The sequence below is a fragment of the Crocuta crocuta genome, unplaced genomic scaffold (assembly GCF_008692635.1).
Source record: "Crocuta crocuta isolate KB4526 unplaced genomic scaffold, BGI_CrCroc_1.0 scaffold164, whole genome shotgun sequence".
Classification (NCBI taxonomy): domain Eukaryota; kingdom Metazoa; phylum Chordata; class Mammalia; order Carnivora; family Hyaenidae; genus Crocuta; species Crocuta crocuta.
The window spans coordinates 2953178-3025266 of NW_027530016.1; the positions used below are offsets into that span (position 1 = coordinate 2953178).

At 40.2% G+C, this 72089-nt stretch overlaps 1 protein-coding gene and 1 long non-coding RNA gene across 2 annotated transcripts; one reads left to right on the plus strand and one right to left on the minus strand.

Annotated features, from left to right (window-relative positions):
• Window positions 1-7276: 7276 nt before the first annotated feature.
• ATL2 (atlastin GTPase 2) lies at window positions 7277-39676 on the plus strand. Its single transcript, XM_077764258.1, has 12 exons — window positions 7277-7519; window positions 23236-23370; window positions 24793-24897; window positions 28252-28302; window positions 28599-28655; window positions 30141-30233; window positions 32728-32866; window positions 33636-33763; window positions 34865-34921; window positions 35986-36057; window positions 36920-37351; window positions 39456-39676. Exons 1-12 carry the CDS (start codon window positions 7319-7321, stop codon window positions 39573-39575), a joined length of 1590 nt encoding a protein of 529 aa, XP_077620384.1. The 5' UTR covers window positions 7277-7318; the 3' UTR covers window positions 39576-39676.
• Window positions 39677-41367: 1691 nt separating this feature from the next.
• Window positions 41368-45300, minus strand: LOC144231709 (uncharacterized). The gene is made up of 5 exons (XR_013335154.1): window positions 45145-45300; window positions 44114-44180; window positions 43069-43151; window positions 42568-42643; window positions 41368-41495 (listed from the first exon to the last, which is right to left on the minus strand). It is a non-coding gene; the product is annotated as an uncharacterized LOC144231709 (long non-coding RNA).
• Between the last annotated feature and the right edge of the window lie 26789 nt (window positions 45301-72089).

The window sequence follows — 72089 nt, forward strand, 5'->3', positions numbered from 1 at the left end:
TCTTAGGGTTTTTGCTCTCACATTTTAGGAAGCAAGGGTTGATGTGTATTTACAACTGTTTTTATGGGGAAGTGGGTTGAGGAGAATGGTGGGGTAGGCACAGAACTTTACAGTTGCTTAACCTTGTATATTTTGAAAACGTTTTTTCTTTTGTCCTTCAATCTGTCTCCCAGTCACGAAAATGCTGTGGAAGTAGAAAAAAGGTTGAGAAAGCTGTGTTATAGAATATTTGAGACTTTTCTCTCACTTCTTGATGTTTATTTTTATCTTGAGAGAGAGAGAGTGTGTGTGCGCGCACGCATGCACCTGCCCTGGGGAGGAGCAGAGAGAGGAGACCGAGGGAGTCCCAAGCAGTCTCTACACTGTCAGTGCAGAGCCCAACTCAGGGCTCGATGTCACAAATTGTGAGATCATAACCTGAGCTGAAATCAAGAATCAGATGCTTAACTGACTGAGCCACCCAGGCGCCCCAACTTTTCTCTAACTTCGAATAGTGCTGACTTGTATCTTGTTTGTACTTGGATCTGCTTCATCTCTTAATAAAGCCTTCACTGCTTTTTAAAAGAAACTTTCTATTATGGAAATTTCAAGTATGTTCTGAAGTGAAGAGAACAATATAACGAACCTGTGTATATACATCTCCCTGTGTATATACACTCTCTCTCAAGATAAAAATAAACATCAAGAAGTGAGAGAAAAGTCTCAAATATTCTATAACACAGCTTTCTCAACCTTTTTTCTACTTCCACAGCATTTTCGTGACTGGGAGACAGATTGAAGGACAAAAGAAAAAACGTTTTCAAAATATACAAGGTTAAGCAACTGTAAAGTTCTGTGCCTACCCCACCATTCTCCTCAACCCACTTCCCCATAAAAACAGTTGTAAATACACATCAATTCTTGCTTCCTAAAATGTGAGAGCAAAAACCCTAAGAAATCATTATCAGTCAGCTAACTAAAAGTAGGTACTCTTCACTAGGGAAAGCTGAAAAGAAAAAGAGATTTAAAATCAAATCTCCCAGATTGAATGATTATCAATGCAACGGCCACTTTGTTTTATCTATTCTTCCACAGCCAGCCTCCCCATCAGATTATGATGCGTTTCTGGTGCCTTAGCTCGGTGCTTGAGATGTTCATAAGATCTTTCCATCACAGCTGGGCCAGAATGCCAAAGTATCCCAGTACTGATTTCATTTCTGGTGTCTGTGTTCCTCTTTCAACACTGTAGTAGCAGCTTTCTGGTAAGCTTTGCATAGTGTTGTGTTCCTCTGCACCTGTGAAGCTCGTTGCCCTTGGCCAAGGACTTCTAGGCTCCACCCCTGCACAGCTCCTTTTTCTCTTTGTCCTGTGTAACAGATTCCAACTGCTTTAGCATTCCTGAACTCAGATCTTTGCTTGTGCTTCGGTTCCCCTTACTGTGTTTAGGAAATTGTTTCTCCGCAGAGAGTGAAGGCTGATGATCACGGGGCTCACCTTGTGAGTTTCCTTCTATTGAGGATTACTCTCTTCTGATTATTATCCATCCTTGAGAAAAGATGCATCATGTATTTTGTCTAGTTTTATAGTTTGTGGCAGGAGGGCCAGTCTGGTACCAGTTACTCTAATGACTAGAAGAGGAAGTCCCAAGTATTATTTTTGTTTTTGTTTTTGCTTTTCCCTGTAAGCGTACATGTGTTTTTAAAAACAAAGCAAAACAAAATTGGGGATAAGCTGTACTAATTTGTGATCTGCCTTTTCCCTATTTATTTATACTGATGTTTTCAATAACTTAATTTCTTAAATGTGCAGATGTGTGTTTTTAAGCTACACAATAGTCCACATGTGATTAAAAGAACCGTTGGACCTATTTCCAGTGGAGTCCCACACTCAGCAGTAAACTTGCACATCTTGGTTAGCGTCTTCATTTGTTTTTAATGTTTATATGTTTATTTTGAGAGAGAGAGAGGGAGAGAGAGAACACGCATGCATGCAAGTAGGGGAGGGGCAGAGAGAGAGGGAGACACCGAATGGGAAGGAGGCTCCAGGCTCTGAGCTGTCAGCACAAAGCCTGATGTGGGGCTTGATCCCACAAACCGTGAGATCATGACCTGAGCCTAAATCAAAGTTAAATGCTTAACTGCACCACTCAGATGCCCCTAGCATCTTTATTTTCTTATAACAAATTCCTACAAATAGGTTTGCCATGGTATGACCTCTTTAAGGCTTTAAAAAATACGTGCTAGAATAGACTTCTGAATACTTAGATACTGTTTTCATTTGGTTATAGAGTATAAATGTTGAAGGCCAAGTACCAGACCCCAAAACATTGCTTTTGTCGAACTGCTAATTTGAATCCAGGCTACTTTCCATAAAAATTTGTTTCAAGTTTTTAGTTGGAATGTGAATAATAACTTAAAATATACTTTCATTGCTTTTGAAAAGTGAATTACTCCTTACTTGGTTTTCTTTCTACAAGTTTAATTTGGGGTTGAAATGATCTAACGTTAGTAACATTTTATTGTAATGCAGATTTGTAGCATCTTTATATTGCCTTAGCGTATAATTATGCCTGAAGTTTGCAGACGGATCTAGGTCAGTTCTGAAGTGTAAATTTTGCTGTTGGAATATTTACTGAATGTATGAATTTGGCAGATTTAAGATAAGTATGTTTAAAGAGCAATCAAAAAGACAAATGTCTTTTTTTATAGACTTTTTTTTAGAGCACTTCATTGCAAAATTGAGTGGAAAATACAGAGTACACATGCATCCCCTGTCCCCCACACACCAACAGCTGCCCTGCTCCACACCAGAGCGGTACATTTGTTACAGCTGACGAATCTTCACTGACATACCATTATTACTGAAAGTCCACAGTTTACATTAGGCTTCACTTAAAGGGTTGTATATTCTGTGGGTTTTGACAAATGGATGATGCCATGTGTCTGTCTTTGTAGCATCAGGGAGAACAGTTTAACTGCCCTGAAAATCCTTATGCTCCACCTGGTCATGTCTCCTCCTCCCCAACCCCTAGCAACCACTGATCTTTTTTAACTAAGACAAGTGTCTTTTTTTGTAGGCCTTGTGGCAAATAGATCAAGTATACTTGGTGTTAAAGTATGGGGAAATATCTGAGGAACAATTGATCTTCTGTAGGTATCTTTCAGCTTTGACCTTGAAAGATCCATTAAGAGGTAGAGTGGGGGAGAACGGACTCAGAACAGTGAATCAGGAAAATTCATTGGAGGGTTGAAGTCTGCTTCAGTCATTTTTTGGCATTGAAAAATGGAAATACAATCACTATTCTCTGCCTGGTATTTAACTCCAATTTAGAGTTATGTTTTTAAATTTAGAGCAATGCTAAATTTAAAAAGATATCCAGTTGTAGGTAATCACTGAATGTTAATGTTTACAGGTAGTCTAATGAAATGTATAATTCTTATATTCAATTGCTTATATCAGTGTTTGATGAATGAAGTACTTTGTTGTTAGTACAAATTTGGTAGAGAAGTCATGGTGGGGGAGTAAACTTAGTGAACCGTGCCATTGTGCTCCATTATACTTTGGAAACATGTCTACTGCACTTCAGTTTAGAAGTCTGTGGACTAGAAATGGGGACAAATACAGACACCTGCTGCCTGTATATCTGAGGTACCTATCTTTATCCATGCTAATAAAAGTGGCTGCATGGTAACTGTAGTCAAGCAATCTAGGTGAAATATCAAGTTAATAACTTGTAAGTGCCAAGTGGTTTGTTTTTCATTATTTAATTTTATTTACTTAATTTTATTTAATTTTGGTTTTTTTGATAAATTAAAAAATTTAATGTTTATATTTGAGAGAGACAGTGCACAAGTGGGGGAGGGGCAAAGAGAGAGGGAGACACAGAATCCAAAGCAGGCTCCAGGCTCTGAGCTGTTGGCACAGAGCCAGGTGCAGGGCTCAAACTCAATAGCCATGATAATCATGACCTGAACTGAAATTGGATGCTTAACTGACTGAGCCACCCAGGTGCCCCTGATTTTATTTTTTTAATGTTTATTTATTTTGACAGAGAACACAATGAGGGGGGAGGGCCCGAGAGAGAGAATCTCCCATCCAAGTACTAACCAGGCCCGACCCTGCTTAGCTTCCGAGATCAGACGAGATCGGGCGCGTTCAGGGTGGTATGGCCGTAGACCCGAGAGAGAGAATCTCAAGCAGGCTCCGTGGTGTCAGCACAGGGCCCAATCTCATGAATCATGAGATCATGACCTGAGCTGAAATCAGGAGTTGGATGCTTAGCCAACTGAGCCACCCAAGAGCCCCTGTTTGTTTTATTTTTAAGAAACTAATGCTTTCTTTACAGTAACAACAAGACTATTTGTTGGTTTTAACAAAATCAGCAATCTCCAAATTTGGTCATTGTGATATTTTAGCATTTACTGATTTTGAGCTCTTTTGAATTAATGTATTACTTGGTAGAACTTCATACTTCTAATTGTAATTTTGTGATAAATATACTACTTGAGTTGCTGGAAGTATTTTCCCGAACTAGTTGTGTGACTGTCAGATTTGCTTGTAAAGTACGTAGGGGCAGGTAGGTGTAAAACCCCTAAGTAAAATGTGTAAATTTCTTTCATTCAAGAAATATTTATTAAGCAGCTGCTAGGTGCCAAACACTGTTTTGGGTGCTGGGAGATAGAGTGGTCAGTAAAATGACTGAGATTCTTACTTTTGTCATGTATACTTTCTATGGAGGGAGAGAGATAAGGTACAAATGTAAACAAGTGAAAAAGGGTTATTTTAGACATTGAAAAGGACTATGGGGGAAAAAAACCTGTTTTGTTAAAGTGATGTGGAGGGGTCTGTAATTTAGACTTACTGGTCAAGGAAGAAACCTAGATGATGGAAAATAAAGCCACATGAGTTTGTAGGGGCAGAGCATTCCAGGCAGGGGAGAACACAGGACAAAGAATCTAAGGTGGGAAACAGGTTTGACCTGTTCAAGGAACAGAAAGAGGTCCAGATTGCAGGGGCCAGATCACACAGGACCGTGGAGGTCATGGTTAGGAACTTCAGAGTTGTGTTTTTTTCTGTATATTTTCTGGTTACAGTGGGAAGCTCGTTGAGGGTTTTAAACAGAGGATTGGCAGTTTAAAGGGGGAGACCTATAATAAAAAGCATTTACATATATATTCAAATGATAGGTGGATTCAGATTGGAGAAGTATAAGAGAACTAAACTTGATTAGGAAACTCAGAAAAGATGTTCCTGAGGAAATAATATTTAGGAAATGACGTTTAAACTGAGACTTAAGGAATCAGCATGAATTGATTAGGGCAACAACATGGAAGAGAATATTCCAGACAAAGGAATATCCTGAGTGAAATTATGAGTCCAGAAAGGGCTTTAATAAAGCACAAGAATCTGAAAAAAGGCTAACTTCTCTCTTTTGTAGTTTACAGAGGTGAGTAGCACCAAATGAGGCAGGAGAGATTTGGCAGTGAGTACAGGATTTTATAAGGCATGTGTGGGATTTTAGTTGTTAATGCTCTGTAACAGTGATTTAAAGGAGAGTAATTTAGTAACAGTCACATTTTATCTATGTTATTTTGTTGCTACCCTGTGGAATTTAGATTGGACTAAAGGAGGGGTGAAAGAGGGAGATCAGGAAGGTGCCACTCTGTATTTGTGTACCATTGAAACTGGAAGTGATAATATCCTCTTTAATTAAATATTGATTGCTTTTACTTCCAACGATTCTCCTTTGAAATGGCTTGCTCTTTATATTGTCACTGTCTGTAGCACATTTTGAAATAGTGTTGCTGCTTTTGCTGTGTACAGTTAAAGGTGCCTTGTGATGGTAGAAAAGGCTCTCATAGTTTTTGCAAATCAGACAAGCTAGATACTTCTTTCTAGGAGGGAAAAAAGCCATTAGTGTAGATAGGTAATCTTTAAGAATCGTGGTTAGTTGGATAAGGTAGTCTTGCCGTGTTGGCTAATAATGTGCTACTCCTCAGTGTACTGGCTGTCTCCTGGGAGAGAAGGGACTGTCATTGCACTGAACACAGTAGATATTGTATGTCTCCTTAGATTGGAAAGGACCATTCAGTAGACAGACTCAAGGGGAGAGTCTCTTAAAAAATGTTGATGTGAGAAAGGATAAGGTCCCTGGGAGTGACTTGGCTACATGAGAGCAAGCAATTGATAGAGAAGAAAGCCTGACAAGGGATATAAGTCTCTGAAATTAGCTATTAGGTGTTTGTGTGTGCTTGTTTTGTTTTATTAAAAGGACAGAAACCTAAACTTTAGGAACTTGCCTCTGCTGTTACATATATTTTTATAAGTATTTATGTTGAGAGAGAGCAAGCGAGCGCTCTTGTGTGTGCTCGGGAGAGGGAGAGGGGCAGGGAGAGAGGGAGAGAGAATCCCACGCAGGCTCTGCGCTGTCAGTGTGACACAGGCATCCCACGCTGTTGCATGTTTTATGGTTATTTCTTTATTACTATTCAGTAAGGTTCTGCAAAGGTTACCTTGTTTTGGTATGCTGGGTGAACAAAGGAATAGTTTATATACCTGTTCTGGGGAGTTATATAATTTGAAGTGGTGGTTGTGGTCTTTGGTGGAAAAGATCTCAGAGGCAGATGAAACTATAGTATATAACTCTGTACCTCACTCACTGTTCTTGTGTTTTCCAACAGAACATTAATCCTGGGCTTTGCTTTAATAAAGGAAGCTGTACTGTTAGGTTAGTCTTACTAAATTAGGGACTCATTAGCTTTACCATAAGTGTCAGTTTTAGAAACTTCTTAGGACCTTAGCTTAACCGTTTAAGTTTCATAGTGAAAAATGTTTACAACTCATATGTTTTAATCTTTGTAACTTGGAGTAATATCCAGGAAATGCCTACCAGGAGAATTGGAATTTGAATTATTAAGTAAAATTGGCCCCCTCCCCCCTCCCCTCACATAGATCCTGTTTCTGTGTGTGTACAGTAGCAGAGATTGTATATAGAAGAATGCAGTGCTCAGGAAACAGCTACTGTTCACATGTAGCTGTTTAGACTTAATAGTAGAGGCTATACTTAGTGTTGTGCTTATCTGTATGTATAGTGGGAAATCTTAGCAATATTCTTGGTCCTATGATAGAGGGAGTGAAAAATCCAGTATGTACTTGAACATCACTTTTTGTAACTATTTTCAGGTGATAGGTAATAAAGGGGAAGTGACTTGAAATTTTGCCTTAGTTGTGATCCTTCAGGAGAAGTTTGTGATGCAGGAATTCAAGCTAACCTTTTTCTCTTTTTTTAATTCTAGGTGAGAATTATGAAGATGATGACCTAGTAAACTCTGATGAGGTTATGAAGAAACCATGTCCAGTACAGATTGTTCTTGCTCATGAAGATGACCATAACTTTGAGCTCGATGAAGAAGCTTTGGAGCAGATATTGCTACAGGAACACATACGAGATCTTAACATAGTAGTGGTATCCGTGGCAGGAGCTTTTCGTAAAGGGAAATCATTTCTACTGGACTTCATGCTTAGATATATGTATAACAAGGTGAATAGTGTCTTTTAAATTGAACCCAGTTAAAAACAAAAAACAGCCAACCAACCCCATTTAAAAATAATAGACAACAAACAGTAAGAGCTGTGTCTTTAGTTTTACAAAAATCCAGTTCTTGCTAAGACTTCTCAGTTAGGACAGTAATCTAAGTTTGTTTGAGTCCTTGACTCTTCTTCATCTCCATAATTCCTTTTTGCATACACTCCATATTGATGCATATGACTGAGCATCTAGGTTACAGGCATTGTAGCTCTAACCCAAGGTATCTGAGTGTACTCGAAAGCCTCTGATAGATACACTGCTCTCCTGTTTTTGTTATTTCTTCACACCTCTCCTTTCTTGATCACCTTTACAATAATGGGTGAAGTAGGCTGATAGAGACTTTTGTAAAAAGTACACCAGTGCCCTTCATATAAGTCAGCTTCAGTGACTATTACATTTTGAGATAAAGTCCAGTTCCTCAGTGTGGCTTCCCTGGTCTTCGATAATCTTTGAAAAAGTTTTGTATCTTGCTTCTCTGTGTCAGGTATACTATAGTGTTTGCAGTTCCTCAAGTGTGTCATGTTATTTCTCAAATGTTGCTCTGTCCTTGGCTAATCTTTGCATAGGAGGACTTCCCTGATTTTTTTTTTTTTTTTTTAAGTAGGGCCATGCAGCTTGGGGCTTGAACTCATGACCCTAAGATCAAGAGTTGCACGCTCTACGACTGAGTCAGCCAGGCGCCCCTAGGCTTGTTCTGATTTATAAGACTATAATATGTCCTTCTCCCAACTCTCATGGCACTAGTCAATAGTTTCATTGATGACTGCTTTAGTTACTTATTTTTCCTGGCTAGTTTAACCTCTGTCAGGAATGGGTCTTCTCCTTACCATGTCTCCCTCACCTAATATTAACTGCCCTGTCGTCAACACTTATTTTCTCTTTCAACCATTGAGTCTCCGTCTGTCCACAAATTTTTACTTTTTGATGGTACCAGGCGGTTGTTATTTCCCTCCCCTTCCCTGGCTTTGGAATTTTTCCCCTGAAAAAAAAAAAACAAAAAATAGTTTTACTTGAATCAATGTTTTTCTAACAGTTGAAAGTCGGGCTGAGGGAATGGGACTTTGATAGGGACGAAGAAAAAGGAATTAGAAAATTGGAGTGGAGCACTTAGGAAGAAGGGCTTTCTTTACATGGTGTTTGACATTCAGAAGCCACATGAAGATGCTAGAAATAACACTTTGACAGAGTTATGTAATTGTCTAAGCTCTTGTCAGGGCGCTCACCTTCACGAGGTCTATATTAATCTGAAACTGGGTGTGTATGCATCTGCCTTAAGGTAAGTAACAGTTGATTTTCCAGGAAGCTTTTCGGTAAATTCCTTTCATAGGATCTCTAGGCAGGATCAGGAATGCCTGGGTATCGGGAATGTAGTTCATATTAAACAACACTATTTTACATGTTTAGCAAATTGAGAAAGATACAGTGTTTTATCCACTTAGACTCTGTTATTTCCTACAATTTTACATCAGAAATAGAAAAATGAATAGTGGCATATTAAAAAAAACAAGACTGTGCATTTAAAGATGATAATTGAGGTTCTGACTCCTTAAGTAAGCATGTGTCTGTCGTATTTACGTGTGTCTGAGCTGTTCCTGCAAATGTCGTTGATTCCAAGTAGGTCACAGACAGAATGTTCAAAGGGGAAAAACGCTTAGATCATTTGCCTAGCAGTGACAGATAAGTTTCACTTCAAGTCCCATTTCTGAAGCCATCTCTGATCAGTTAGTAGTGGTTGTTCAGAGGAGAGTAGCAGCCTATACATGTGTCATGTGTTTGCACTCTCTGAAGTCCCTTTTCCTGGGAGACACACTGAAGCCCCAGGAAGGTTATGAGGGCCTGAGGGAGCTTACACACCTGGTTAATGGCTTCTAGGCTGAAGTATCCTTATTGGTTTTCATTGATATGCCTTCCATATAGAATTTATGATATAAATAATCTTATTCTGTTAATCGAAATGGCATCAAACATTGTTGAGTTTTGGGCTAACAGGCCTCTCCTTATACTGATTTAATGGTGGGTCATGCTTTTCCTAAAAGAATTAAATTAAAGGAGAAGTCACAGTGGGATAGTTTTGAATTTATTTCATTAACCTATCTGCCTGCAAAGGTGGGATGCTAACTGAAGAAGGTAGAAGATGAACGTGGCTTATACTGACTTTTTATGTCCTTTTTATTGACCTGGGTAAGGGTACAGTTCACTAAAGGAGCTAAATATAAATATTTTACATATGATTTAGAAATAGATGACTGTTTCATTTTGAGTGGTTAGTAATTATAATACAAGGCTGAACATGAGCTCTTTTCTGTTGGATACAAACAAGAAGTGTGGTAGTTCTGTAAAACTAAGAATATTCTAAGATTCTTACCAAACAGTTTTTAAAAATTATTTTGAGAGAGAGCATGAGCGAGAGAGGGGCAGAGAGAGAGGGAGAGAGAATCCGAAGCAGGTTCCAAGCTGCTAACGTGGAGTGCAAAGTGGGGTTCTAACCCATGAACTGTGAGATCATGACCTGAGCCAAAATCAAGAGTCAGATGCTTACTCGACTGAGCCACAAAACATTTACCAAACATTTCTGAATTATAGGGGAAATTCTGATTATTAGGTCTTATTTTCTTTTGAAGTAAGCAGCTTCTTACACAGTTTTCTTTTTTTGAACTACTTACATTTTGAAAATAGGCTGTTTTTAAAGTATAGGAGGAAAGAAATTAGTCTTTTGTAAACTTAAGAGGTGAACTAAACATTTTTCTAGAATAAAATTCATGTATGTTGGAATTAATCAGTTACTATAGTTAGACTTTAACCATGAAATATAACAGAGGGTGACTAAAATTGCTGATTTACTGAATTGATAATGTAGAAGACATTTTGAACTTCCAAGAATATAAACTTAGGACATTTACTATAAATGCTGTATGTGAGAAATACCACAAAAATTCAAGTTGTTAGTGAACCTAAAAATTTTAAGTAGAATATTTATTACTTGTAAAAGTCATTTTCATACATGAAAATAATTGTACGTGAAATACATGTACATGTATTTGAAATGTACATGAAATAGTAAAAATTTATGTGCAGGAGCACCTGGGTGGCCCAGTCTGTTGTGTCTAACTTGGGCTCAGGTCATGATCTCATGGTTCATGAGTTCAGGCCTTGTGTGTCTGGCTCTGTGCTGACAGCTCATAACCTGGAGCCCGCTTTGGATTCTGTGTCTCCCAGGGCTCTTTGCTGCTTCTCTCTCTCTCAAAAATATTAAAAAATTTTTAAAAATTTATGTGCAACCTATTAGGTCTTTTATGTCAGTATTTTAAAAAATCCCATGTAAAAGTAGGGAGTTCTACATGAGCTGAAAATCTGTGATGAGAGACAGAATAAGTGGTGGGGTGGGGGAGGGAGGGTGACCTTTCCCTGTGAGATAAATGTATAGACTCTCAAGTGTTCTGGGTCTTTCCCTTCCTAATGCTGATTTGTTGTTGGGGATGTAGTTTAGGTAAATGTATTTGTTTCTTTTTTTGAATGTCTCTGCAACCCCCCCCCTCCCCAAAGTATAATTTATAAGTAGGAAAGTGCCCAAATCTTAAGTGTATAGCTTGCTGGAATTTTACCTATGTATGTACCCATATCACCAGTACCCAGATGAAGATCTAGAACCACCCACCCACCTTATTATGTTCCTCCCATTAATATCTAATATTTTTTGCATATAGTGATCATTCATTGTTTTTGTTACTTTGGTACCCACTGTGTGATTATACCACATTTTATTTATTCAGTTAACTGTCAGTGGATATTTGCTTTCATCTCAGAAGTTTTAGTGAGGTGATTTTGATTTTTGTGAATCCCAAGCTTCCAAAGTAGGTAATAGGAATTATTAGAAAAATGCTGATCAAATTATCATGTAAAAGTAATTTCAATTTTAGGAGTTGGTTTAGGAAGGTCAAAACTTAACTTCGTAGAATTAAATTATGTATATAAACTGAAATACATGGGATATATTGCACTCTAAGCATTGGTGAGAGCTGACTCTAGTGTCTTTTTAAAAAAAAGTTTTCATGTTTATTTTTGAGAGAGAGAGAGACAGAGAGAGAGACAGTGTGAGCAGGGGAGGGGCAGAGAGAGAGGGAGACACAGAATCTGAGTTGTCATCACAGAGCTGGATGCAGGGTTCAAACTCATGAATGGTGGGATCATGACCTGAGCCCAAGTCAGACACTTAACCGACTGAGCCACCCAGGTGCCCTGAAGAGTCTTGATGTGTACAGAGTTGCTTGAACTTTTATATCATTCTCTATTTTTTAAATAACTTTACCATGAAGAATTTTTAACACGTGTAAAAGTAGATAATAATATAATGAATAATCATGTATTTATCAGCTTTCAATCTCATTTCGTCTGTATGCCAATTCATTCTGTACCTTGTATATTGTTGTGAAGTATGTCCAGATGTATCATCTCATTTGTAAATATTTCACTATGTGTCTCTTTAAAGATAATGAGTGTTTTGGACCTTACAGTAATATCATACATAAAAATAAATAATTTCTTTAGGTAGGTATATATATAAGGTTAATATAAGGAATCAGTTTTTCAGTTGACTCAGATGTTTTAATTTTTTCATTTTTAACAGTTTGCGTAAAGTCAAGATCTAACCAAATGAGGTCCACATTGTGACTGGTTGTCTTTAAAGTGTCTTTTTGTTTGTTTGTTTTGTTTTTATGCTTCCCTCCATCTCTTTTTCTTAGCAGTTTATTTGTTGAAGAAACTGACTGTTAGTCTTAAAAGAGTTTCCCAGTCTGGATTTGCTGATTTTATACCATTGGTGTAGTTTTACATTCTTTGTCCTTTGAATGTTGTAAATTGTTATTTAAATCTAAGGACTAGATTAGACTCAAGTTGACTTTTTGGCAAGAGCACTCCCAAGGTAATGTATTGTTTGGTGAGGAAGTGCAGATTTTTTTTTTTAATACTTGATAAAGTGGGGGAGGGGCAGAGATAGATGGAGAGAGAGAATCCCAGTCTCTGTGCAGCTAGTGCAGAGCCTGATGTGGAGCTTGATCTCACAAATTTTGAGATCATGACCTGAGTTGAAATCAAGAATCAGATGCTCAGAGTAAGCCACCCAGGTGTCCCTAGATTATCTTTTAAGATAACAGTTTTCGAATCTTTACTGAAATCTAGGTATTCTGATTATTGAACATTTAATAGGTATTATTTCACTCCGTAGTCACATTAACCCTGTGTAATAAATTAGTATTTCAGCTCGATAGTTGAAGAAATGAGGTTCGGAGGTGGTGAGGCTGAGATACAAACCAGGCAATTTGATTCCAAAGCGTTTATTCTTTTTTTTTTAAATTTTTTAAAAAAATGTTTTATTTATTTCTAGGAGAGAGAGAGAGAGACAGCGTGAGCAGGGGAGGGTCAGAGAGAGAGGGAGTCACAGACTCCAAAACAGGCTCCAGGCTCTGAGCTGGCAGTCAGCACAGAGCCCGACGCGGGGCTCGAACCCACGAACCGCGAGATCATGACCTAAGCGAAAGTTGGGCGCTTAACCGACTAAGCCACCCAGGCGCCCCCAAAAGCGTTTATTCTTAAAACTACTATGTAAAATGATGTTTGGTTCTTTTCTGTACCTACACTAAACTGTTCTTTTGTAAATGTTTACTTTTCACTACCTCAGAAGATGTGATAGACTGGGAGGAATGCATGCTTGGTAACTTTTTTGCTGCCCACTGGTATCTATGCTTAATGAATAGAGTTTTGACTCTCATTGCTAAAGACATTTTAAGGGAAATTGTAGATGGCTTTTATTTATATATTTATTTTTACTATTTAAAGAGTTGCTCCCAGAACTGCTTCCAGAGACCAGGAGAAAGAATGGTTGTTAAGGATCACATGTGCTGCTACATATAATTTGCCAAAAGCACAGATATCTCCAAATTGGCCATATGGGATGTTGAACTTGATTTCACCTTTTTTTTCCCCTAAGGCTAACAATGTCTGAGATGTGAGACTTGTGAGAAATGTGTGAATGTATGAAGAAAAACGTGGTTTGTATCATGTTCCTTTTCTAAGAGAAAAACATATTTAGAGGAAGAAGAGTATTTTAAAAAATTTCTGCCTAGGGCCATTTTATTATTTTTGTGTGTGTGTGTGTGGTATAATTTGCATATAATAAAGCGCATAAACCGTAGGATAGCCAATAAATTTTTACATGTCTATACTTTTTGTAACCACTGCCACTCAGATCAAGAAAGAGAACACTACCAGCACTCTAGAAGGCTCTCTCATTTCCCCTGCCGAGTATTACTCTCTCCAGTACTCAAGAGTCCCCCCACCATCCTGATCTGCGTCACTGTAGATTAATTTGGTGTACTCTTGAGCTTTACGTAACTGTAATCATAAAGTACGTGCTCCTGTGTGTGGTTTCATTCACTCAACAGTGAATCTAAGAGATCATGTTATTACATGGTCCAGTAATTGCTGTTAGTGCTGAGTGGTAGGTCCTTGGGTGAAGATCCCGATTATTTATTCCTTCTTTCAATAGACATGTGGGTTGTTCGTAATTTTTGTCTATTATGAATAAACCTACTATGAACATTTCTGTGCAAGTCTTGGGGGCATAACCACTTATTTCTTTTGGGTATATAAAGAGGAGTAGAAATACCAGGTCCAAAAAGCCCATTTAACTAGAGTAGTGGCTGCCACAGTTTTTTTCCAAAGCGGTTTTGCCAATTTGCACTTCCATGAGCAATGTAAGAGACTTAAATTTGTTATACATCTTATGAACAGTATTGTCAGTCTTTTTAACTTGAGCCATTCTAGTAGGTATGCATTGTGTTAATTTTAGGTCATCATTGTACTCTGTACAGGATCATGCTTTTATAAAACTGTTGTCACATTTACTGTAGAAATTTAGCTTATTCATTTAATTATTACTTTAACTGAATTAGCATTTGTGAGTTTCCCTTATAAGTGAAACACGGTTTGTAACTTATGTAACAAGCTGTGGAAATTTTAAGTTTCATGTTCTTACTATTTTTGCTTATGCAAGAAGCCAGCAAAATTTGATCAGAATTTTAAGTCGGTAAGGAAAATAAAAAATTGGTGGGCTTACTTTTGTCCCTGAATGTAAGCTAAGGAGTTGGGCACAGAAATTATCTGGACTGTGGACTACCTTTTTTCCATTGGCTCACTGGCTTTCTTTTCTTCCTAGATTTTGATTTCTGGGTTGAAACTAATCTTCTGTTCTTTCATGTGCAGGTTTAAAATGAGTGTAATTTCAGCTAGAAAAACTTCACCCAGTGTTGCCAAACTGGAGGAATCAGAAATAGATGACATGGAGGAGTCTCTACAGTATATTGTTCAAAGTCCTTATAGCACTGTTTTAGGAGAGACTTTCTCGGTTGCATTCCTGAATCTCTTCCCTGAAAATGTTCTGTCATTTTTAGCCTTTCAAATAACTCTCCAGCATTAAACCCCAAATGTATGTACTGCCTGTTTTGTATTTTTATCAAAAATATGATACTGTGTCATCACATATTTGGACTTGAGGGAACATAAATTATTCTGACAGATCTCTTTCCATTCGGAAGTCTTTGTTCCTTTTAAGTTAAAATTTCCTATTTCTAACTACTTGATTCTGTTTGGGTCATTTATTGAAAGATATCATAAGTAATAGATGGTTAACATAAACACTGATTACTCAGACGCAGCTTTAAGACATTTAGGGAGTGAAACAGTCTTGTATAATTTAAGTTCCTTTTATATTAACTGTCTCTAGTGAAGAAATATGTTACTGTTGTTACAATATTATTATTATTTTTCTTTTTTTGAGAGAGAGCATGTGCAAGCGAGGGAGGAGCAGGGGCCGAAAGAGAGAGAGTCCCAAACAGGCTCTAATGCCCATCGTAGAGCCTGACATGGGACTCAGTCTCACAACCAGGAGACCATGACCTGAGCCAAAATCCAAGAGTCAGTCGCTTAACTGACTAAGCCACCCAGTGCTTCAAAGAATAACTTTTTAAAGTCATTAACTCCTTGCCTCCCTCCCTCATTTTCCCAGACAATTTTACTACTTGTCTCATGAGTTTTAGTTCAGGAATCTTTTGTTCTCACTATTTGAAACATCTTTTTTTTCCTTACACATTTTTAAAAAAAGAACTAATAGGATGCATTTTCTGTAGATACTTTGGATCATGTTCACCATAATCTTTCATCAAGAAGCAAGTGTAGGGGCGCCTGGGTGGCTCAGTCAGTTGAGCGTCTGACTTTGGCTCAGGTCATAATCTCCTGTTTCGTGAGTTCCAGCTCCGCCCCAGGCTCTCCACTGACAGTGCAGAGCCTGCTTGGGATTCTCTCTACCTGCCCTCTCTGCCCCACTCATGCTTTTCCCCCCCCTCTCAAATAAATAAACTTAAAAAAAAAATCAGGCAAGTTTAGGGGTGCCTGGCTGGCTCAGTCAGCAGAGCATGCTACTCTTGATCTTGGGATTGTAAATTCGAGTCATGTGTTGGGTGTAGAGATTGCTTAAAAAATAAAAAAATCTTAAAAAATAAAAAGCATATTTAAGCTGTAGGGTTTATGACATATTACACTAGTAGATGGATATGTAACAGAACCTCCAGTGGACCTTCCTTTGCCTCCTAGACTTTGTAGTAGTTGTGGGTGGATTTTGTATGGCTGGGAGTCTTTGGAAAGCTTGTACACTCAATATATTTGATTTTTTGTTTTTCTTTTAACAGCTTTATTGAGGTATAAGTCACATATCATATAATCTGTCCACTTAAACCACACAGTTTTATTATTTTTAGTATAGTCCCAAAGTTGTGCAGCCATCAGCACAATCAATTTTAGAACACCTTTATCACCTCAAAATGACAAAATGAAATGCTGTACCCTTTAGCTATCACTTCCCCTATCCCCAAAACCTCTGGTCTTAAGGAACCACCAATCTGTTTGTTTGTTTTTATAGCTTTGCCTATTTGAAATATAATATGTGGTCTTTTGGTGATTGGCTTCTTTCACTTAGCAGTGTTTTAAAGTTTCGTTGTGTTGTAGCGTNTCTGTTGTATAGGTATACCACATTTTATCAGTTAATGGACATTTGGGGTGTTTTCCACCATTTGGCTTATCAATAATGCTATAATTATATGAATATATATTAATATATAATATTTCACTAATTAGAATACAGTAATATATAATGAGTGTTAATGGAATGAGGTAAGGGTCTAGCTTCAGTTCTTTTGTATGTGCTTATCCAGTTGCGCTGGCATTTGTTGGAAAGATTACTCTTTCTTCATTTAATGATTTTGGCACTTTTGTCGAAAATTAGTTGATCAAAGATATAGTAATTTGTTTCTGGACTCTTGGTTTTATTTCATTTGTCTATATGTCTCTTCTTATGCCAGTAACCAGACTGTCTTGATTACTGTTGCTCTGTAGTTAAGTTTTCAAATCAAGAAGTGAGAGTCTTCTTTGTTCTTGTTTAAGATTGTCTATTCTAGGGGTGCCTGGGTGGCTTAGTCGGTTAAGTGTCCGACTTTCGCTTAGGTCATGATCTCACGGTTTGTGGGTTCGAGCCCCGCGTCGGGCTCTGTGCTGGCTGCCAGCTCAGAGCCTGGAGCCTGTTTCAGTCTGTGACACCCTCTCTCTCTGACCCTCCCCTGCTCACGCTGTCTCTCTCTCTCCTAGAAATAAATAAAACATTTAAAAAAAATTAAAAAAAAAAAGATTGTCTATTCTAAAAAAGAAAAAAAAATGATAGTCTATTCTGGGTCCCTTGCAATTCCATATAAATTTTAGATTTAGCCTGTCATTTTCTATGGAAGGTTAGCTGGGATTCTGTTGGTGATTGGGTTGAACATGAAAGATCATCTTGAGGAGTATTGCCATCTTAATATAAAGTGTTCCAATTCATGAACTTGGGATGTTTCTCCACTTATTTAGATCTTTAATTTCTTTCACAGTGCTTTATAGTTTGCAGAATATGTGTTCCTTTTGTTAAATTTATTCCTTTTTTTAAATTTTTTAAAATTTTTTATTCCTTTTTTGATGCTATTACATATGGAATTGTTTTCTTAATTTCATTTTCAGATCATTCATTGCAAGCTTATAGAAATATAGTTCATTTTTTAAATGTTGATCTTGTATCCTGTAACTTTGCTCAATTCCTTCATTAGTTCTGATAGTTTTTTAGTGTATTCTTTAGAGTTTTCTGTATACTAGATCATGTCATTACTAGATCTGTAAATACAGTTTTATTTCTTCCTTTACAATCTAAGTACCTCTACTTTCTCTTTAAAGTACCTCTGGCTAACTGTCCTGGCTAGAACCTCCAGTACAATTTTGAGTACTAAGTGGTAAGAGTGGACATCCTTACTCTTTTCTTAATCTTTAGGGAGGAAGAACTGAGGTTCTCACCATTATGTCTGACTTCAGCTGTAGGATTTTTTGAAGTTCCTCTTTATTCCTAGTCTGTTGAGAGGTTGTTAGTTTTTTGTTTGTTCGTTTTCTTTTTTTTTTTTTTAATCATGAATGGATATTGGGCTTTGTCAAATCCTTCTGTATCTGTTGATGATCATGTGATTTTTCTTAGCTTATTGATATGATTGTGTTGTTAATTTTTTAAATATTGAGTTCAGCTGCATCCTGTGGAATAAATCCCAGTTAGCTGTGGCATAATCATTTTTTAAATATATGTTGTTAGATTTAACTTGCTGATATTTTGTTGAATATTTTTACATCTGTGTTCATGAGGTATATGGATCTGTAGTTTTCCTTTCTTTTAATGTTCCAGAACTTTTTCACCTTCCCAAAATGAAACTCCCATTTTCCCCCTCCCCCTCAGCTCCTGTGGACCCTTCCATGGACCATTTTCTTCTGTTTCCATGAGTTTAACTATTCTAGGTACTTCACGTGAGTAGAATCATAAGGCATTTGTTATTTTGTGGCTAGCTTATTTCACTTAGCATAATGTCTTCAAAGTCAAGGACATCTTTTATCTGAGTTTTTAAAATTCATTAGTGTGTACCTAAGTTGATGGAGTTGTACTTTGTCTGAGCTGTGTCTTGGGTCAGTCATAATGTTATCTGTTTATGTAGGCCTAAAGGGAGGAATTGGACATGGGGGTAGGTAAGATGTGAGATAATTTTAAACTGTTTTAAGACTCTAATATTTCTTAATTTGTTTTAGAACTTACAGAGTATTCTTACATATTTAAGCAAAAACACTAAATGATGCTTGGTGGTCAGAATGTATATATTATTCCATCCACTCATTTGGGTGTTATTAATAACCTGCCTCTGAAATGAGGTAGATTTATAAGATTAAGATTTTCTTTCTTTTTTTTTTTCAGTTTAAATCCAAGTTAGTTAACATGTAGTGTAGTAATGGTTTCTGGAGTAGAATTTAGTGATTCATCACTTACCTATAACACTCAATGCTTATCGCAACAAGTGCTCTCCTTAATGCCCATCCCCCCATTTAGCCCATCCCCCCACCCAACACCCCTCCAGCAATCCTAGTTTTTTCCCTATATTTAAAATCTCATGTGGTTTGCCTCCCTCTCTCTTTTTAACTTATTTTTATTTCCCTTCCCCTATATTCATGTTTTGTTTCTTAAATTCCACATATGAGTGAAATCATGTATCTGTCTTTCTCTGACTATTTTATTAGCCTAATACACTCTAGTTCCATCCATGGCCAGATTTCATTCTTTTTGACTGCCAAGTAATATTTGCCATTGAATATTATACCACATCTTCTTTATCCATTCATCAGTTGACGGACTTATGGGGCTCTTTCCATAATTTAGCTATTGTCCATAGCACTGCTGTAAAGGGGGTGCACATGCCCCTTCAATCAGCTTTTTTTTTTTTTATCCTTTGGATAAATACCAAGTAGTGCAGTTGCTGGGTTGTATGGTAGTTCTATTTTTAATTTTTTGAGGAACCTCCATATTGTTTTTCAGAGTGGCTGCACCAGTTTCCATTCCCACCAACATTGCAAAAATGTTTCCCCTTTCTTTGCGTCCTTGCCAACATCTTTTGTTTCCCGACCTGTTCATTTTAGCCGTTCTGCCAGGTGTGAGGTGATAGCTCATTGTGGTTTTGATTTGTATTTCTCTGATGATAAGTGATTTGAGCATGTAAGATTAAGATTTTCATCTGTGGTGCTTTTATGGGGAATTTCAACCAGGAAGAATTTTTTCTTTGATAATAGTGTTACTTGGATCCTTAATTTCATCCCTTTGGTCTCTTTTCCGCCCAGCTGTGATAAGTTATCATGGCCTTTATTCTTCTAGCCTGCCCACTATAGGAGTGTGTAGGCCTGCAGACCGGAAACTGTATTCTGACACATGCAGTCCTGGCTGCATCACCAACTCTGTGTTTTAAAGTTTACCTAGCTGTTGTTTCACTTTGTTACTAAGGAATGTTATCTTTCCTGTGGTGAAGTAGGAATTTGTTTCTTATTATTTAGAGTAGGGGTTCTTATTGTTGGTAATTATATTACATTGGTAAGTCTTTCTGGCTAGGGCTTATGTTTATTCATGATATTTAAAGTTCGGGTGGTTTCAGATTACCTTTTACCATTAAAGTTTATTCTAAAAGATCTTTCCTTCTAATTTTACTGGAGAACTGATTATTTTTGGAATTTCAAGTTTTAAGGCTTTTTTTTTTTTTTTTTTGGTCTCCACAGTAAGTAAGTAAATAGTACCAGATTACTGTTTTTCAGCTTCTTAGATTTGTTTTTAGTAACTTTTGACAAATAGTATAAGTGAGGCTGCTTCTAGAGTTAATTAGAATGCTCCTAGAGAGGGGGAATGTTTGTTGTGCACTGCTGTATCCCTAGAGCCTAGAACAGTAGGTGGCACATGGTAGGGGTTCAGTGAATACTTGTTGAATGAATGTATGAACGCATTTTATGGAAGGTATCAGTATTCAGTTGATACAGAGGTAGCAGACTTCTTCAGATTTTAAAATAGCAAAACTTATTAGTTGGGATTAGCTAGGTACTCTGATTTACCTATTCTTTCATCTTTTTATTGATTGATCAGTATAGTGACAGGGCAAACTAAGAAAAGATGATAGTCAATATATTAAAAAAATTGTTTTAAATAATACTTATTTATCTTCAAGAGATAGACAGAGTGTGTGTTGGGGAGGAAGCAGAGACAGAGGGAGATGCAGAATCTGAAGCAGGCCCCAGGCTCCAAGCTGTCAGCCCAGAGCCCGACGCAGGGCTCGAACTCACGGACTGTGAGATCATGACTTGAGCTGAAGTTAGCACCTTAACTAATTGAGCCACCCAGGTGCCCCAATAGATTTTTTTTTTTATGAGACACTAAATTTTTTTTGAGACACCAGTTCTTTTTTGTTTGTTTGTTTTAAGTTTATTTTTGAGAGAGAGAGCAAGCACACATAAGTAGTAAGGGGCAGAGAGAGAAAGAGAGAGAGAAGAATTCCAAGCAGGCTCTGTGCTGACAGCTAGCTCAGAGCCTGGAGCCTGTTTCGGATTCTGTGTCTCTCTCTCTCTGACCCTCCCCTGCTCATGCATGCGCTCTCTGTCTCTCTGTCTCTCTCTCTCTCAGAAATAATTTAAAAAAAATTTTTTTTTAAAGAAAAGATAGAGCTATACTAAACAACTTAAGTATTTGGGAATAGTGACCTTTTTGATATGGTAGCAACAACAATTGTGTGCATGTGTGTTAGGGGAGTATCAGGGATATTAGGAGCAGAGATAGGAAAAGTAAAGGTGGGTTATATTCAGCAGATCTCCAGATGGTTCTGTAGGTAAGTGGGGAACTGCAGATCACTTTTTAGGACAGTAGTGTGATTCCATTTCTGGTTGGGAAAATTAAATGACTGTGGGAGGGTGGGTTGGAGAGTACAGCATGGAGGTGTCAGAAAACCCATTTGGAGCATCCAAAATGTAGTTAGTCCAGGGACAAGGCCTCCCCTGGGCTTCTTTATGGGGTACCATTAATCTTCTAATCCCTGTGAAGGGTCCCTCCTGAAGCACAGGTCCTTAGTATATAGTGTGCATGGAGTTGTGCTCTGATGCAGCCTTGTCACCAATAGAGAGATGCGGGCTTCAAACTGAAGATACTGAAAGGTGAAGAAGAGTCCAAGAGAATTTTTAATTGATAAGATTGGTGACTTAGTGGGGATGGGAGTTTTGTGGAATAATTATAGGTGGTTTGAAGGTTAAGGCTGATCTTCACATTAGGTTATGGCCTGGACAATGCTTTTTTTTTTTTCTCAACCGTATCTGTTTTTCATAAATTGCTTCATCCCTCGTTGAGCATACCTTAAACATCTTTGCTCCTAATTTGAGTTGTTTTGTTATTTGTTTTGGACTATGTATCCAAGCTTATCAGAAGTATTTCTGAAACAAAGGAATTTTTGCTATGGTGTACTTTGAGCAGAGGTCGTGTGGGCTTTAAGTATGCTAAAGGATAGGGGTCTTGACATCTGTCAAAGTTGCTCATATATCATGTCCAGATTTACTTTTCCAGATAGGTTATCTTATGAGTATTTTAATTTTTATATTTTTTCAGAATTTTTAATTGTAACTGTTTAGCCCTGTGATTTTATTCAATTTAGTTTAATTTATGTTATTTTATTTTCAATGTTTATTTTGAGAAAGAGCAAGTGTGAGCGGGTGGGGTGCGGTGGGGAGAGAGAGAGAATCCCAGGCAAACTTGGACCCACAAACTGTGAGGTCATGCATGACCTGAGCCAAAATCAAGAGCTGACGCTTCACCAGCTGAGCCACCCAGGTACCCCTCACCCTGTGATTTTAGTTAGAACATTTTATTACGGGAAATTTTTAAACATATTCAAAGATAGAATAGTATGATGAATTCCACTGATATGTCAATGTTTTGCTGGTCCTGTTTGATCTGTATTCCTCTCTGCGCTTTTAGTTTTTTGCTGAAATATTTTAAAGCAAATACGAGGCATATTTTTTCATCATAAATCCTTGAGTTTTTAGAAGAGAAGAACTACATTATTGTTAGTATGACCCACAATACTATTATCACACCAAACAATCATTTTTACTCTGATTTAGCACCACCTAGCAAAATAGCATGAGTTCATATTTCCCTTTTGGTTTTGAAAAAGACTTTTATTTTTTTTTCTTACAATTGAATTGTTTGAATCAGGTCCAAGCAAGTCTGGTGGTTATTTTTAAAGTAGATATTTTTTAAAGAGAAAATTAAGGCAGTGTGAAAAGCATTTTTAGTATAAGCTATTCTAAGAGAGCAGTGCTTTTTTGACAGCCATTCTCTCTGGAATTTAGTTGTGCTTATCACTACAAGAAGATGTTACAATAGCTGGTATCTAATTTTTATGATTTTTAAACATAGGAAGTTTTCAAAATGGGAAAAAGTGTGTGTGGCCTCACTTATGTAGAAACCTCAATAGCGATAAGGAGAGATTTGAGGAGGTTCAGGTTTGTAGGCGACCACATCTCTCTAAGACAAAGCTCCTCAGGTGGGTTTTGGGATTGCTCTCCTAACCAGTGTAATGTTGCGTGTCTTTCATTTTGCTGCCCTTGCCTGCCTTGCCTCATCTGTAAAATAAACAAGGGGGGGATTTCTTGGACTTCTCCCCAGTTCTTTATTTTTTTGTGTTTTATTTTACATTTATGCTTGACTTTCACAGGATTCTCAAAGTTGGATTGGTGGAAACAACGAACCGTTGACTGGCTTTACATGGCGAGGTGGTTGCGAAAGGGAAACAACAGGCATACAAGTCTGGAATGAAGTGTTTGTGATTGACAGGCCTAATGGAACAAAAGTAAAGTTCTGTTTATGTATTTTTACTGTTTTTTTTCTTCCATATTCTTTGTTGAACTCTTTTCTCATACTAAAGATCAAAGCAGCACAGAACTATTAATGTCCACTAACTTTTTTTTTTAATTTTTTTTTTTTTAAATGTTTTATTTATTTCTAGGAGAGAGAGAGAGAGACAGCGTGAGCAGGGGAGGGTCAGAGTGAGAGGGAGTCACAGACTGAAACAGGCTCCAGGCTCCGAGCTGGCAGTCAGCACAGAGCCCGACGTGGGGCTCGAACCCACGAACCACAAGATCATGACCTAAGCGAAAGTCGGACGCTTAACCGACTAAGCCACCCAGGCGCCCCTAATGTCCGCTAACTTTAACATATATGGATTATTATGTCAAAATGTATGAGATGTGTAGCTTAGAGTACTTTTCTTGACTTGCTGCTTTTGACATTTGTTATTTCATTTTATTTTTTTATATTTTTATATTTCTCTTTTTAGTTTTTGGTTTCATTTCAAGTTTTTATTTAAATTCTAGTTAGTTAACATACAGTATAATATTGGTTTCAGGAGTAGAATTCTGTGATTCCTCACCTACATACAATACCCAGTGCTCAACACAAGTGCCCTTCTATTTTTTTTCTTAAAATTTTTTAAGTTTACTTATTTGTTTTGAGAGAGAGAGTGTGTGAGTAGGGGAGGATCAGAGAGGGAGAGAGAGAATCCCAAGCAGGCTCTGTACTTGTCAGAATGGAGCCTGATGTGGGGCTCAAACTCATGAACTATAAGATTGTGACCTGAGCTGAAGCCAAGAGTTGGATGCTTAACCAACTGAGCCATCCAGGTGCCCCAGCCTCCTTTTTAAATTTTATTTTTAATTTGTTTTTATTTTTGTGAGAGAGAACCAACTCATGACATGAGCCAAACGCAGATGCTCAACCGACTGAGCCACCCAGACACCCCAATATGTACCCTCAATACCCATCACCCATTAACCTATCCTCCTGTCCACCTCCCCTCCATCAACCCTCAGTTTGTTCTCTGTTGTTAAGAGTATCTTACAGTTTGCCTCCCTCTGTTTTTTCCCCCTTCTTCTATTTTCATTTTTTCTGTTTCTTAAATTCCACATATGAGGGAAATCATAAGGTATTTGTCTTTCTCTGACTTTTTTGCGTAGCATAATACACTCTAGCTCTATCCATGACATTGCAAATAGCAAGATTTCATTCTTTTTGATGGCTGAGTAAATACTCCATTGTACATATATACCATATCTTTTCTCTATCTGTTCATCAGTTGGTGGATACGTGGGTTCTTTCCATAATTTGGCTATTGTTGATAATACTGCTATGAATGACATTTATCATTTTAAATTTGGTTTTAGTAGTCATTACTGATGAATGTTTTACTTAGTATTTTAAACTTTTAAATTCCTAGGTGGCTGTGCTGCTAATGGATACCCAGGGTGCCTTTGATAGCCAGTCAACTATCAAAGACTGCGCAACAGTGTTCGCTCTAAGCACCATGACTAGCTCGGTCCAGGTGAGACGTGACGTGCTGTGCCGTGATTGGGTCGGATAGTCCTCATACCTTTGCTCTTTCTCAAAATGCCGTTTCATTGAGGAAAAAAGGATTTAAATTTTTTTTCAATGTTTATTTTTGAGGGAAAAACAGAGTGTGAGCGGGAGAGGGGCAGGGAGAGAGGGAAACAGAATTCGAAACAGGCTTCAGGCTCTTGAGCTGTCAGCACAGAGCCCAATGCAGGGCTTGAACTCAGAAACTGTGAGGTTGTGACCTGAGCCAAAGTCGGCTGCTTAATCAGGTGCCCCGAAGAAAAAAGGATTAAAATTAGTTATTTACATTTCTTATTGGTCATTTCCATTTTCATGCTTATTGTTTGGGCTCACAATATGAAATTTCATACTTTGGTTATCTAGGAAGTAAGTAATAAACCAAGATCCAGTACCTATGGTTTTTCATCATAGCATCTGTGCCTTTTTGTTTTTTTAAAGGAAAAGAATATTGCATGTTATTTTTAATTGAATTCATGCATGTGATTCCCAGATATAGTAAGTTGTAGAATATGTCTTTTATGTTTTGGCTAAACCAATTAAGAAAAAACCCAAGTAATTAAACTTTGTTTTCTACTTGACATGTATGATAACTAGTACTTGATTATTTGAACTAATTGTGATAGAGACATGAGAATTAATTGATATTTAACTTAGGAAATATATGTGATGTTTCTATAATACACTAAGGACTTCTAGGACCCATTTAATTTAGAAAGGGGTAACAAGATCCCTTCTGGTTTTCACTTACTCTGTACTCTAATTGTGTTTGGTATTATATAAGTTCTTGTCTCTTCAAGCTAGGCCATCTCTTTTCTGTATAATTTAGACTGATGGGCTGAATTAAACCACCGCATGTCATTTTGTATCTCTTTATTTTCTCTTTCTGAAATTATCTGTGGTTGATGCTTCTCTGGCTGAACAATGAATTATTGAGTGTGGTGGTTAGCCCTAGCTGGTGATGATAGGTCCAGAAGTGTATATACAAGCATTGGAGGTATGTGCTCCTCTTGAGATGATACAGGTTTCTTACTGATGGCAGATCATAAGTGATTCTATCACAGTGTCTTGGAGTGTTTCTAATGCTGCCTGGTTTTCGTTTTGGTAATATCCAGAATACACGTCCAGCCTCTAGAAGTTTCCATTTCCTTCCTTCCTCAGTTTGAAGTATCTAGCTGTGAGAATGGAAGGGAATTTTGGATATTATTATGAGATAAAAAAAGGAGTACTTTTCAGGTTGGCTTCTGTTTATTATATGGTTGGAGGGCTCTCTTATTACTCTCCAATTAAATGATACTTTGGGGAACCCTTAGGGTATCATTTCTCCATTTTGTTCTTACCCCCCCCCTCTTTTTTTTGGTTTGTTTTTGTTTCAGTCCTTCAAGGTGACACAACTGCCATTTCCTTGAGGCAGGCAGAAACAATCTTTGTGCCCCTCTAATTAAAGCTGGCTCTGTGGCTTACCTTAAAATATAATGAAGGAATTCTCTGTCCTGAAACTTGTGCCTTGGTGTCTCTTGTTTATTTACTCACCCTTCTGATGGGAGGAGGCCTGGTTTTGGATAGCCGCTTAAAGCCACTTTCTCATCATAAAATGAGGATTGTACCCATCTTGGCCGTGATTGTGTGTGGAGGCAGAAATAAGATCTAAATGAGTTAATGCATAAGAAAGTGCTTTGTAACCTATAAATAGCAAAAGTTAAAATTATTTTTAGTATTGTTGCCTTCCTCATCTTTGAGGCAGCATTTCTCTTCCTTTCATTAATTACCTGGTTGGTAAATAAATGATGAATCCTCTTGTCATTTATTCTTTCAACAAATGATTATTGAGAACCTATTAAGTAAGAGTCTGTATGCTAAGCACTGATGATCTAAGATAAACAGATCCTCTTTTCTCTTTGCTGTTTGCAACCTGGCCCCGACAATGAAAGTATCTCAACTTGTTTTCTAAAAGCTGAGGCCCTTATGAGTAAGAATAGGTTGGTCCATCCTTTTAGATTATATAAGTTTAGCTCCAGTATAATCACCTCAGTCATTAATTACTTTTAAGTACCGTGTTTGGAGTTAGTCAGTTGGAATGTCATTTTATGTTTGCTGGCCTATTTGGGCTGTTTATATTCTTGACCTTCGAGTGATTCAGCTGGATTATCACTTATTTGCCTTTAGAACAAATTGTCCTGTCTTTGGAGTAACCCTGTTTTCTTAGACATAAATTATCTCTCAGCAGAGGTGACATCTGTGGACACCCACTTTTCTCCTGTGATGGCCAATGTCACTTTTTAACCCGACTCCAAAAGATTGGACCTTGTTTGCATATCCAGTCTTTTCTCCAGTTTCCCTTCCTTGATAGCACTTAGACCTTCAGCTCTGGGCTCTGTGCCTTGAAGAGCCTTCTAAAAAATTCTAGAAAGGGCAAGAGTGCCACCTACTGTTATTTGTTTAGCTACCACAGGCTGGTAAAATTTTTATTTTATGTTATTCAGACAGATGATTTATTTAAAGTAAAAAAAAAAAAGCCATGTTAAGAGTTTGTGGTAGTTGAGGCACACACCAAATAACTATAAACTACCTATGTAAGCTACAAACTATATGTAAATGTAACAAATATATGAACATATAAAGAAATAAATATAAACTATAAACTATATATATGTATATATACACAATAAAACACACACACACACACACACACACACACAATGATTATACCAGGGAGGAATATATCTTTGTAGAATTATCCCCCTTATATTCATTGACTTAGAAGAATAATTGTGGGCGGCGCTTGGGTGGCTCAGTCTGTTGGGCAGCGGACTGAGGCTCAGGTCATGATCTCACAGTTCGTGAGTATGAGCCCCGCATTGGGCTCTCTACTGTCCATGCAGGGCCTGCTTTGGATCCTCTGTTCACGTCTCCTCTCTGAACCTCCCCTGCTCTCTCTCTCTCTCAAAAATAAAAAAAAATTAAAAAAAAAGAAAAAGAATTGTGAAAGCAGTCTTCACTCTGTTAAAAAAATGGTTGTGTTATAACATTACAGAACTGAAAAGGTGAAAAAAAAACCCCTTATTATGTAACATATTTTTTAAGATGTCTGCCCCTTTCTAGGCCCCTTATATATGTATTTATGATTTTTATGTAATTTACCACCGCTGCTTCCCTCGTAATGTTTTATCCTGATGTGGAAAAAAGAGAAAATCGTTTTCACATGCCACTGGTTAAGCTAACGGCTAAGTAATTCATTTGTGCTAAGGTTATAAAATAACGCAAGTAAAGTTAGAAACAGCTGGGTATTAAAAAAAAGAATAAAAAGACAATTTTGTTTTAACAGGTATATAATTTGTCTCAGAATATTCAAGAAGATGATCTTCAACACTTGCAAGTATGTATTTCTCAAAGAATGTGTGCCAAAGTATTGAAAATATAATTCTTATTTAATTGTGACTTTCCTTCTAGAAGCCTATTATAGTGTAAGAAGATTGAATATTATATGATTTTAAATTGATCTATAACTTCTTAACTAGAAGGAATTTTAATGTATATCCAGTCTGTTAGAAAATTAAGTGCTTGACTTTCAAATGATTTTTTAAAGGCTCTGATGTCTGATACAGAACGGCTTTACAGGTGTCTTCGTTCAATCTCTTTGGGGGCGTTATTTTAAATAATTTGCTTTAATAGTTATTTACAGAGTACGGCAGACTTGCGATGGAAGAAATCTACCAGAAACCTTTTCAGGTAAATAAGTATTTTATAATTTTTAAAAACTTACCTATAAGTAGTTATCAAGCCACCTGTCTTTTAAGTCCGAAGGTAAGAGGATATTACAAGAAATTCGTTTTTAGCAGCAGAGTCAGTGGAGTTGAAACTAACATCATTACTACCTTATCAGCAGTAGGCTGACAGAATAGGAAACAGAACAAATGAATATAGTTTGATTCTTCATACTTAGATTAAGTGGTTAGTTTTCTCTTAGAGGTTATTTAATTCCTAAACTTTAGATAGTCATGTAAATTTTTACAGAATAATATTACTGGGGTAATATTATTACAGAATAATATTAAACTATTACAGAATAATATTACTGGTGTGTGTGTGTGTGTGTGTGTGTGTGTTATATTACAAGTTGAGGCTAGTCCTGTTTTTCTTTATTTTGGTTCCATATAGAAAAGTTTCAGAATTTATTAGACCTGTCCCCTCCCTCCACCTCTTCAATCTCCATGTTTTTTAGTCCTTTAAGATGTCGGAGACAGAGTATTAAGTTAGAAATTAACCTGGGTGGAGTTCTATGAGAAGCATGTGTTCTACTTGCTTCTGTGGAATCCTGTTATGACAGAGACTTTAAAAAAAAAAAAGCTAATTTTAGATAGTTTCTTTTTTGAAATAAGTGTAATCTATAAGTTGACATTAGTACTATTTAGTCAGTTGTGTTATAGGAGGTGAGAATGACTCCACCCTGTTTGCTCATCTGTAAAGTCCTTGCTGTGTGACAACCTTGCTGGTGATTCTCAGTGTTGGTGGGTTTACACTGATTGCCTCAGTCTTGTCTGGCTCAAGTGATCGTGTTTATGAAATATCTGGGCAGCTTATGACTTTTTTGTGTATATGGATGAAATATCCTCCATTTGGCCTATATCAGTTTTTCTGACTTGGGATAATTTTGTTATCCAGGGGACATTTGCCAGTGTCTGGAGATACTTCTGGTGTCACAGTTTTCGGAGGGAGATTAATGCCACTGACATAGTGCACAGAGGCCAGAGATGCTGTTCAGCATCCAGCCACACACAGCTAAGAACTGTCTGGTCCCAAATATCCATAAGTCTGAGACTGAGAACCCCGAACACATATGAATAAAAAATGCAGTGAAACGAATCACTTGGTCTAAAATTAGATAGCTGGTCTTTTATTTCTACAACCTTAACTTAAAATTATGATCTGTATGCCCTGATCGGCCTTTTGTTCATTTTTTAATGACCCTGTACTATTGTTTGTGGTGACTCTTTCCTTTTATACCATGAAGTTCTCAAATGGAGGCAGTTGCTTGGTATAGGGGCTGGGGTGTTGTTGGCATAGGTAAGCCCTGGCTATCACTAGGAGCACTATTAACCGTTTGGTTACTATAACTTTTGATAAGAATTAGGGGAGTAATGGTTAAATTGTTAAAGTAGTGATTTTTTGGTAAAAGTTTGTTAAGAGATGATTTCCACTTTTTTCTTTCTATAGACACTAATGTTTTTGATTCGAGATTGGAGTTATCCTTATGAACATTCATATGGCTTGGAAGGTGGAAAACAATTCCTTGAAAAGAGATTGCAGGTAAGCCCCCATTTCCTAGTGAGGAGAGCACGAGCGCCAAACCAGATGAAGCGGGGGCGCTGTCTGGACTGCTGTGTAGACTTCCAGTCTCTCCATGTCATTGGCAGAAATTGTGTGTCCCAAGTTAGCCCAGGTGGCTCCATACAGAGTGGATGAAAAGTAAATTGGTTATATTCCTGCCAGCAAGGCTAATGCCCTTGAATAGAAATTAAGGAACAACTGTACATCAATATTCAAAGTATAAAAATTTGAGGGACACTAACTTTTGGACTTACTTAGATTGCCTGTGTGTCTCTTTCTGGCCCCGCTGAGCTTCTGAACTTTGGGACCACCTGGATAATACAGTGTGCATACATTGAGCACAGATAATAGTGAGACCCTCTCCCCAGAGAATACTGTCTCCTAGACAGACTGCACATAGAACTGGAAGAGGGACCTTAAACATCCTCTAATTTACTCTTTTTAAATTTTTCTAAATTAATTTTTTTTAGCTTGAGACAGAGTTCACAAGCTGGGGAGGTGGGGGGAGAGAGAGAAAATATGAGAATGAATCTTAAACGTGCTCCATACTCAGCATGGACACGAGGCTTGGTCCCACTTCCCTGGGATCATGACCTGAGCTGAAATCGAGTCAGACGCTCAGCCGACTGAGCCACCCAGGTGCCCCCACCCTTCTTTTATTAAGTATGTAATATAACTGGACTCCAAAACGGTGACTTGCCTTTGGTCACTTGACTGATTATTGACAACTGGGACTAGGACCCAAATATCCAGACTCCTGGCCCGTGCAGTATGCTACTCCACGGCCGTTCCTAGAAAATAACCTCACGGACGTGATCCTTTCTTCCTAAAGGTACCCTGCCCGGTACCTTGGGGAAGTACTTGGGGAAACCTCGGGGTCAGATACTGCCCATCTACTCATACACAAAGAGTACATGAAAATCCCATAATTCATAAGTGGAAGGGTCATCTTTTTTGGTTAATAAAATTTTATTTGCCTATAGGATGATGCAGTTAGTTTCTCAACTACATTAGAAACTTGGGGTATAATATAATTTTCTTATTACTAATGTGAGATTAAACCAATTCTTCATTTTTGGATTTTTTGAAAGGCATTTCTAGACCCTGTTATCAGAGAGAATTTCAGCCGTCAGAGTTTTCTGTGGTTTGTTCAGAAGAAATTAACACAAAGCACATCAGGCATGTTAACATCTCAGAATTCTGTACTTCAAAGACAAGGTTTTTTGGTTTTGTTTTTTTATCTTACTAAAGTGGTACAGGAAACTGCTCAGATGATGGTGAATTTATACAAACTGTACATAGGCATGTAACAGCACCCATATTCATCCACTAACCCCAAAACCCTCTGGTACTGCCCTGCCCTCTGACAGGCTTTGCGTGTGCTTTCTATGAAGGGAATCACATGCAGCATGTATTCTCTTGTGTCCAGCTTCTTTTGCTTAATACTATGTTTCTGAGTTATTGTTGTATGTAGTTTAGTTCATTTATTCTCCTTGCTGTGCGGTATTCGATTGTATGAATAGACAACAGTGTCTTCATTCTACTATTGATGGAGATTTAGGTAGTTTCCAGGTTTTGTCAGTTATAAATGGTGTGTGTGTGTGTGTGTTTTAAACAGTGTTTGAGAAGAGTCTGAGAGAGTATACGAGTTATATTGAAATAAGTAGTTATTAAAAAAAAATCAAAGTTTAGGGGAATGAGTGGCTCAACTCTTGATTTCTGCTCCGGTCACGATCTTACAGTTCCTGTGGTCCAGCCCTGTGTTTGGCCCTGTGCTGACAGTGCACAGCATGCTGGGGATTCTCTCTCACTTTCTCTCTGCCCCTCCCTCATTTGCATGTACTTGCTCTCTCAAAATAAACATTAAAAGTAAGTAAATAAAAATCTAAGTTTAGGATTTTCTTCTAGAAAGTACATAGCAGTCTCTCTTCCCAAAACACTGATAACTAGCATCAATCATAAATGATCATTTGGAGTAAGTACTGAAATCCCAGTAAGTTTCAAAGCTTCCTTGGACTGCACTGGAGCCTTTTCACTTGAGCTGTTATTTTGCTCAGGCGCTAACTNTTTTTTTTTTTTTTTTTTTTTTTAACAAATTAGTACTTTGTTTTCCTCTTTGCTATTATCAGTACTTTAAAGGCAAATCCTTAATTTATTTGCTGGTTTGTAAACAAACCACAACCACTACTTGTTAGTCTGGTGTTGAGTATTCTGATTAATTACTGTTTGTATATTTGTATTTTTTCAAATTTAACATGGGGAAAAAAACATCTTTTCTAGTTTTAAGACAAAAGTGGGTGGGGTCTTACCAAGGTGGTCAGAATTGTGTCTTCAGTAAAATTTTATATTGTCAAAAAACAGCCATCTGGGGTAGCATCTGAGTTAAGTGTGCACACTTGTGAGTGTGTGTGTGTTTTCTTGAGAACTTTTTTTTCCTTGTTTGTGCCTTTACCCTGTCTCCTTCTGCCCTCAGGTAAAACAAAATCAACATGAAGAGCTACAGAATGTAAGGAAGCACATTCACAATTGTTTCTCAAATCTTGGTTGCTTCCTTTTGCCACATCCTGGTCTTAAAGTTGCAACTAATCCTAGTTTTGATGGGAGATTGAAAGGTGGGAATTCCCATTCTTGCTAAAATCAGAATTTATTTTTTAGAGGCTGAGAGTTTTAAAAAAATACATGGTTCCTTAAATTTCCTGTCTTCTACTGGAAGACATTCTGATGCATTGCTAATGAGGTGATTTTAGTGCTCTGTGTGGTCTGTCTAGCTTTCCACTGGTTTGTGGCAGACACCTAGTGTACGGATTAGCGTATTTTAGAACATGGTCTGTTGTTCCTTGCCGGTGACCTAAAAATTCCGAAGGCTGAGAACATTTCAGTATTCCATCTGTTTGTAGTCTGTAGAGTGTTTTATCAATATATTCTGTTCATGTAATCAGATTTAATCTCCATTTTAGGGATGATACAATTTTTTGAGTGTGTTTTAGGATTTGCACATGATGGCAAAAGGCTGGAGAAGTAATATTTTACAGAATGGCTGGAAAACAAAATCTAGTATTAAAATTTAGTACAATTTCATGAATTGTTTGCCTTTTGAAAAGGATACTTTAGTTAATACCTAATACGTAATTTATTTTGGTAGTCCACAATTTATTATGGGGGGGGGTGAATGATTGGCGGNGAGCTGGAGAGTATGTTTTTTTTTTTTTCTTCCCCCGAGGAGATAGGATGTGTTTGGGTGAGTTTTTTTAAATGAATATACTCAAGGAATAGATAGTGTATACAGTCATTTCATGCAACAGTGTTATTAACTCTTACCAGTGGGGACTTTACTCTTTCTTTTTTTGACTAATATGTTGGCTTGTATTTCGTGTCCACTAGATATTGATGAAGATTTTAAGCGAGAGCTTCGAAATCTGGTTCCATTGCTGCTTGCCCCTGAGAATTTGGTAGAAAAAGAGATAAGTGGATCTAAAGTCACTTGTAGAGATCTTGTAGAATACTTTAAGGTAGGAAAACTCCTACATTAAATGACTTTGTCTCAGTTAGAAATATAGCTGACTTAAAACTCCTATGTATGTGCAAGAAATTTCCTATCTTTATTTTGAAGCAAAAAAGTGAAATTTATAATTTCTATGCTTTGAATGGGCTGTATCAATTTTTAAGGATATTTAAAATTTCAGCAGACAGCTTGTATGTTCTAGACAGTGATTTTGTTTGTGGAATTACCCTCCCTTTTCTCCAGCTCTGCTGGGGAGAGAAGAACCATTCACCATATAATTGTAATACCACTGTTTTATTTGTGAACAATTGCCAATATTGAGAGTGTCATTCTGCATCTTGAGTTCCCATAAAAGCCTTCTCTCTGAGTTCTTGAGGACTTAATAAGAGCAGCTGACAGTTTCATAACTGGTTTCTGAGTCCCAATTATTCATAGATTTTTTTTTCCCCTCTCTGCTCTTCTTTCGTCTTCCTAGCTTGCATACCAGAGCAGGACCACCATCAGGGTTCTGTTTATTCACAGGAGTTACAGGTGGATGGAAGGGGAATTATAGTTAACTAGGAGTGTACTTTTGGTCGTTTATTGGACAGTTGGTCACTTTCACAGTGTTTTTGTTTAGTTTTGAAGTAATTTAGAGTCAGTAAAAAGTTGAGATGAACAGTTTCTATATGGACTTATTAAGAACTCATCTTCCCTTCTTACTCTTAGAGCACAAATTGGTAATTTTTTTTTCTTGAACTGAAATGTCATTTAACTTGGTTGAAGTGAAATATTGAGTAAAAATGTCTAACATTTAAAATAGTTAACAGTAGGGGAGAATTATGGATTTCTTTTCATAAAGTAGAGATGGCATTGTGTATATAACTTTGAAATATGATAACTTTTATGCAAGTTGGAATTCTATTAGAAACATTTCTGTACGATATTATTTAGCAGTGTATGGTTTTAATAATGTTGAGAATAAAGTTAACTTTGTTTATGATTTTTTAAGCCTAGACTTTCATTTTAAAAGTATGAATTATTTCAATATTCAGTGGATTTTTTTTCCTTCAGAAATGTAGAGCCAAATTGTTTAACCTACCTATGTAACGATCTTTTGTATTTTTAGGCTTACATTAAAATTTATCAAGGAGAGGAACTTCCACATCCAAAGTCCATGCTTCAGGTAGTGTGTGTGTGTTGTATGTATATTTATTTATGAAGGAGGAAAGTCTTTCGTTTAAAGATAAATGCTGGAAGTGGGATCATGATTTTTTGCACACAAATAAATTTCAGATATTTTAAGTCAATACAAGTCATGGGGCCTGAAGTTTTTATATGATTGCAGACCTTACACACTTAGGCCATCAGAAATAGTGTTGTTAGAGAAGTGTAGAAAAATTTCTTTTGCAGGAGATAGCTTAATATGGGCCTGTCTAAACCAGCTTCTTCTGTTTTCTGAGTCTTTGACATTGAATGTTTGAAATAAGACTTATTTCATCTTGGTATTAATGATTTAGAGCTTCTGGTACATACAAGTTGTTTTTTTTTTTTCCCTTTCTTTTCTCTGTTTTTTAAAAGCTGTTCTTTGGGGACAATGCTATTTTAACCTAGTTTATTTTTTACAAAAAAGATAAAACAGCTTTAATAAATCAAGAATAATTAGTATTACATTCATGTCAGTCTTTTCTTACTAAATTTTATATCATTATGTTCATACTGTTCATATTTCACCCAAATTTAGGTTTTATTTCTTTCAGATACATATCTAGTTCCTGTTTTTTTCTATTTTGGGCAATTTCTCAGTTTTATAGTAGATTAAATAGTATTTTCTTCTAAAACTCCTGTAGTAAGCAGTTTTGTGGATTTAAAAATCTCTTGTGTTATACCGATATGACAGAGCAAGCATATGAGTAATTCTTAATTCTGTACATCTGGAGATTTGACACATTTTAGGGTGTGTCTAATTCTCTATAATTTCCTGAGCATGTGTGGTATTTTTTTTTTTTTTTTTTTTTTTAAACNTTGCAAACCCATTTTAACAAACCTAAGCAAAACAAAATCAGGCCGCCCCATTAGAAGCCGCTATTATACCCCTTCCATCGGAAAGGAAAACTGGAAGTTGATAATGTTTTCCCTGGTTCATTTTCAGACTTATTCACTGTATAGAATTTATTGTGTTAATGAGAATGTATGGAGCCACTGGGTATTTTTAATGTAAAATTGGCACATTTTGTTTTATTTTTCTAGGCAACAGCTGAAGCTAATAATCTTGCTGCAGTAGCAGGAGCACGAGAGATCTATTGCAAAAGTATGGAGCAGGTTTGTAACCAGCATTTAAGTTTGACACTAAAGTGAGATAAGGATTTTTACAGCTAAATAATTGAAATAACTTGTACTCCTTATGTACTATCACGATACATCATTCACTGATTTCCCTTTATCATCTCTTCTGGAAATAAACTAAGAAAATATTTCACATGGTTAGAGTGCCAGATACAGGCAGCAAGTTATTACATAAATTGGACTAAAAATAGTTTTGACACATGATTCAGAGCGCTGCTATTAGCAGCTTCTGATGCAGTATTAGTTTAAGGCCAGCGGCACCTTCTGTGCTAAACTTCCTAACTCGAATGTTAAAGTACCTGTTTGGTTTTTTTTAATGCTTTATTTATTCTTGAGAGAGAGAGAGTGTGAGCAGAGGAGGGGCAAAGAGAGGGGGGGACACAATATGAAGCAGGCTCCGGGCTCTGAGCTATCAGCTCAGAGCCCAATGCAGGGCTTGAACTCACAGACCATGAGATCATGGCCTGAGCTGAAGTCAGCCGCCCAACTGACTGAGCCACTCAGGGGCCCTTAAAGTACCTTTTTTATGTGGTCTCTTTTACCCACTGTCTACCCGTAGTCTTTTTGTATTCTTATGGTGTGTTGGTGGGTCAGGTGAAGTCAGGTACAGACTTTTTTTGTCTTTACTGGATTTAGTTACACTTGGAAAATTTGTTTTACCCGACTCCATTAAACATATAAGAAATAGATTATGATAATGTGTGAGGTATCATGAACAAGTTTAAAACTGAACCACGTAGGTGGCTTGACTTTTTGAGACTAAAAACTGTGAACAGGCAATGTTTTCTAAGTGTGAATTGTTTCTAGCCAGTAATCTGTCCTGTAATCCTCTGTACAGGTATGTGGGGGGGACAAGCCTTACATCGCACCTTCAGATCTGGAACGAAAACACCTGGATCTCAAGGAAGTGGCGATTAAACAGTTTCGTTCAGTAAAAAAAATGGGCGGAGATGAATTCTGTCATCGTTATCAGGACCAGCTTGAAGCTGAAATTGAAGAAACCTATGCAAATTTGATAAAGCACAATGATGGCAAAAACATCTTCTATGCTGCTCGCACCCCTGCCACACTGTTTGCAGTCATGTTTGCTATGTACATAATCTCAGGACTGACTGGCTTCATTGGCCTAAACTCTATAGCCGTCTTGTGTAACCTTGTCATGGGGTTAGCACTGACGTCTCTTTGTACTTGGGCATATGTAAAATACTCTGGGGAGTTCAGAGAAATTGGAACAATGATTGATCAGATTGCTGAAACACTGTGGGAACAGGTTGGTATCTATCTTTTGGTTTTTCAGTGACTAATCTCATCCCCATGACATTTCCCTCCCCTTCTGCAGTATTCACCCCCTCCTTTTCCCTTCTATGAGGAATGTCAAAAGGATGTTTTCTCTCTTATTTGGTTATGGTTGTGTAATCTGAAAAGAAAGTATGAACTGAATAATTTTTTTCTTAAGGTCATAATTTTAGTGTGCTCTGATTGGTTTATGTCTGTAATATCCTTTGAATAGATTCTTAGCCATAGACCCGATTATACCAGACAATGGGCAGGGCCAGAGTCTCTAAGGCTTCTTTCCTAGAGGAAAGACAATATAATCAGCTCTTGTAAGGAAGAGATTTGGAAGTGCATTGCTTTAAGAAAGTGAAAGAAGTATCTTACTAACACTGGCAAGAAGCAGTGCTTGCTTATATTTGGGGGAAAAGATTGCTATTCAGGTCTTTGTTGTCTTCCATGAAGATAGTGGTGACTTACTGATGGAACAACCCTATAGGGATTTCTTTTACCTACCAGAGGAATTTTGTTTCATCTCCGTACCATGGAAACACTAATGAACAAAACAGCGCCACAGAGAACCAGCTTCTCTTAATCATAACCTTTTACTTCAACCAGAATTCAAATCATAATCTTTTACCTCAAACCAGAATTCAAAGTTGGGCCTGACAAGAATCTACTAAGGAAAGCCATGTTGAATATCCAACTGTGTGCTGGAATTGCCCGTGTTCAGAAAATTCCATTCAAGGATGTTGTCATTAAAATGATCGTCGTGAAATACTTGAGCATCATGTCAAGGATCAGAATGAAAGCTGCAGCTAGTATTGATGGACAGTATAATAGGCATTTTCAGATACCGTTTCTGGGCATGTGGAGTATTGGGCTTATTTGGAGATCTAGGACACGCGGGTCCATGTTGGTTTTGCCTTTAAATATAAAGACTGAAGAAGTGAATCATTTTTTGATGAAGGTTGATTGGGCGTTGACTTTTCTTGTAATAATGTCATTATTTTACAAAGTGACACACCCTATTAATTTGGATTTTGTATTTATTCTTTAGAGAAATTTGGATCTGATTTGGAAGTTTGTGTTTGGATAGTTGTTAAACTTAACCTTTTATTTAAAAAAAAAATCTCACTCTTGATATTCCTTTGATATCGCCTAATAGAGGGTGAGTTAAAAGTTATTGCAGCCTCGCTTTTTAAAAAAGTTATCTACTTTAAAATTTTGGACCATTACTAATTTTCTGCAGCATGAATTTTAATCATTGTTTGATGTCTTCATTTGGAAAGCCAGTCATCCTATATCATCGTCCAGTAGCGTTGATTCTAGGACTGTAGAGGTGCCATTCTTACCAAACAGTTAAGTGGAAGAATCTAAAATGTGTAAAATGGTCAGTGTAGTTGAGGTAAGTTGATCACTAGTCAGAGAAGATTTGTGCTGTGTCAACAAACCTTGCCTAAATCTTCTTGCATTTCTCTTTTCTTTTGCTTCAGAGGAGTCCCAGGAAGGTGAGAAACCCACAAAGTCTCAGATTCTTACAGTCTTAAACTCTTTTAACTTCAAGGCACTCTGAGTCATTGTCCTAACGAATCACTCCGTGTTTTAGGTGTTTTCCAAACTGTTTGAAGTTACTAGACGTCGAATGGTCCATCGTGCTCTTTCATCAGCACAGCGACAGAGACTGTCATCCAACAATAACAAGAAGAAAAATTAGACAGTATTTTTACCTTTTTTCTCTATCTGAAGTGTTCACCCTTAAACATGTAGGACAATAAGCAGGACCGTCTGGGCCGGTCTGCATAAATGCTGTATACTTACCAGATTTGATGCTGCATAGAGGGTATGGAATTGCACATCCATCTCATAGGAATTGTAAATGGTTTGAGTAGGAGGAACGTGATTTTCGTTGCATTATAAAATGTCTAACTGCATTATTTGTAGCATCGTGCGTTTTTTGGGAGAATCCTCTTTTTTTTTAATTTCCCACATTCCTGGTTATTTTCTTCATTGCTTTGAATTGAATTTTTATATCTATTTTTATATGTAACTCTTTTTTTACCTCATGTTTTTATTTGTTTTGCACATTTCTCATGCCACAGGTATTGAAGCCCCTGGGTGATAATTTGATGGAGGAAAACATAAGGCAGTCTGTAACAAACTCTATCAAAGCAGGCCTGACTGACCAGGTGTCTCATCATGCCAGATTAAAGACAGACTGACAGTTCATCTCCTCACGGACTCCACTCTCCCTTTTATTCACGCTTGCTGTACAATGAGAACTCAAATAAAAATAAACCAAAGTTTACAATCAACTGTAGAAGTAGTTTAGTATAACTGGCTTCACAGATGGCTGCCACAGTGTGAAAATTGTTTGTTGGTTTTAAGCATTCTGTTCTCTGCTCCTAAGACACGGAGATTGGCCGAGGAGCATTCGTTGATCATGCACATTTGTGCCATGTTTCTTTCTTTCTTTTTCTTTTTCTTTTTTCTCCTTTTTACTTAATCTAATGTTAATGAAATTTGTCTTATGTAAAAGGATATTTCAGGGAAATATTTTAAGAAATCTATTTAGAGTCTCTTTAACACCAGTGTCCCATTGAAATTTTAATTTCTAGTGAAGCTATGAATCACTGTATCAAGAATCAGATTGGAATGACAATGAAGCCTTTATTGAGCCACTACATTAAGAGTATATATTGCTTTACTGCCTTCAATACCAGTATTACATAAATGCATGTATCAGAAGTTTCACAGAAATTACATGACAACTCTTGTAGCTAAGAAAGTGATTCTGAGGTGTACATTTGTCTTGCCTTTTTAAATTTATAAACCTGCCCTAAAAGGAGATGCATATCTGGGAAACTGAACTGTCTTTATGCAGTTTAGCCTTCATGTACATAAAATACGCCATTAATTTTATTGGGGGAGAAATTCCATCCAAAAATGTTGCCTACAGCTATGAGTTAAGAGTGTCTGTACAGTGTGTAGCTTTTATTTTCTAAAATCACAGATAGGGCATGTATATGAATTATAAATATATAAATACGATTTTGTATTAAAAGTTTTGTAGTTTATGGCAAAATCTGGTTCTGTGGTAGGCTAAGTACAGTCCCTGTGAAGGAATGTTTGTGGCTCATGTCAGTGTGTGAATGCATAGACAATTTGAAGTTTTTGATATATTTGTGATATTTATCTTCCTTGAGCACTGCAATCTCCCCTCACCCCCCCCAAGGGAATTCAATGGGAATGTTTATCGTGACTTTGTCCTCTGTTGCATTTTAAAGTTATTTCCTGTAATTTATTTTCAGTACATAATTAAAAATTTGTTGTATATATAAAATGAAACTTGTGATTCTTTTTTAAGGAATCCTTCAAGTATGTATTCCATTACACAAACCATATTTGTTTATGCTGAAAAGAGCATGAGCAGGAAACACCCAAGCGAGAGCTCTAAGGTATTGTACCCAAAGCTAAGCTTGTAAAACTTACTTTTCTTTGTCTGTCTCTGGTAGGGAAAACTTACTGTGATTAGCCCAGGGGTAGCTGGGATTCATTTCTTTTCTCCCCATCTCTCTCTCTCTTTCTTTTTTCCCTTGGTTATATGTAAGGCTAACATTTTTGCAATATTTTTGTAGCCTTCTTTAGAAACACCTATTTAAGGACCTAGTTTGGTTTTTAAGTGAAGAAAATTCAGATGTTGCGTTGCATGCCTGAAAGCTCTGACTTTACTTTGGTTGCTGTATCTCCCCCCACCCCCACCCCTCCTCTCCAGTCCTGTTTTTATATGGCTTGTGTTTGTTTCCATCTGTATTAAATTGCTACCAACTCATCTGTTCTTCTTAAAACATAAACAATCCACCTGAAGAGTCTTTTTATGTCTTCTGACATCCTGTTTTATGAATGCTGTGGACTGTTTTTATGAATGAAAACAAATAAAAGGTTTGTTGTATAATAGCAATTCTTCTGAAATTAAAGGCACATAATAACTTTAAAAACAAAAACAAAAGAGTTGTGACATCTGCACCATGGATTTGTTAGTATTTCTTGTTGGAGAATGTGTTTTCCACAAAGAAGATATAATTCTGTAAAGGATTCCAAAGAAAAACGCTTCGGTTTCAGCTGGAAGACTCTGAAAATAACTATTAAGTAAGAAGCAATAAAAGGGATTAAAGACCAGTTCAAAGCTGTTGCCTTAAGTAACTTTGGTGTTAGTATGTTTTCTGTGGTACAGTTTTGTAGTAACCCATATAATAAGGTACCTTTTCAAAAAGAAGTACTTAATGACAAGTGATTTGTCTTCCGAGTTAAGACACAAGTAATTTTGTGGAATGGATCCTCATTTACAACTTGCTACAGAGTCTGCCTTCCATATTTCTCCTGAAGATAGCTAGCTGGTCATCTTCCCGTCCCTGAACACACTCTGTGAACTTGAATAGCAGTATTTCACTGGTGAGGGTTATATGTTTAGCAGACTCTGACCTGGACTTGCTTTCATGAATTTATCTGCAGAATTGGGCAGACCAGGAGCTTTATGTTGCTGGAGATGTGAGTGCTGTCGGTGTCAGTCATGTTGTTTCATGAGATTGAAAAAAAAAAAGTTTGTCCTTAACTTGGTTAAAAACCCATTAAAATATATTTACCATAAAGTTTCAGAAAACACTCTGACGGTGCTGTTAGTGGTGCACTCTATAAATATCCAAAATAGCCCTTCATAAAGTCTTTTAAAGCACTTGTGTAGTCTTAACTAGGGAATTGGCTCTTCGGTCAGCTGTTTATCGGCTAGTGGAGGTTGCTTGGGTCTATTCTCCACACTGTTGGGCTTCATCCGTGGTCTGAATTCCCAAACTTAGAGCAGAATCCGTCTGTGCCCCTACGTGTTTTACCATTCCCATCGTAGTTGTGAGGTGATGATAAAAATCAGCCTCAATGGGTTGCGTGGGTGGCTCAGTCGGTTAAGCGTCCAACTTCAGCTCAGGTCATGATCTCGTGGTTGGTGGGTTCGAGCCCTGCGTCAGGCTCTGTGCTGACAGCTAGCTCAGAGCCTGGAGCCTGCTTTGGATTCTGTGTCTCCCTGTCTCTCTGACCCTCCCCTGCTCATGCTGTCTCTATCTCTGTCTCAAAAATAAAACATAAAAAAAAAAAAAATCAGCCTCGAAGGCCGTCAGCTGTGCTTCTGGCAGCCTACGTTTACCAGTCTCAGGGTTTGCTCACCAAATGGCTGGCTGTCGTGGATTCATTCAGCCTGGAGCCCCTGCCGCAGAACTTTGGAGAATCTTCCAGTAGGCTCCTGGGCAAACAAAGCTAAATTAGAGCTTCACTAACCAGGAGAGAAAATTGCTACTTTCTCAACCCAAGTCTTAGGTCTTTGGGATTTATCCTCTTTCAGAATTGGGGTTTGCTGGAATTGAGGTTAAGGAATTGATCTACTCTTGACATCCTTCAGTGAAATACAACTCCTATATTTTTTTTAGGTTTGTGACTTTCTGGGTTCTTTGGAGCCAGAGCCAGCAGTTGACCAGGCCAAAAGTGCCTAAAAATATGTACAAAAAAAGTTGAGAAAAGGGGATCTCAGCCTTTGTTTAGCCCAGTAAAGCACTTCCACGAATATTAGCACTTTTCATACAACAGTCCTATGAGGTAGCTAGGAAACCATGTTATCAAAAAAGTGTCTGGGGGTACGTCAGGCTTGCAAACCAGGATGCCAGTACACACCTCCTGGGTTCAATCTGTGTGAAGTTTCAGACACGGAGAGTAATGTTCCTAACTCCCGATGAAAGCTCTGTCTTGGCAGCATTCTGTAAAGCACCAAAAGGTGGAGGAAACAATATTATTGCTACTGAAACAAGGTGAAAATCACCTGTAATATTACTCTTAAGATCTTTTGAAGCAAGAAGTGAAATTTTCCTATTCTGTTGATTGTGCACCTCAAAGGTAACTGTTACCGGGCGTGCTATTGAAATAATTCCCATGCTTACTGACACATCCATAGAGGCACAAAATACACTCTTGATCTTTATTTTACACAAAAATAGAATTACCCCGTATGTGATTTTTTTCCCCCTTATAATAGACATTTTTCTAGGCCACTAAGTCATCTTTAGTGCTCACATGAATGCTTTGGTTCTTCTGAGGGCCAAGGGGGTTTTGAGGGGAACACATCAGACGTCAGATTGCTGCTAATAGCTTTCTTATTTTTTACACGTTTTCCCCACCACAGGATTGGTGAGAGAACCCAATAAGAAAATGGGAAGGGTGTTTGGGAAGCACATACAGGAATAGAAAATTTGCACTCCCGATTTTTTTGTTGTTGTTCTAAGGCTCCATGTGCTGTCTTTATTTGGCCAGTAGTCAGATAAACTGCTTCTTGAAGCTTGGCCATCACTAACTTTTTTGGGGAGGAGGGCATCGTTTGGGCATTAGCTTATCTACTTCCCAGTCACAAAACATGAAGATTACCAAAAAGACTTGTGAAGAATACCTAAAAACTGGGAAGAATACTTGAATTTCGGTTACAGGAAGAAGAAATGGACCTTGGAGTTAAAACGACCCCAGCACCACTACTTCCCACTTTGTGAACTTGGGGAAGCGCTGCGGAACAGCCTCGTCTCTGCTGGTCTCTAAAATGGAGAGAATGCCCATCTCAGGGTGGCTCTGGGCATGGATGGGAACCCTTCCATGTTTTGAACCCTTCTTACGGGGATGATGTTTGTGAAAAATGCATCTATCTTCTAAATCATACCTACTTTTATTTTCATACCTTCCGCTTCCTGAAGAGGAAGAAGAACAGGATAAATCTTGGGAGGTGATGGCCACTGCTATTTTGTCTATTAAGAAATGCAATGTCAGTAAGTCAACTAATTAAGCTCCTTGAAAAGGAGAAATCTGTGCTTTATGCATTCTTTAATCGTTCACGTTATCCAGTATTCTTGTGCATGGCAAATGCGCAGAATATTTTAACATGGGCCACTTCACCCCCTCCATCCACCTCCCGTACTTGTACCATCTACTGGAAATGAGCCAGGTTGTCACTTGGCAGCTGTGGACTCTTAAAGTGTTTTCTCCCCTTGGCCTCAAAATGCTAAGGAACATGATTATTAACTTAAAAAGTATGATAAAATAATTTGGGGGTAGGGTGAGTGTAGTCTGCCTTTAATAGATCTGGATTATCTTTAGAACTTTATACTGATTTGATCTGATGCAGCTTAAGTATCTGCTCTTTCAGGTTGTTCCAAAATTTGGTTCAGAAGCTTGTGCAGTAAGGAGTTGAGTTGTTCTTACTTTATCGTGTATCTCTAAGAATTTGATGTTGCTTAGAACACTTACAATTCCTGGGAGGACTGAAGCCCTTATAAGAGGCAAAACAACAACAACAACAAAACCCAAAACCAAAAAAACCAACCAACCGAACAAAAAATCCAAAAAACCCCAAACTAACACATTTAACATCTAAATACTGCCGGTGCTGGGGTAATAACTTTGGAGTGGGTACTTTTTACCTTCACGGCAGGGCTGGGGCAGAGAGAGAGGGAAAGAAAGAATTCCAAGTAGGCCCCACACCCAGTTTGGAGCCTGAAATAGGGGACCATCGCAGGGCCGTGAGATCCTGCTGGGTCAAAATCAAGAGTCGGACGCTCAGGTGACAGTCACTCTGGCACCCCATCCTTCGTTTTGATAGGGGAGTCCTCTCGAATCTCAAAGAGGCTGCCTATGTTTACCAAGGGGTGTGCCCTGGGATGGGAAGCCAGGTCTCCTGGCTTCAGAGCCCAGAGAGCCAAGTTAAGTGCCCACCTTAACACCGCCGCGAAGCACACATCCTCCTCCACAGGCAGAGGAAGGAAGTGGGAAAGAGATCAACAGGAGGAATGCAGCTGGGCGTCGGTTCAGGCTCCAGTGCAGGCGAGGCGGGTGTAGGCAACGGTAGATGGGGCCCTGGGAGAGATGTGTAGGCACAGACCGGTCAGATTACCGAGCGCCCACGTGGGCGGACTTGGCGGTTAGATGTTGAGGATGCCCAATCCAATCTTCGGGACACGGAAGACGTCAGTGAGGCAGCAGTTTTAATAGTCATAGGGTAGTTTCTCAAAGTATTTTATTTATTTTCTTAATCAGAATTACCTGGAGTGCTTGTTTCAAATACTCCTGTCCCCCCACCCCACAGTGGGTAATGAATTCAAATCTGTATTTCTAAATTTTTTTTTAATGTTTTATTTATGTCTAGGAGAGAGAGAGAGAGAGAGACAGCGTGAGCAGGGGAGGGTCAGAGAGAGACGGAGTCACAGACTGAAACAGGCTCCAGGCTCCGAGCTGGCAGTCAGCACAGAGCCTGACGCGGGGCTCGAACCCACGAACCGCGAGATCATGACCTAAGCGAAAGTCGGACGCTTAACGACTAAGCCACCCAGGCGCCCCAAATCTGTATTTCTATTAATAGGCTTCTCAGATCATTCTGAGGTCTACTGAAGTTTAAGATCCAGTATTAGAGTAGTGTTTCCTAATGGTTGGTAGGATTATAGATTTCTCCTGCTGTTTGTATATGGACGAGGAAAGCTTTCTGCAGAGACCTGAAATTATGTTCTTGTATTAGGTCGTTTACCTGAGAGGGTGGTGGGGAAGTAGACCAGGGGCGAAAAGCTCACTCTTCTTCCATATGAAGGTGGATCTTGTCTCCTAAGCTACAGACCCATTCTTTACCTTAGCCATTCTTTTAAACTTGCCACTCTGCCTCACAGGCTTTGGACTGAATCTCCCTTTTAAGATACTTTCCTTGGTTAACAAGCTAGGCACTGCTATCATTGCAGCCTTCTTATTTCATTAGGGAAATGTTGAAGATTGATGAGACTTTTCATGGTGCTGTTTCTTTTTCCATCCACCTTCGAATGCAAAGAAGAGAACCCCAGGGCTAGATCCTATGATGTCTATAAATCAGCAGATAGATGGCACCTATCAAAGTATAATCAAAAAACCAAACACGACTCAAACAGGTACACAATGAATATTTGTCAGATTTGTTTGCCTCCCTAATGAGGAAATCATTAAGGTGGCGAAGCTGGTTCAGAGCATTGGAGGAACGGGAGTTACACAGTCCACTGGGACAGGGTTTTGAAACCAGTACGCTGAGGGATCTGAGCTCCTCAGAGTAAATAGCAAAGATACGCCAGTCTCAGACTTTGTGGCCTTAGGATCCCTTAACGGGCTTAAAGGACCCTAAAGGGTCTGACAATTTTTGCTTTAGGAATTAAGACAAAAGTTTAAATATTTATTAATTTAAAAATAAACCCATGATATGTTAACAGTTTTTAAATAAAAATAGCTTCAGATCTATCATCTATCTATCTATCTATCGATCTATCTATCGATCTATCTATATGTATATATGTGTATCTATCTATCTATCTATCTATCTTGAGAAAAAAGGCATTCTTCTACATGTTTGCAAATAGAACACTTAACTGGCTTAGAAGACAGCTGGATTCTCCTATTAGCTTCCACATTCATATGTTACAATATGTTGTTTTGGTTGAAGTATATGAAGAAAATCTGGCCTCTCACAGTTATGCAGTTGGAAAAGGAGGACCTTCTAGAATCCCAAAAGTGCGTTCTGGGGACTCCCAGGGGTCCTTGGATTACATTATGAGAACCACTCCGACATGAAGAAATCCCCTCGGCGGGCATGTTAAAGAGTGCCCCTGTATGAATGTGCAAGGACGTGCTGTACTGTCCTACGTTTTATTTCCAAGTTGGGGATAGTTTTTCTTAATACTTCAAAGCCCATGTCTTGCTCCCACCACCAGAAACAGGTTGGGCCAGTCAGACCAAATCCTACCTGTAAACAGTAGGAATTGGAACTGATGGCAAAGCCTACCCAGCCCCCCACCCAACAAAAACCTTTTTCCCCCATCAATGAAAAATGTGTACATGAGATTTTCAAAATATGAAAAGCACTCCCCCTTAATACTTCAAAATTGTCAGAGATAAACACTGATACCGTTTTTTTTTAGGCCTTCCAGTCTGTTATCCGTGTTAGTGTGTAACAGTCCATCTCATTTCATTTGATACCGTGCTCCACGTAATGCTTTTCTGAAACTGCATTCTCCATTTAATGGATCATGAGTCTTTTTTCATGACAGTAAATCATATTCTAAGTGTTTTTTTTTTTAATGGCTCTATTTTATTTTGTTAAGCTTTATCTAGTAGTGTAACATTGCATCTTTTGACATTTTCGTGTTTGGTGTGTTAATAATGCAGCAATGGATGACCGTGCACCTGCATCTTGTGCACGTCTCTGCTAGTAACCAGGAGATTGGTACAAACTCTTGGAAGTAGAAAGTCCCTGCCTTCTAGGAGTCTTGTACCAACTTCCGTCTTCTCCCTGCGGGATCTGAGACTGCTGTCCCACCGCCAGCGCCTCCAGGACCAGCCCCATCATGCCCCACTGTGCGTCTCGCCCACTCGACATCAGAAAATGAACTCACTTATCTTCACATTGCTTCACCTGTCACTGAAGCAGTGGTTCTCTGCTCTGTGTATCAGAATCACAGCACCCCTGGAGATTGTGACCCGGTGTCCTAAAAGTTCCCTCCCCCGGGTGGTTTTATTGTGCGGACAGGACTGAGAACACCACATACTCTCACCCCAACCTTACCCTTCCCTGCCTTCCTGCCCCTTTCTTTGTGTTCTGTATAATCTGGCGTCTGTTACTAGCACATTTGCCTACAACTTGATCTCTCTGTGTGATTTCTCTTCATGTCTCTCCAGAACCGAAACCTGGCTTCCCTTTCCACTCCCCTGCTCAAGGTCTGTGGCGCAGCCCGCTCGAGGCTGGTTTTCCCCACACCCTGTGATCTTCAGGTCCTCAGGAGAGTGACGTGTCCTTGCACTCCGTGGCTGATTTCAAATCTTCTCTCTTGAACAACAAACAGAACTGTTTCTTCAGAGATGTCAGGCTCTTCCACTCATCATCCCAATATACCATGGGCAACCTGCCCACTTCGCGGCCGCTGCCTCCTTTTGTGGTCATTCCTGGCAACCTTACCTCCAAAAGTGACCCGTCCCATCTCAGGATCCCACAATTGTTTTCAGCTCTCAGGTTATCTCCTTCCTCTCCATCTCCACCTGTTCATAAGTCATAGCCTCCCACTGTAGAACTCCCCGACTCCCAAATGTAGAATTTTGACGGCGATCACTCATCAGCTTTTCCCGGATTCCCCTTCAAGACGTTCTCTGATCCATTCAAATCTCTCTCTTCCTTCGGTCCCGCTGCTTTTCCATACATGTCAACCCATCTTGCCTCCCTTCTCACTTGCCATAGATGCAGTCGCCCAGCACTATACTCATTCCTTTATACACGTCCTTTGCCCCTCTGTGGTGCTTGCACCTCTTTACTCTAGCAAGCTGAATATTGCTGGAGAAAATAACAGAAGCCCGCTGGCTAATGTTCCTTAAGTCGCATTACCGCAGATCTGAAACGGGTACTTGGCTCTGCCCAACAACCTGACCACGCTTCTCTGGCAAATTGAGGGGCTTTTTTTTTTTTTTTAATAAATATTTTTATTTATTTCTAGGAGAGACAGAGAGACAGCGTGAGCAGGGGAGGGTCAGAGAGAGAGGGAGACACAGACTCTGAAATAGGCTCCAGGCTCTGAGCTGGCAGTCAGCACAGAGCCCGACGCGGGGCTCGAACCCACGAACCGCGAGATCATGACCTAAACGAAAGTCGGACGCTTAACCGACTAAGCCACCCAGGCGCCCCAAATTGAGGGGCTTTTTAAACCTTCTTGCTCCTCAGATTATTAAAATCCTTTCCCTGCTCTTGTTCTGCACTGCCGATTTCACCTGGCATCCCACAGAGAAAAAGCCATACAAGAAGACAATAATTGTATCTTGCCACCAGTGACCTGTGAGCGCGATTCTAAATGTGCCCACGTGATTCTGTAGTTCTCTCTGTTACACAGTGGATGGTGTCCCTGTTCACACCTGAGGTCCACTCTTCCATATGTGCTCTGGAATCCACTTTCTTGAGGAGTTTGATCCTGCAAATATCCTTTTTCTTTGCATCATCAAATTCTCTGCTGTTGTATCATTTCTTTGGGCTTTCAGACATTCCTTAATATCGCCTGGCTTGAAAAAAAAAAAAAAACCCAAGACAACCCTTCCCTTAGCTTGTCCCTTCCCGTCCCTTCCCTTCTATCTACAGTTCTATTTTTTTTTTTTTTTTTTTGCCTTTACAAAATATTCTGAAAGATTTATATACACAGACTGCCTCTATTTTCTCACCTGAACTGACTCCAGGCTGGCTTGTCTCCACCAGTTTATGGAAACAGTTCTGATTAACGTTACAAAAGACATCTTCAAAGCTAATGGTCAACCTAATATCAGAGCCTCTCAGTAGCACTTGATATAATTGATGACACCCTCACTGAAATGCTTTCATGATCATTCTTCTCACCTCACGGGTCAGTCTCCTACTCAGTGTCCTTTGTTGGGTCCCATAACCACCATCTTTACACTGGTGATGGTTACATCCACAGCTCCCTCCTGCACTCTGTACTGAACTACACATCTCTGTGTGTATGTCCGTGTCAATTTATGCCAAGAACAGAACTACTGATTCTCTCCCCGCCCCAACCGAGTACACGCAGAAGCGTTCAGTCTCAGTCAACATCTATGAGTTCTCTTTGATTCTACCCTTTTCTGTCATGTCCACATTTAACCCATCCGAGGCCCATTGGTTCTGTTTCAGAACATATCCTCCATCAGATTTTTTTCTCACCAGCTCCCTTGCTCCAACTCTGGTCATACGCTGTCCTCTCTCATCAGCTCAAACTGGCCTGATCACCTTCTTACCAGCTGTTTGTCTATTCTCCCCAAAGTGACCAGAACCACTCTTACTCAAAGAGAGAATCAGATCATATTTTGCTGTTTCATCCTCCAGTGAGTTCCCCTTGCTGCTGAAATGAACCCCTGGCCCCTTACCATGGTGGAGAAGCTGGCCCTTGCGTATCTCTGTGAGCTCACCATCTTTCTCCTCATTCACTGTGCTCCAGCCACACTGACTCTACACGAAGACCATCTCAGGGCGTCGATGCTTGTTGTTCATTACACAGGAACATTCTTTCACCATATCTCCCATCTCATCATTGAGATCTCAACCCAAACGTTAGTTACCTCCTCAGAGGCACCTCCTAGCCACTGTTATCCCAGTAGCTGTATTGCTTTACCCTATTCTAGCATCTTCTCCTCAGTACCCAATACCTTATTTGTTTGTATATTATATGTCTTCCTATATTAGTATGCTAGCTTCTAAAGGTTAGGGATTCTCTTTGTTTAACTGCGATGTTTCTAGCTCTTCGGAGAGTGCCTGGTTGAGTCAGAACACAATATTAACTACTTGAATCATGAGAACTGTAAATACTTCTTTTAAAAGTTTTTTTTTTGAAAATGTTTATTTTGAGAGAGAGAGGCAGAGAGTGCGAGCAGGGGAGGGGCAGAGAGAGAGGAAGAGAGAATCCCAAGCAGATCATGTGGGGCTGATCCCATGAGTGGTATCCCACCAACTGCGAGATCATGACCTGAGCTGAAATCAAGAGCCAGACTCTCAACTGACTGAGCCACCCAGGAGCCCCTGTAAACACTTTATATATATTATATAAACACTTTTTTTTATATATATATAAAATATATATAAAATATATATTATATATTATATATATATTATATACTTATATATATATATATTTAAGCTTTTTAAAGAGCTATTGGATGAAAGAATTGAAGATCTCCCTGCCACAGCAAATGGTCATGAAAATACCCTTGGAAGGGTCTTGAAAAGTAAATGGATCAACTTAATATTGAAAAGAACAGTTTTATATCAACTATACTTAACTAAACATTTTTGGTAAATACCTTCAATGCTTAAAAAGATACTATACATACATTAAGCAAAACTCTCCCAAATCCTTCAAGGACAATGTAGGCAGAATAGTGGAGAAAAGGCTTCAGGGAGGGGAAAGAAATGAAGGAGGCAACTTTCAGGTAAGCTTCACACTGGTTTGATGCCAGTAGTATTTCCCATGGAAGCCGACTCGTGCGTGTTGGCAAATAGCTGTTGTTGAGTAAATGTCACGATGTTATTTCTGGGCTGTTTGTAGTGTCAATATGCGTATTGACGTTTCTAAATGTCAGGTTTTTCCTGACTGAGGAGGTGTAGTGCTGGGCAGAGGAGACTAAATGAAGAGTTAATGTAAAAGTCCAAAAAGAGATGCTGAATTACATTATTATGAAGATTTTCAAACATAAAGAACAGTATAATGAATTTCCATTTACCTGTCACCAGCTCAAATAGTGACCAGCACATAGTCTGGTTTCATCTATGTACTACCACTTCTCCATCTCCAGACTCATTCTTTTTTCTTTTTTCTTTTTTTAATGTTTATTTATCCATTTCGAGAGACACAGAGAGAGAAAGCACAAGTAGGCGAGGGGCAGAGAAAAGGAGAGACAGAATCCTAAGCAGGCTGCATGCTGCAGAGCCCAATGCGGGGATCAAACTCACAAACCATGAGATCATGACCTGAGCCAAGATCAAGAGTCAGACGCTTAACCGACTCCATCACTCCCAGACTCATTATTTTGAAGGACATGTCAGATATTCTATTATTTCAATCATAAATACCTCAGTATGCATCTCTAAAACATTACGACTTTCATTTTTAGCAACCACAATACTCTTATTTTTTCTAAAAGAATAACTATCAAATATCCAGTCAGCATTCAAATTTTCCCAGTTATCTTACAAATATCTTCATAAGGCCAAAGTCCCTGACCATCCACCACAAGAAGTTGAACTTACTGTTCATGGGCATTGCCCTAGTTGTGTGCCACAGGCTCTAGACATCACAGATTTCCTCAAAACTTAAGGGCGATCCATTTACCTTGCCTCTTAATCCTTTAAGAATTGCGCATCTAGGCTGAGACACTGGGTTTCATTCATTCATCAGGGCATTTTCTTTTTATTTTTTATTATTTTTCTTTTTTATTTGAGACAGAAAGGGGGGGGCAAACACGTGAGCAGGGGAGAGGGGCAAAGAATATGAGAGAGAGTCTTAAGCAGGCTCCATGCTCAGTGACTCTGGGACCATGACCTGAGCCTGAAATCAAGTGTTGGACGCTCAAGCAACTGAGCCACCGAGGCGCCCCAGCTTGGACAGTTTCTATAGCACATCCATTGGCACGTCATTATATTCCCTGTAGAACTGTTCTGCATATACTTATTTGTTGACTCCTCAATGAAACCTAAGCTTCTCCAGGGTAGGTATACAGGGGTATCAAATGTCAAAATCTTAGCCCTAACATGACTTTTTTCATATTCAATAAATCCACCTCCAACTAAAGATGATGCCTATTTGTCTCATGCTTGTCTTCACTCCTCCTTGAGAGACATATGGGTAATCATTGGAGGGCTGGTAGAAACAGGGGTCCCTGGAGAAAAGGATGAACGATAACACAGAGAACTTTATGATCTCAACTTGTTCTGCCATCTTGGAGAAAAGATGTTTTCTCCCCCCTTCCCCTCCCCTCCTCTCCCCTCTTCTCCCCTCCCCCCCTCCCCTCCCCTCCTTTCCCTTCTCTCCCCTCCCCTTGCCTTCCCTTCTTTCCTATCTCATGGCTTTTAGATCCTAAGCTCTCAAAGATTTATTTCTTGGCAGTAGCATTTAGAAAATCTACCTTTGTCCTTAAGTCTGAATATTCCAGTTTTATTATTTTGTTCAGCCCAGTGGAATTATTAGAGAATACCAGCCATCCTGATCGCTACCAATTTATTTCAAACATTTGTGAAGATAGAATCACAAAACATTGCACTAGTTTTTCCCTTGGGCCAATATGCTCTTGGTATTATGCCTACGTAGAGCCTGTAAGCCCATCTTTCTTACCTGTATGTTTACTCGTTCGGCACATATCTGTTGAATGCCTGGTGTATTCCAACTCTGCTACGTTCTGGGAGCACAGCCCCTTATGCCACAGCCTTTATATTCTACAAGGGATGCCAGCACCTGCCCAATCTGGCCCCCTCTCCTGCTGCTGATAGGAGGTCCTGTCATTTACATAGAGTCCAGCAGGGGGCAGATGAAGGCCGCCTTTCACAATCGGTTGTGGCGGCCTAGCATTTTCGACTGTAGCAGATTAGAATGGTGACTTCAGTTTTGGAAGGAAACTAGAATCTGGTTTTGAATTTGGCTCCTTGCTCATCTGACGTTGGGTACCTCTGGTACCAAAGTTGGGGAAAGGCGGAACATTTCATCTTTTGGAATTAACATTTTTTCAGGAATAGTTGTGAGAGAAGCTTGCCACATGAAGGAATTCTACTCTGGATGCTTTCAAAAATTAAGACTGTTCAAGGGAGGTTAATATTAATTTAATGTTTTCTATGAAGTTGAATTTTCATTTAGCTGTTTGCTCAGATTGAACTGTAGCTGCATTTTTACTGTCACGGAGAGAATGGGGAAAGAAACCGTGATTCCCATCAGCTAATCTTGTTCTTTCAGCAATAGTAGCTCTACATCCTCAGATTCTGAGAATGAATAAGAGGAAACTTTAGAAATGTAGAGAAAGCAAATGTGTGGTATGTGAGTGTGAATGAGTGTGTGTGCATGTGTATTATACATACTATTATGAGCCCAAGAGTGATTTCAGAGGGGCAGGAACAAAGAAAGGATCAGGGATGTGAGGTGTTCAATTTTGGGCAAAGACCTCAAGAGAATATTCTAATTTTGGACTTTTTAAGGCTATGTTAGATTTGCTGGGTGCTTTTAGGCAACCGCGTATGAAGGTATGAAAATAGATATTAGAGTTTCTTTTGAAAAGGAAAACCTGAGTCAGAGCAGAGTCACCTGAGCAGACACCTTTTTTCCCCCCTGTTCTGCTACTCCCTATGGGACAAACACAGGAAAATTGCACCAACTCTCTCTGGCTATGGCGCCCCAGAGAGCTAGTGGGTGAGTAGAAGGTGGGGGGGGGGGCGTGGTAAGTCAATTTCTAGTGAATCTGAGAGCCAGTCACATCTCATATTCTGTGGAATTGCTTATCTTCCCCACTGCACGGTAAGTTCTGTGGAACAGGGTCGTGTTTATCATGCTTGCTCGCCATGGACTTTCTTGTGCCGATGACGTTTTTCATATGCCAGTACTTTAGGGGCATAAATAATAGTCTTCCCACTGACCTCACTAAAGAAAGACTAAAGAGATTAAGAAACATGGATAATCCCAGCCATGAGTTCCTTTGAAAATGTATGTGTGGGTGTGGGTGTGTGGGTGTGTGATTTCTAATCATCTGTCCCTGGCCAACCTATGAATATTATGGGAAATGCAGAGGAAATAAGTAGGAGTCGCTAAGTAGACTCTGAAATGCCTTCAGATCTAGCCATCTAATATTCTAGATTCTTTGAATTAGAAGGGCCGTACTCTGCCACACCTATCTAATTTAGGATTCCACAGTGTCCCTGAAGGGAAGTCCCTCAGAGTTTTTGGAATATTCACCATATCTTGAAGCAGCTATTCCACTACTAGACAGTTCTTGCTTCTTTTTCTTTTTTGGGGGGGAGGTGGTGGGAGTGGGGGCAGATGTTTCTAGAAATATAGAAAATGACAGGAAATATAACATGCATATGCCCACTGACTAAGAATTAACAAGCACCACTGTTCTGTCCTTCTTTTGCCTTAGCTGTCCGTCATTGGGAAATCACTTTCCATGGGTGAGACACCCATGGAAACATCTGTGAGTGAATGACTGACCACTCCTTGTTCTGGACTGTCTTCTAAGGATGTTTGTGCTAAGGATGTGAACAGCTATGAAAGAGAGAACGATTCCCTTCAGAGTAAAGGGCAAGTTTCTTCCAACCTTGGAAGACAGAGAGTGCGTCTCGCTTCGGAGCAAAGAGCAGGTATGCTCAATGCCCGTTATAAAACAATCCGGTTCCTTAAACTCAGGATTCCGCTCCTGTGGTCCGACCACTGCACTGCGGGTGCCATCTGGTCCTCCTCACGCCCCTGCGGGAAGCAGGGCTGAAGAGACTGGCCCACACCCTCTCTCTACTGCTAGTGCCCTGAGTAATAAACTGTCTTTTGGGGCACCTGGGTGGCTTATTGGGTTAAGCGACTGACTCTTGATCTTGGCTCAGGTCATGATCTCAGGGTCTGTAAGATCAAGCCCTGTGTCAGGCCCTGTGGGAACAGTGTGGAGCCTGATTGGGATTCTGTCTCTGCCCCTCTCCCCTTCCCCCAAACTCTCTCTCTCAAAAATAAACAAACAAATATTTATTAATTATTATTATTTTAATGTTTATTTATTTTTGAGAGAGACAGAGAGAGAGGTAGAGTGTGAACAGGGGAGGGACAGAGAGAGGGGGAGACACAGAATCTGAAGCAGGTTCCAGGTTCTGAGCTGTCAGCACAGAGCTGGACACCAGGCTTGAACTCACAAACTGTGAGATCATGACCTGAGCCAAAGTTGGAAGCTTAACTGACTGAGCCACCCAGGTGCCCCTAAATAAATAAATATTTAAAACAAACAAACAAAACCCTGTCTTTTGTCTCTGATCCAGGAGTTTTTCTATGAAACAGTGGCGAGTTATTTTTAAACTATCCTAGGCCATGAAAAAAGGTAGAAATAGTTCCCACAATAATATTAATATTAAAACTTGATAAAGATAGAAAAAAGAAAACTAGACAAATTTGCTTAAGAATGTAAAGGCTAAAATACTAAAAAAAAAATAGTAGGTAAAATTCAGTAGCAAATTATAAAAAGAATGAAAGGAAATTAAGTCAAGTTTATTTCAGGTGTATAGAGATAGTTGAAAATTTGGAAATTTATCAAAATAATTTCTTATTTAGATTAAAAGAGAAAAACCTTTTATAACTATAGTTGGTGAAAGGCATTTGATAAAATCTAGCAGCAATTACTAATAGGAAATTTCATGTAAAGTAAGGCTAGAATAAGACATTTTTAACATGATAATGACTGTATCAAACTATGAAATAGTTAAAATCAGGAACAAATAGCACTGAGAGCTTTCACCATTACAAAGTATTATTTTGGAAGTTTCAATTAATGCAATAGAGCAATAAAATATGTAACACATTGGAGGAAAGCCAAATAAATTATCTTTCTTTTTTGCAGAAATACACATATTCAGAATTTAGTGACGTTAATAACCTACTAGAATGAAGAGGAGAATTTTGTAACATGGCGGGATGTGATCAACATATAAAAAGGTCATCCGGTTAGAAATAAAAACTACAGGGGTGCCTGGGTGGCCCAGTTGGGTGAGCGTCCAACTTCGGCTCAGGTCATGATTTTACAGTTTGTGCGTTCAAGTCTGGTGTCTGGTTCCGTGCTGACAGGTCAGAGCCTGGAAGCTGCTTCGGATTCTGGGTCTCTCTCTCTCTCTCTCTCTGCCCCTCTGCCACTGTGCTCTGTCTCTCTCAAAAACGAAAATAAATATTAAAAATAAATAAATAAAAAATAAACAAAAACTACAAAATAGTTAGGAATGATTCTGATGCAATGGGTAAGAGACATGCATTAAAAAAACTATAAAATCATGTCAGGGTACATAAGGCAGGATTTAAAAATGGAGATACATACCAATGTAAGATTTAATTTGCAATTTAAATGTCAATCCTCGAGGCACTGGGTGGCTCGGTTGAGCATCTGACTCTTGATCTTAGCTCAGGTCATGATCTCAAGGTTATGAGGGCAAGCCCTACATTGGGTTCTGTGCTGATGGCTCAGATTCTGCTTGAGATTCTGTCTCTCCTTCTCTCTGCCCCTTACCAGCCTGTGTTCTCTCTCTTTCTCAAAATCAATAAACTTTAAAAATGTCAATCTTTATTAATAATCATATTAAGATTCAAGTTTAATTCAAAATTTAATGGGATAAAAGTCATTATTTTGAAAGGAGTTGAGAAGGATGGCTTGCTTTAACAGGTAGTGCAACTTAAAGCCAAGCTACAACATGTAGACAGCCTGAAAATGGGCTGAAATAGATCAGTGGGAAGAGGAGAGTCAGACGTAGACCCAGTGAATACAGAAACAATGCTAGAGATGACCGTGTCAATTCAGTGGTAAAAAGAAGACAAAAAAAAAAAAATCAATTGTATCAGGTGTACATGGGTGTCCATTAAAACAAAAAAATAAAACTATACCTCTCATTCACACCTTACTGAAAGATAAGTTCCAGATAGATCCATGATACAAATCTTAAAATGACATTAGAAAAAAAGGTAATATTAAAAGTTTGGAGTTTCAATGTTTTCCTACATTCTTGGCCCAAGATTCTCATAAAACCTAGATCAGGAGCGAGGACTCAATAACTAGCCAAAGTATTTCTCTTCACAGACATTTAGATTACTAAGGCCCTGGGGAGGCCAGTCCCAGAGAGGTGGTCTGTGCCACGGAAAGATCAGGAAGTTGAAACAGACAGACATGGGTCAGAATCTCAGTTTGGCTCCATATTATATGTGGGACTTTGGGCAAGCTATTTAGTTTCTTTAAATCTCAGTTTTCTCCTCAGTGAAACGGGTATAATAATAATTTTGAGAGGTCCTGCAAGGATTAAATTTTCCTTGGTCTTTAAAAATTTTTTTAAATGTTTATTTATTTTTGAGAGAGAGTGAGAGAAAGAGAGACAGAGCATGAACTGGGGAGGGGCAGAGAGAGAGGGAGACACAGAATCAGAAGCAGGCTCCAGGTTCTGAACTGTCAGCACAGAACCCATCGTGGGGCTCGAACCCATGAACCGCAAGATTATGACCTGAGTTGAAATCAGACACTTACCCAACTGAGCCACCCAGGAGCCCCAAATTTTCCTCTGTCTTGTAAAAAGGGCCTAGCTCAGCGCCTGACGTATGTTCGGTATTCAGTAAATGCTCATTTCCTTCTTTCATTTTCAACCTCTGAGTATTTGAAAAAGCCTCAGATTTTGGATGTTTCTGAAGAGCGTCATTACATTACTCTGTGAATCACAGTAAAACCAACATAGAGACCCCAATTTCAATTCTTCTGGTTCAAGCTTCTTCTGGAAACTTGAGAATTTTCAATGCTGGCAAGGCAAATTGATGAGTCTGCCTCTTCCAGGGGAAAATCAATAAACATTAGCTCTTCGGAGGCAGACAAATTACAGGAAACAAAAAGTTCCACAGTGTTTCATAATCTTATGACAAACACCATCTGAGTTACTTGCAGTTCCTGGATGAGGAATCGTTTCCTACTAGGATCCACTGGCCAGGCCCAAGGTTGGCTATGTCTTCTCCTGATTTTGCCGCTGGGCTCATATGATTTGTTTGCACTTTTGCCTATTATGAGCTTAGCTGTCTCCTGATTTGGTGGATTCACAGCCTTTGAGAACCAGTCTATCTCTGCAGAGGGTCCCGGGAGACTTCCTGATCTGGCCGCTAACTGTTGGTCTTCAGCTCCAGCAATAACATGCCAGGCTGAAGCTTCATTCTTTGGAATATTTTTTTTGGCTAGCTAATGGCTCAGCTTCCTCTGTTCATCAGAGAGAAGTATCTCTGAACCTTCTCAGGGAAGTACCTGAGTACCCATCAACTTTGGGATTCAGGGTCTGTCCTGGGCGACAGGACAGCCCTCTGACCTATCCCTGACTGAGGTAAGCGCTCATGCCTTAGCCCTTAGCGCTGTCCTTTTCTTTCTCTCTGTAGGTAAGTTTGTATCCATTAATAAGAGACTGTGTCTTGTTTGCTCAGTGTCTAAATAAAGATGATTTGGGTATAAGGAACAGATATTCCAACCTCCACTTCACCCTTTGCTTAAGCAAAGAGGGATTTATGATACAAGGTCAAGGGAAAATCTCCTGGACAGCCAAGCACAAGACACCAAGTGCAGACTGGAAACACAACCGGAATGTTGGGAACAGAGATTGCCCTCTCCAGTTGTAAGGCTCGGAGACTCTTTCTCACCTCCGTTTCTCCATCTCTCTCCGGTGGCTTCTTGGACCAATATGGCGACCCCAGTCAAGGCTCTACACAACACTTCTGTTCAACTACCTACTTTCATTTCATGATTTTTAAAATCTCTGTGACAGTAGAAAGACTGGAAGAGGTATCAGCCAATAGATTGACAGATCGGTCAGCCAATAGGTTGGTCCAATCAGCTTTGAATGAAAGGCATGGTCAGGTAATAATCGGCTGTGGGCCAGAAGAGGTTTCTAAGAAGGGGGCTTGGTAGATCAGGTCAGCTACCCAGCTAGCCTGCTAGCATCCCTAGTAAGGCCCAATAGTTTACAAAGTGCTTTCACATATACTATGTTAATTTTCTTGTTTGCTTGCTTAACTTATTCACTCAACATTTGATGACATGGCCTGTACCAAGAGCAGGAGTAGGTACCACAGTACTAGGTTCCAATATGAGTGTGTTGTCCTCAAGGCAGTTCTATTAGGAGTAGGGGTGCAGGGTAAACAAATGAGCAGGGAATGTGATAGAAGGGCACTGATGGAGAAAGCAGGGCTGCTATGGACAGTAGAGAAGTATATAGCTTGTGCTTAGGAGCAAAGGGGGCAAGTCGGGAAGATTATTCTGTGCCTTGATCATCTTTACACATCACAGAAATCCGGAGGTAGGCAAGGCGTGTAAAAATGTCACCTGATTTGATAGCTGAGATAACTAGGGCACAGAGGGGTTGAGTGATTTGCCTGACACCATATTGCACTGCAATCCAGACTAGATCCAGATCTTCTGACTCCCAGTCCAGTGCTCACTCTTTTTGCCTGAGTTCCATGCCCCACCCCTCCCCAGATTTGCTCTGGCAATGCTCTGGGCAGAACTCATAGCATTAGTGATGTGCTTGAGACTTGGAGGCTGGCTTGGTAACTACTTCAACGCCCAGTGTGGTCACATTCTATAGATCTTACAGTCTTCAAGGCTGGGGGAAATAGGATGAGGGGATGGGAAAGAAGAGGGGGATCAGGAGGAGGGACTGAGGAACCTGTTGTCACCTGGCCTGGGTTGGGGAGGCTGGGCTCAGAATTCTAGCTCTTGTGGCAAGGGCTGTCTGACTCACAGGTGGCAAGGGTGGGCAGTGGAGACATCAGGCAGACCTTCACTGTGCCTCTAACGAGTCATAGGTTAGGAGGGAGACAAAAGACATGGAAGACCCTCTCTTTGCTCACAGGTCTTCTTCTGGGGTGGGATTGGCAGTCTTGGAAATCTCTGCCCAGGCTAGGTCTGGATGTGCAGACCCTACTGGATAGCTGTTTCTAGGTAGATGACAAGGCCGTCTCTGGTAGTAACATGAATTTGGTCTGGGAGATCTTGGGAGGAAGTTAGGGCAGGTGGAAGTTTCAAAATCCCTTCCCTTGACCCATCCACTTTTCTTATAACTGGCTTCCTTCTTGACCCACATGCCTCCTTTCTGCTGCCAAAGAAGTGGTGAGGTCTATGTTATGTGAACAGGAGTCATAAAAAAAAATCACATGCAGTTTTCAGAGTGCACGTTCACACCCTTTTCTATTATTCACCTAACCACATTGAGATTCACCTTGAGATTCACCTTAAGATTCCTTGAGATTCACCTAACCACATTTCTTGGCTCTTACTCTCTTGAAGTGTGGAGACATATGGGTCTACTACCCCTGTTATGGTAAAGATACAGAAAGCATAGAAAGATCAACACCGTGGATATGATAACCAATGGCAGCTGATACTGGGTCTTAGAGCTGGGGAGGCTGTGGGACTGGTGGGGTTCAAAGAGAACATGTGTCCAAGGCGGGGAGCCCTGCTTCGCAGCACCACCTCTGACTGCTGGGGAAGCGTCATCAGCTCTCCCTATTTTTTAAAGAGAAGCTAGAAATATGAATTGAAAAAATTCAGTACAAAAGTGGCACACAATCTCTTAAAAATACAGATAGAACGAACAAAATATGATTTGGTTTGACAGCAGGTGAGTTGTAACTTCTGTCACTTGTTCTTTAAAAAATCCTTCCCAGACACTTCACATTCAGGTATTCTTCCTTAAAAACCCTAACCGTAGTCTATTCATGAGACAATATCAGATGGACCCCAACGGAGGGAATTCTATGAAATACCTGACAGGGTATTGACAAGGTCATGATAAACAAGGAAAAGAAGACTGAACAACTGTCACAGATCAGGGCAGACTAGGGACACAGGATGCCCAGATGCAGTGTGAGATCCTGGAATGTTAGTGGAAAAACTGGTGAAAATCTGAACAATGTCTGGAGTTTAGTTGACGGTACGTTAACTTCTTAATTTTGACAAATGCAGCACAACGAAAAATGGTAACATTTTTGGAAAGTGGGCGAAAGGTATATGGCAACTCTACAAGATTTGTAATTTTTCTGTAAATTCTAAAACTATTCCAAAATCAAAAGTTTATTCAAAAGAAAAAGCCCCTTCCAAGCTCGAGATAACCTTTGGTTGTTATGGTTCTGCAAATGAAGCCAGGTTTTCAATGTCAAAACACATGCTGTCCCATTGGTGTTCCTTCTTTCAACCTGAGAGGCATGTTTAGCACTGTGTTTAGTTTTACTGTCTTTTTCTTTCAGATCACACGGTACCAAGACTCCTGAAATGGGTCTGTAGGTTAGCCCAGAAGCATACAGGTGGTCGTGCAACTTTGCTCTACAAGATGGCGTCTCTCTTCCTGTTAGTAAGAGAAGGTCTACTTTGCGGCCAAAGACCGCACTGCCGCCCTCGCACTGTAACTGCCCTGCAGCGGCTGGAGTCAGTTTGAAATTCACAGGCAGAGGTTTCGGTGCACTCTGAGCACTGACATTTTGCTTAAGGATATGGAGGTTTGACCTGTTAGCCAGGCTGTGCAGCTGGATCATTTTCTATATGGCTCCTGGTCTGGTGTAGTAGGTTCCAAGAAGACCCTCTCCTTTCTAAGAAAACATTCCCAGAGTCAGGAAAATTGGCGAGGCAGACAGGGCTGACGTGAGCTGTCAGGGTGAGGAAGGGGCCGGCATGGGAGTGAGAAACCTTTACAAATGTTTTCATCTTTCCGGAGGACTTAAGTTTCTCTAAATTTGTGGTCCCTCCGACTCCGCAGGAATTGTATCTTTCTGCAGTGTTCCCAGGCAATTATTTCCCCATTACAAAGCTGAGCCTCTGCTTTCAGGACCCAATCAAGTGGCCACAAATCAAAGATAGCTTGGACTCATTCCACTAATAGCAGGCAAAGCCATTAGCTGAAGTTGTTTGAAAAGGGAAGTGTGGCTCAGATATCTCTGGTCTCACCAGAACAGCTTCTGTAATGTCAGATTATGGTTACCAAACGGCTTGGTGGACTGAGGCATCACATTTCTCATAATGAGAGGTTATTTATTGCACCACTGAACCAACACACTCTCCCTTGCTCGCTTGCACAAGATAAGATGAAGAGCCCTTTCAAGTTGAATTAAGTTTAAGAGGAAAAGCAACACACATGCTCCCTTCTAATGGTAGGGTTTAGCTCTGATTGCGCAGGGACGCAGTGTAGGTGGCTCCCTCTGTGGGTGGTCGGAGGGGCTCTGCAAGGCTCTCCTTGCCCCAGTCTCTCATGCTTGCGGATGAACTCGTTCAGACCATTTCTTTTGGTTAAGGCACTGTTTCCAGGAAAGGCTTTGTCAAAATGTTAAGAACCCATCCCGTTCACCCTCCTCAACCTAAAGGAACTCCTCTCTCGGGGGGAACCTCTTCCCGTCCCTCCTTCCGGTGGTTGTGAGGGGCTGTCAATCCCAGCACTCCCTGCTCTCGCCCGCCCACGGAGTAGGCACGGGTCCATCCCTCGGGCTACAGTGATTGGTTCAGGGATGGGCACGTGACAGAACTCGGGCCAATCAGAGGCCTTCCCCAGGAGTGCTCGGAGGCAGGCTGATCGCGTTTTAACCCAGGAGGTTGAAGGGAGGGGTCGGAAGCTAGGGTTCCAGAGGCTGTGTTTTCGGTGGACAGAAAAAATCGAGTGTCCACTGGAGAGACTAAAAGCCACGTGGAGGTAAAAGAGAGAGGAGAGACAGAGGGAGGGGTCCTCATGGCATCGAGGCCCAATTCTATCCCTGAGAACCCGGATACTGTGCGCATGCTCCAGTACCCTTCCAACAAAGCCCTTTTTAATTAAGCTTGTTTGTACTGGACTTCTACCACTCACGGTGGGGAATACTCTGACTAACGCAGCCATCCGTGTGCCTGTCTTCTACCGCTTTCCATAAACATTCCTGCGGGGCAAGTGCAGGCTGCCTGCTGGCCTGCTCCCTGACGCTGCCCCTCTGCTGGTCAGGAGTGGGAGGGAGCAGAGGAAGGAGAGTAAAATGCCAACACGTTGGCCTAGTGGAAGTGAGAGCGGAGGCCGGACGCGTGGGCTCTTCTTCTGGGGTTCTGGGAAGGGTTTTTGGAAGAAAGGGCTCTGTAGCCAAGGTAGGTGTGTGTGGCGTCCGAGGCCTGGGTGCTCAGGCTGAGTGTGAAGGAGAGAGGGAAGCAGGGTTCTTCCCGCCCCCCCAAGCCAGGCTTCCCCCTGGGGCTCTCCCAGAGGCCGCCAGCCCTTCCTGGACCCTGCAGCCTCTTCCCCTCCCCTACTGACCCCCTCCCCTCTGCCCCCGCTGAGATAAGCCAAGAGGGAGTCAGTTAGGGCTGGTTCTGCCTCGGCTGCTGCTTCTGCTCTACCTTGTACCACCGGGTGGTCAGGAGGGTCAGGCGGTGCAGTGTGGGATCGGGGGTCCCACCGGCAGGTGCTCTGAGGCTGGAGGGCGGTGGGCTAGGGCCCCGAGAAGCACGCAGGGGCGGAGAATAATGAACTCTGTGGCTCTTCTGGCTCTCCGAGGCCGACTTTCAATTACAAATCATCCCAGGGGCGCTTGGGTGGCTCAGTTCCTTAAGCTTCCGACTTTGGCTCAGGTCACGATCTCACGGTTGGTTGGTGAGTTCGAGCCCCATGTTGGGCTCTGTACTGACAATTCAGAGCCTGGAGCCTGCTTCTGCTCTGTCGCCCTCGCTCTCTGTCTGCTCCTCCCTCACTTGTGCTTTCTCGCTCAGAAATGAGTAAACATTAAATTTTTTTTTTAAATTGCAGATCATCCCGGGATTGGTTCAAAGCTCCCCAGCAGCCCTTGGAGCCCAGCAGCTGGGCAGAGCAGCCCACGTGGCTTTTTAGATCTCCAGGGCGTGAAGACCTCGCTGTGGCCTTGGCAGTGATGGAGGAGGGGAGCTGGGAACACACTGGAAGACAGGTATTGAACTGATATCAAATTTACCAGCACACGTGGTTACCGGGCCTTTGCTCAGACCGTTGAGCTGGCGGTGGGGAGGGTTTCCTGACACCGGGCCCTGCAGTCCCCTAATGGGCCTATGTGCCTGGCCTGCAACTGTCGTTTGCACGTTGGCGGAGCATCGAAAAAGAAGTCATTATTCCTGCGTTCCAGTCAGTGGGCGAAGCAACAGGAGGGGAAGATAATGTGCTAGAATAAGGCCTTGCTCAGATCTCCTAGAGCATTCCTCAGAGCAAAGAGGAAGGTGTGGTGGCCCAGCCGCACGGAACTGGTTCCTGCAGGGCCCTGGGGGAACCAGGCAAGGGGACGGACCTCCCAGTCCTGGCGAGAAAGCTCCGGAAGCCATGGGGGTCTGAAGTTGAGCACCAGGAGTCGATGGAGAGACGGAATCTGATCAAAACAGGGTCTATTGCCGGCGCCTGGGTGGTTCAGTTGGTTGAGCATCAGACTTCGTCTCAGGTGGTGATCTCAGGGTTTGTGAGTTCGAGCCAATAAACAAAACATTAAAAACAGAAACAAAGGGCCTGTTGAGAGGGTGGTGTGTGAAGGGTGGGATCCGCTAAGAACCGGGGGTCAGGAGGTAGACCCTGAAGCTGCCCCACAGCACCGAAGCAGAGGCCTGGTCTTTCTTTGCTAAACCTGTGGCTGGCGGTGGTGGGGGGAGGGGAACATTCCTGGAGAAGGCACCAAAGGGCTTGAGAGCTGGGGGACTGAGTGCTGGTTCACGGCTGCGGGTGCGAGGCCCTTCTCCCCTGCCAAGCAGCCGGGGTCCCGATCCGCTCCAGCGCCCCACAGCTGGCCACGGCGGGTGCCCAGATGTTTTGATTAGAAAGAAACACTTTTCAGGCAACCCGAAGAGGCCCCAGGAAATCTGTCATTCGAAGGAAATATCCTTCTAGGGTTTTGATGTAGTGGAGGGAAGGCAGGGTGGAGATCAAACTCACGTTTACACCCAAAGGAATGAAGTGGTATGTGGTGTCCTTTCAGACATGGCTCGACTGTGTTTGGGAATGCTTTGGGCTCTAGGGCATAGGGGAGGGTAAAACTTTCTCACTGTAATTTGAGGAAAAGCGTCTATTTTCTTATTCTCTGAAGAAGTAAAAATAAGGCGTGTTTGTGTGCGCGGTGGGGTGCCGCCTGGACCCCCCCGAGGACAGGACATCTGATAAAAGGCTCTTGTTCTAGCAATTATTCAGTCAGTTGCCTTGGGAAGAAATTAAGTCGTTCAGAGTCAACATTTCCAAGCCTTGCAGCAAGGACGCCGCCAGGGCTATAGGAAAAGACATCCCATCTTGCCCGGTTCGGCTCTCCTAGCGCACTCTTTTCTCCATCTGTGATGTCTTTCTTAGGAGGGAAGAAATTGGTCGAAGGGTGGAAGGTTCAGGACACTGCATCAGATGTCCTGTGCTCCCCTAAACTCCACCTCTGACAGTTTATTGTCCAAACTTGAAAGGTTTTGTGGACTTACTAGAAGATAAGTGTTCTCAAGAATAGAAAACATGTCCTTTGAAAGTCCCCAGGTGCTCAGGGCTGGCAGGACATGGTGGTATAGAGTCTTATCTGGCTGTTGAATGTATGCCAGTGACGCCTACAGGGGAATCCAGGACGTTGGGAATGTGGCCGGAATATGCAGCAGATGCACGGAATGTGGGAGTTTGGCTCCACTGTCTTCGAGGCCTGGAGACAAGTGTGGCTCTGGGAATGCCAGGATCATGGTGGGAGGGGTTGGGTGCCAGAGGACCTAGACAGGGACAGACCAGAGAGGTGTGGGTCCCTGGGGATTTAGCATGTTTCAGTGAAGCCCCAGTTCACTCCTCAGAGTTGAGGAGGGAAAAAATTTCTTCCATCCTACCCTTGCCTTTTACTTTCATAAACAAAGTACGCTCATCTTCCTTGTCTGATGAAGAGGTTGAGCTGGATAATGTCTACCGTCTTTTCGGCACGAACCTCCTGGGTAGGGCTGGCGACATCATTTCTTGGGCCCGGGGCAGAATGAAAATGCAAGGCCCTCGTTCAAAAATCAGGGAAAAAGTACTCTTCGAGGTCCTAAAAATATACAGCATTTCTTGTCTCCTCTGCCCTCTCAAATAGTCATGATGGTTTTCATTTACTATTTAATGTTATTTTAAGTAAGGACAAGTTAAAACTTAATATTATTGGCATGATTGTACCATTCATCTTTATATTGTGCAACGACAGTGATAAATTATTAACTCTAAGAGCATAGAAATTATAGGCACAATCACTGAGATCACGCAATTCACAATTTGTAGCATGCACATGCACATATATTATTTTCTTTTAAGCAGAACAGCAAAAGCACTGCACACAATTTACTCAGCTGTTTGCCTCTACTTTTTTTTTTTTTAATTTTTAAAAATGTTTTGAGAGACAGAGAGAGAAAGATCATGAGCTGGGGGAGGGGAAGAGAGAAGGAGACACAGAATCTGAGGCAGGCCCCAGGCTGTGAGCACAGAGCCCAATGAGGGGCTCAAACTCACAAACCTTGAGATCATGACCTGGGCTGCAGTCCGACGCTTAACTGACTGAGCTACCCAGGTGCCCGTTCACTTTACTCCTTGATATGTGCACATTGTACTCTCTCTACCTTTGGCTTGCTGATGAGTAAGGAGGGCACGAGAGGAAAAGGAACACTGAAGAACTCGTTTTTTCCCTTTCCTTCCATATGGCCATTTTCAGCCTAAGTGGTTGACAAAGGGCAGGGAAGTAACATGAATAAGAGAGCAAAAAGACGATCCAGAAAGTATCACCTGTTTCTATAAAAAGTAATAAAAAAGGAACAATCCCAGAATCTTGTACAAGAAAAAAAAGAGGGGGGTGGGGAAGGAAGAGTAAAAGAAGATAGCAGTGGACACACTCCAGAAAAAGTGTTGCAGTCTTGCTGATAAAAATGATGACAGTGAAACAGCACCACACTTTAGAACGGCCAAAATCTAAAGCACTGGCAACACCAAATGTTGGAGAGGATGTGGAGCAACAGGAATTCCCATTTGTTGCTGGTGGGAATGCAAAATGGTACAGCCACTTTAGAAGACAGTTTGCTGGTTTTTTAGAACACTAAATATACTTGGAAGCAACCAAGATGGCCATCAGGAGGTGAATGGATAAATAAACTGTGGTCCATCCTGACAATGGAACATTACTCAGTGCTAAAAAGAAATAGACTAGAAGCCATCAAAAGGCTTAGAGGAACCTCAAATGCATATTATTACTAGGTAAAAGAAACCATTTTGAAATACAATTCCAACTATATGACATTCTGGAAAGCAAAACAGTGGAGGTGGTAAAAAGATCAGTTGTCGTCAGGGGCTATGGGGTGGAAGGGATGAATAGGTGGGGCACAGGGGTTTTTAGGGCAATGGAAGTATTCTATATTATAATGGTGGACACATCCATCATTCCTTTGTCAAAACCCATAGAATGTACAACACCACAAGAAACTCTAATGTTAACTATGGACTTTGGGTAGTAATGATGTGTCAATGTACGTTCATCAGTTACAATAAATATACCACTTCTAGTGTGGGATGTTGATAGTGAGGGAGGTTATGCATGTTGGGGGGTGGCGGGATGTGGGAACTCTCTGTACTCTCCACTTGATTTTGCTACAATCCTAAAACTTCTCTAAAAAATAAAGTTTGTTTAAAAAAATTATGATAAAATCCTTTGGAATTAATATCAAACATAATCAAATAAGGAACCCAAAGCAGAGATACAAAAGATCAGGGAGATATATTGCAATACCAAAAGTTGCTGAAATGTAAACAGGCAAGAGACGATAGAATGTTTATATAGACCAATTATATTAAAAGAAATAGAGAAAGCTGCTGAACATCCCTCATCTCCAAGAAGTGCAGCACCCAGAAATTTTTTAAAAAGAAAAAAACCCCCTATGATTGAAATTAAGGCTACATTGGAAGGAACATGAAGGAAAACAGACACTGCTGAATATACAGTAGAGGATATAAATGAAAAATCTGAGCAAAATGATAAGAAAACAAAGAACTTTAATGATTAAGAGGCACTACCAGTCTGCATAACCCAGAATAGACTCTTTCCCTTTTACCTTCTGTACAATGAGTTTTTTCTTTCTATAAATTGACCAATGGATCTCTTTTAAATAATTTTTAAAATATTTATTTTTGAGAGAGAGACAGAGTGCAAGCAGCAGAGGAGTAGAGAGAGAAGGAGACACAGAATCCGAAGCAGGCTCCAGACTCAGAGCTGTCAGCACAGAGCCCGACGTGGATCTTGAACTCACAGACTGTGAGATCATGACCTGAGCTGAAGTCAGAGGTGTAACCGACTGAGTCACCCAGGTGCCCCAGCCAATGAATCTTAATAAATAGATCAGGTAGGGGGGCCTGGGTGACTTAGTCGGTTACGTCTCTGACTTCACCTCAGGTCATGATCTCACAGTCTGTGAGTTCAAGATCCACGTCGGGCTCTGTGCTGACAGCTCTGAGCCTGGAGCCTGCTTCGGATTCTGTGTCTCCCTCTCTCTCTACCCCTCTGCTGCTCGCACTCTGTCTCTCTCTCAAAAATAAACAAACATTGAGAACAATAGATCAGGTAGACAGTAATAACTAAGGATATGGAAGATCTAAAAGACCTAATTAGTAAGGTTGATCTAAATGATATACTTAATGAGATCATACTTAAACTATTGCTCTGCAATGTTTTTTTTCACTTAATATGTCTTAGAGATCTATCCATGTTATAGTTCTGTCTCAAAAATGAATTGCCTTAAAAATTACAGTGTATTTTTTTGAAAGGTTACAGATGATGCAATGAATTTTGGAAACTAAACAATCTAATGGCTTTATATCCCTTTTGACAAGTCACTGACTACTTGGAGTTTTTGTTTTCGTTGTTTTTAAGGCATGTTGAGTTGCTTTTGGGGGGCTATATTTCATGCCCTAGCCGAGGTAATTGCTGACACCTGAGCCATGCATAATGCCTCATCTGACCCCCAGGGTGAGGGGGATTGAATGGCTTCAGCACGGAAGCAGGAGAGCAACTCTGACCGCTGGCACTGGCCCAAGCAGAGCAGAATGAATGCCATGGGCAGCAGTCGAAGGGAGAATGTGGCTCCGGAGCAAAACACAGAATACTGAGAGGCACCCCGCAGCGATTTCTCTATTTGGGATTCCAGGCCTGTGTCCCCTCCTTCCTGAGGCCTTGCAGACCTGAATGATTAGCTTAGAAGACATTTGCATCTTTGACATGACCTGGTTCCAGTTATACGAGGCTATTGTTAGAGTTACAGTTAACTGGAGAGTGAATTCTTTGTAGACAAGAAGCCAAAGGAAAGCAGAAAAAGCTTGCAATGCAAGGTCCCCACAAAGACTCCCTGTTCGTAGGCCACCCTTCACCTTCCCAAAAACAGGAGGGCAGAGCAAACGACCCATGCCCTCATCCTAAAGGACACGACTTAACACTTCTAGACTTGGCACCTCATGTCCACACCGTCTCTCTGCCCCCTCCTCTCATCAGAAGTCAGCCTCACACCTTCCAGCCCCGACTACCCCCCACGTTCCCTATCACCCACCCAGCTCTCCCGTAGGCGATGAGGAAAGCTTTTGGGGCTCGGGGCCTGTGTTACTTATGCTCACTATCAATGCTGCTGAAATCCCCCTGGTCGTTGCCTCCTCCAGCTGGGGCTGTGGGGCTCTGGGCAGAGAAGGTTTCCCCGAAGGCGAGAAGCTCCACTGTGCAGCACCTATCCCTGTCAGTTCAGTGGTGCAAAGAACGCTTTCCCTGCGAGGGCGGGATACTTAGGCTTAGCGCCTGGTTGGTCTGAGCAGTTTGTCTTAAACACATCCCCTATGCCAGCTAACAGCCCCCCTCCCCCCAAGGAGGTCCTGCAGGTGTGGTGGACATGCTGTGGGAAGTGAGTTAAGCAGTCAGTGGTACTCAGTGGGGGCCCTATTGCCCCCCAGGGGAGCCATTTTCAAAATTTTTACTTCTATTTCAAAATACTTACTTCTGTTGTGATAGGGAGCACTCCTGGCTCTTAGGGATGCTGGTCACCCTGCCATGCACAGCACCTTCCTGCCCATCACAAACATGGTTACACACCCCGTACAACTTTCTAATGTCCCATGGCACATTCGTGTGAAAAACCCACTCGCCATTGCTTGAACCTAGATGTGAACTCCATTGTACATAGAACCACAAATACTTTTTCTACATGGTAGTAAAGTACATTGAGTTTTCCAGGAATGCAGGTGTCTTGTAAATCAGTTCACGAGTTTACCTTCAAGTAATAGTATCCTGACTTTTTGCTGATTTCTTGAGGTGTCATTTGAGAACTACACATTTTTGCTTTTCACGTAAAGTTTTCCTCCCTCACCATAGATCCACGAGGAATAAGTCTGTGTGGTAGAAATGTTTAATGTACAACACATGCTGAATAATATCCTGAACATATATTTATAAGGTAAGATTTATGAAAGACCAATGATTAGTTAATAGACGACAGGCCTCAAAATGTTGGCTGCTTATACCTGAATTTCTCACACAAGAGAGCTATAGATTGGCCCCACATTCTGTAGAAAATGCTTACGTTTTGTGATTCTGTTATGATGACAATCTAAAGAGGACTAACCAAGCATGTTCTGGATTACTCAGGCACTCACCTTCTGATAATTACTGCCACCGATTTAGTACATGTGTTTTCAGTTTTGTTCCTGATCATCTTGAGGATAAATTTAATTGCTGTTGGCCAATGATAAAACAGTTAAGAACTTAGGCGTCAGATGTCAGAAAAACTGATTTATCTGAAATATCCATTTCTTTAAAAAATACACAGACGAGATCTTCCTCTAGGTCTCAATCTAATTGCTTACTGTGTCTTGCATAAAAGATACAAGATGGTGGATGTTAGTTGGATACCACTGGTTTAGACTATGCCCTCCTGAGGGTCACCCTGTTCCAGAATAACTAGGAGTAGCACTTTACTGAAACCTATGGGCAGATAGTTTTTTGGCAGGATTGTCTCCGGCACACACATTCCTTATCTCTCTATGTATTTCCTCTTCCCTTTCTATAGTCTTGAAAGCAAAACTCTCTCAATAAAGCCAGCACAGCCCTCTGCTGTGAGATCCAGACAAACATGTTGTGCTGACCTTAAGCTCTAGCTAACATAATTTGAAATGTAGTTGATAGAAAGGCTCACCATGAATACATTAATGCTTTTTAAGAAAGATGGACCAGGGTACCTGGGTAGCTCAGTCAGTTAAGCATCCGACTTCCGCTCACGTCATGATCTTGCGGTTTGTGAGTTCGAGGCCTGCATCGGATTCTGTGTCTTCCCCTCTCTCTGCCTCTCCCATGCTGATGCTCTTTCTCTCTCTATCTCTCAATAATAAATATTAAAAAAATTTTTTTAGAAAAAGAAAGATAAACCATGCCACCATGTTGCTGTGTGGATACAGA

Bases quoted from the DNA above. Each gene is read 5' to 3' on its own strand.
- ATL2 (XM_077764258.1), top strand. From the start codon at position 7,319: ATGAAGAAACCATGTCCAGTACAGATTGTTCTTGCTCATGAAGATGAC. The intron at 24,898-28,251 runs GTGAGACGTGAC...TTGTTTTAACAG, and splicing joins CCATGACTAGCTCGGTCCAG to GTATATAATTTGTCTCAGAA. The intron at 28,303-28,598 runs GTATGTATTTCT...TTGCTTTAATAG, and splicing joins ATGATCTTCAACACTTGCAA to TTATTTACAGAGTACGGCAG.